We start from the raw sequence: 72089 nt of genomic DNA, 5'->3' as shown, positions 1-72089 counted from the left end.
GCCATGGCTGAGTCAACTCAGTGGCCATGAAAATACTCAAAAATTAATCGATTCCGTGGTTTCTTCGACTAAAAACAAAGTACTCTTCATTTCTAAACATCCTACGATGGATTTATGATGTTCTACGGTAATTATTGATGAAAAATGCAATTTAAAAAAAAACAAATAAAACCATAAAATTATAAAATAAACGGTAAAACGAGTTTGAAAATACATACCTTTACTTGGGAGGAAAAGTGATTGACGTATGTGCTGATCACGACGGCAGACGGCGGTGAATGTAGTGCGTTCAAACGTTTTCTCGCTTTTTCAAACGGTGGGGACGGCGGCGTGAGAGAAGGAGCTGCCTGCGATAACTTATACGTGCATAACCGTTCGAACGTTAATATTTAACGTTCGAACGTTAATATAAAACCGTTCGACCGTTACTATTTCACGTTCGAACAGAAGTTTTGTAAGTTTATTAAAAAATATATTAAATGTATACTATATTTATATTCCTATAAATTGTTATAATATATATACTATTATAGTAGATTATATATACTGTAATATATATGTAATATTATAATATATATTATGATAGTAGAATACTTTAAATGAAAGCATAATAACTTATAAAATATTTTTTTATAGTATAATAGTAATATATCATAATACTTTACTATCAAAGTGTTATATATGAGATATTAATATGTATATAGTACCACATAATAGCATGTAGTGCTATATGGTATGAGTTTATACTTAACTAATATATGTCATATTATATATTCCATTATACTTTACCTACTAAAGTTATATATGACATTATACAACATATATATATAGAGTATAGCTTACTAATATACTATCATCCTATAAATTTCTCTACACTTTATTATGTGACCTTAGTATATTTGAGGCTATATATATGTGAGTATATATTACTAATACATATGATCTTAATAATATATATGATAGTATAGGTCACTACATATATGATAATATATATTACTATATACATATATATACTATATATTTAGTATAGATTACTATATATATGATAGTATATATTACATTATATATGATAGTATATATAACTAATACATATGATGTTATAGTACTTTTCATTTAATGATGAAAAAAGTTATATTTAAACATAAAGGATATGTGTTCGAACGGTACTCGTAAACCGTTCGAACACATATGTTAAAGTTTGAATGTAAAATAACATTCGAACGGACAAGGCAAATGGCGGGAAAACATCCCGCCAAAAAAGAAGACAGCTGGATTACCGTTCGAACGTAATTTGTTATAGTTCGAACGGATTGTTGCAGTGGTGGGAAAATATCCCGCCAATTAAACTATAGTATCATCTAATATGTCTATATATATTAATGTTGTTCTTTTATAATGAAAAAAAAATATAAATAAACATTTACAATACCGTTTGAACAGTTAGAAATTAAAGTTCGAACGGTTAATTTTCGAGCGGTAATAAATCAATAACGTTCGAACACATATGTTAACGTTCGAACGTGAAAATTAGGAGGGAATTTTCTCCCGCTTAATATTTTCACGTTCGAACGGTTAGTAAAGAACATGAAATGTTCTTCAAAAACACGATAGAACCTCACAATTCTGTTTCTCTCCTCCTGCTGTCGCTCCGTGTGGTCGCCCGAAGATTACCCGTTCGCATATCAGAGGTATTCTTTCTCAAACTAGCCCTTAAGCTCAAAAAAATTGTTCATCTCACTCCATTATTCTCGGATTATTACTTGTAGGATAGTTTGAGATTATTCTCGGATTATTTTCGGATTATTTCCTTTTTATCTTCAAAAATTCAGGTATTTCTTTTAAAATATAAATGTATGGTTTGAACTTTATCTTTTGCAATGTTAGAAAGTTGTATGCTTTGAGATTGTTGTTTGTGTTTGTTAGAGTTTGGGATTAATGGAGTTTTCGGCATTGTTGAAGACGACTGGAATCTGGAATGAATACGTTTGAACGGGTTTGGATTACCGTTCGAACGTATTCCTTTTGTTCGAACATAGGTTCTCATAGTTCGAACGGATAATAACATTACATCAATAACGTATACAGAATACGTTAGGTTTGGTATGGTTATAAATTATATGTACTACTAAATCACAAATAATTAGGACCAACTACCATTTAATATTGTTAATTCTAAATAAATAAAATTAATATTCAAATTAAAATACTACTAAATCTTTAAATTAAAATAGAAATAGTTAAGATTTAATAATACTTAAATACTTAAAGATAAATTAATAAGTTTAATATTCAAATTAAAATACTACTAAATCTTTAAATTAAAATAGAAATAGTTAAGATTTAATAATACTTAAATACTTAAAGATAAATTAATAAAATTAATATTCAAATTAAAATACTACTAAATCTTTAAATTAAAATAGAAATAGTTAAGATTTAATAATACTTAAATACTTAAAGATAAATTAATAAAATTAATATTCAAATTAAAATACTACTAAATCTTTAAATTAAAATAGAAATAGTTAAGATTTAATAATACTTAAATACTTAAAGATAAATTAATAAAATTAATATTCAAATTAAAATACTACTAAATCTTTAAATTAAAATATAAATAATTAAGATTTAATAATACTTAAATACTTAAATATAAATTAATAAAATTAATATTCAAATTAAAATACTACTAAATCTTTAAATTAAAATATAAATAGTTAAGATTTAATAATACCTACTAATTAAGTTTTTGTTGTATTGTTGTATAAATAATATGTTGTTATTGTTTGACATATATTAGCATATTTTGCATTGTTTGTTCATCAAAATAAACCTTAGACCCGTTCGAGAATTATCAATCCGGATGAATGCTTGATTGATAACTCTTGAATTGTCCAGAGTGGACAGTTTGGGATTGTAAGATCATTCTCGCAAACTATAGAACTATATCTGTTGTCGTCCAACATTATGATTTTGGTAGATTCATCCATTGTTCTCTGGATATGCAGTTTCGGTGATGGTGCAACGACGTGTTAATCGTCAGTGCACACAACCAAACGAGCATATTTGGAGAACTATGGGGAGATGCTGCCGAAATTTTGTTGGACGTGACAGATAATAGATCATAGGTTGGCGACTATGATCTTACAATACCGAACGGGATAGGACCAACTACCCGGTGAAAGGTGGCATACTCATTAATTGGTACATGATACATAGTTGTTTGCTGATGCATTACAATATTGTTTGTAATGAATATAGTTAGGCATGGATGAGAGTTAGCGATCGATTGGGTCAGAATTACAATGTATATGCTGAAGGTGTTAAAAAATTCTTGGAGTTTGCATTGGGTACATGTGATAGTGATGGGCGTATCAGATGCCTATGCAGAGAATGCAGGAATTTGCGTTCTCATAAGATAGACTTGGTGAGAGAGCATCTGTTTCTCAAAGGTATTGATAAGGGTTATACTGATTGGGTCTTACACGGTGAACCATATTCAACTTCATTTGAAGCTCCACATGAAGAAGAAGAGATCGATGAAGATGTACAACCAGAGATTGTTGGAGATGATTACGATGAGGATATGGAGGAAATGTTAGGTGACATCGGTGCGGGAATGTTTATGAATGAAGGTGACACAGACACATCAAGCTCAAATGATGGGGGCCATAACACTTTTGCACGCTTGTGGAATGATTCACAGCGTGAGCTATATCCAGGATGCAGAAGACATAGTAAGTTGTCGTTTACCGTAAGATTGCTTCACATAAAATCAATGTGTCGATTATCTATTAAGGCAGTCAATATGTTACTTGAGCTGTTTAAAGAGGCACTGCCGACAGACAATACTTTACCTCGTAACTTCTATGAAGCAAAAAAGTTGAAACGAGGACTCAGATTTGATTACAACGTAATACATGCATGTAAGAATGACTGCATATTATTTTGGCGAGAGAATGAGCAGTTGAACGAGTGTCCTATATGCCACGAGTCAAGATGGACATCGGACAAGGCAAATGTTCCGTAAAAGGTCATACGCCACTTTCCATTGATACCTAGATTACAACGATTATTTATGTCACGCGCAACGGCTGTAGATATGACATGGCACTCATCAGACTGGAGTCCGTGATGATGAATATTTTTTGAGTGTTAATACATCAAAAAATAGTATGAAGATGATCCTTTTATTTTGGCTTCTCAAGCATCTCAAGTATTCTATTTAGATGACCCGAAGTTAGGAAATCAATGGCGAGTAGTTCAAAAATATTCTCCAAGAAATATATATGATGTTATCCCTCAGGCGGAAGGACAAGATGAAGAAGAAGATGACTCTTCTACTCAAGAAGCATACCAAGAGAGTCAACCCGCCTTAAATTTGTTTGTGGATTTGAGCCAGTATGAGATGATTCCATTAAATAGAGAAGATATTGAGGCTGAAATTGTTGATGCGACAGTTGAGGAAAATGTTGAATCATCTGAAGTATCTACAGATGATGAGAGCGAATTGTCAAATGAAACTGATACAGATTCTGATTGACCAATTATGTGTTAACATTACACTTGATGACAAATATTTTACTTATTGAATGTATCAGTAGTTTGAAATTATGCCGCCAAAGAGGAAGGAAGTTCGCAACCCATCTCCACCTGTTCCTAGCTCTCCTTCATTGTCACCATTAGAGATTGATTTTACAGAACAAGGTAAAAATCTAATACTCATAAAAGTTATTAATTAAGGTCCTATAATAGAGATATAAATGAAATTGATTACAATGTTATATTTTATAGAATCTACAGTACAATCTCGTCAAGGTCGAGGCACCACTAGAGGGGTGACGTTGGAAAAATATCGGAAGGTGGGTAAGATCAAGGTTAACATTCCTGACGAACATACTGGGGGCGAAGGACAACCAGCAGCTTGGCTTGCATCACATGTGGGTGCTCTTACACGAACTTACGCACCTTTGGCAACGACTTCATGGAAGAAAGTCCCCAAGATGTTAAAGAGCTTATCAAGAAGCGTTATTTGGTAATGTTTAAAACATTGATTTAGTAGAATAAATTTCTATATTTTACTTAAATTTAGAATATTATAAATGATAATGTGTTTGTGACTATTTTTTTAAGGATGATTTCGAATTAAATTTTGGTCGGAGAGAGGAGCGTAAGACTGTGGAAGAGCTTATGGGTAATGCATTCCGTAAATATAAGGCGAGGTGTCATGAGTATTATAATAAGTTTGAGAAGAAGGAAGATGCACGCCAACATCCTTTCCAGGATGTCCGACCTTCTGAGTGGGAAAAACTTTGTGACATGTTTGAGGATCCATCATATCAGGTATAATGAAATTTAATTATTTTACTTGTCCTATCTGGCATTTCGCTTCATCATATTTTCAATTTCTTTGCAGGAGCGAAGTTCTATAAACAAAACAAATAGATCAAAATTGAAGATTAATCATCATGCAGGCTCAAGATCTTTCCATCGCCTTTCTAAGAAATTGGTATTGCTATTTTTTTTATTGGATATAGTTAATTATTTGGATGAATCATAATGACTTTATATCTTAACACATTTATTGTAGCAAGATTCAGATACTAATTATGATCTGACAAAATTATATGCTGCATCGCACACTGATCGTAATGGAGAGTGGACTCATCCTGATGCCCATGAAAATTATGTAAGTTTTATAACCTGTTTTAATTAAATATATTAGAATATTTATGACGATATTAATTCTTTATCTTATATATGGCTAGGATAAAATGATTGCCCTACGTGCTGAATCTGCGTCAGATCAAAATTCCTCAACAAGTGATATTGAGATTTTTACACAAGTCCTGGGTCAACGTTCAGGATATTTGAGGGGTTTGGGTCGTTGTGTAAAGCCTGGTCCCTCTTCCTCTTCTTCTGGGAATGCATCTATGACTTCTATAGCGCTAGAGAATGCGAATTCCAGAATCGAAGAATTGACTACAAGACAGCATGAGTTAGAGGCTCAATTGGCAAAACAAGCAGATATGGAGATGTGCCTCAAACAACATGAAGAACAACAAGAAGAGTTCAGAAGACAGATGCAACTCCAAATGCAGCAGCTTATGCAACAGTACAGGCCTCTAAGCAACTGATGGATTTTTGGATTATCTATTTATGTACGAACAATGCCCGTCTCGACTGTTATTTATTTAATTTGCGCTTATTTTAACACTTTTGTAAGTGTTAAACAGTTTCTAATGTATTTTTTCAAATAGTATGAATGTCTATTTAGTTTTCTATTATTGATTTAAATTAAAGAGATATCGTTCGAACGAACGTAAAACGTTCGAACTCTATGTAACGACAATAGCGTTCGAACGTAAACGTAATGTTCGAACGAAATTTATGTTCGTAGAGTTCGAACGATCACACAACGTTCGAACGTAAATAATTTCAGTCGTGTTCGAACATAGCCTATACCGTTCGACCTGACCATTTAACGTTCGAACACAAAGACAATTCATAACGTTCGAACGAATTCATGTGTGTTCGAACATATTTCGAAATCGTTCAAACACGTCACTACTGTTCGAACTTAAAATTTTTTCCGTTCGAACCATTTTCTAGGACGAATTTAAACCGTGACAAAAAAAATTTTCGTTCGAACGTGTTCGAACGGTTTCCTTCAATTTCGTCCAAAAGAAATTTTTTGAGACGAAATGGTGATTTTCGTCCCAAAATACCTTTTGGCACAGTGATATTGGAACGACTTTGGGACAAATTTTTTTCATCCCAAAAATTTTTTTGGGACGAAATTGTGGTCTTTTGGGACGAAAATTTTCGTCCCAAAAGACCCTTTCTGTTGTAGTGCCACCAATAATAAGCATTTGTTCTTCAAAAGCTGCAATTGGATTGCACTGGCTTTTAAACAACTATTACAATTGCAACCGCTTGAAGAGCCATTTAACATTCATTATTATTGGGACAACCAATTAGCTGTACAAAAATCATTAAATTTTCAGAAATATCCTAAAATTATATCAAGTATATATCCTGGTTGTAGGCAGCTTTTCAAATCTTCAAGCTGTTGCACAGACAAAAGCATAGATGGGGGTAATTGAGTTGTACAGGCAATCTGGTCCAACACATTCAGGCCAATGTCATCAATTCTCTGTAACAATAAATGGCAGAGTCATCAATTCTAGTAACCAAGGTTTCCTATCTAATATTGTTACTATAACAGTTAAATAAGATCCATAACACTTGTATAAAAAATAAAAAAAAATAAAAAAGAAAAAGAAAACCATAAGTACTGTTAATGCTGCAGACTCATTTATGCTCTGTTGATGCTATTAGATTTCAACTATAGATGAATAATTGAAACAAGTATTCTCATCACGCACATCATTTCAGTAACTAGGAGAGGGCATCCTTGGGGCTGGGGAGTCTCTGATACCAAAGTTAGTAAGTATTCTTGGAAGTTTGTAAATAAGTGAAAAAGTTAAGGGCTCAGAGAGAGTATTCTCGTACCTAGGATCTGTTATTTATACCATAAACCTGGGGGATAGATCATGTCTGCCCCAAGGAGTCCATGTCCTTTGTATTGTTCCCTATGTCAGAGTCCTTTAATGCGATATGGCTCTGTGACGAAGTCATTAGTGTGGCATGGAGCTCGGATAGTGGTGCCATTAATGCAGCGTGTTTTTTCGATTTCCTTTTCCCAGACAGTATCATTGGTGATCCGTTGATATCATTCTTGTCGAAAGATCGAGAGTTCCCCGCACATTACGCCTACTATGTAAACGAGCACTTGAGAGTTGGACATTACTCAAAGGGCCTTTAGCTTGACGAGTCCCATCTCCTGCAGCACACTCCATACTGCAAGTTGAGTCCAGAGGACCCTACCCATGGGCTCGGTTGGAGACTTTCTTTATTCTTGGCTGGGCCTTTGGTCTTAGTTCCCTTGATTTCATTCACAGGCCCGCTGTGTTTGGTAAGTAAAGGTAGTCTGAGATTACTTCACTACTTTGCATAAAGAGTTTATTACTATTTATAAATTATTCACTACTTTTTCACTACTATTTATTAATTTTTTATTACTATTCACATATTATCAGAGATCACTTCAGTATCCAAACGTAGCCTAAAAGATTAAAAGCTGACGAAAAGTGGATTCAAGGTTTCATGTCAAGATCACAACGTAACAAAAATGTATTCAAACCATGCTAACAAAATATAAATGAACATCAATGAAGATTTATTAGGCTCTATTTGGTTACTCAACTGAGCTCAGTGCAGTTCACTTTTAGACTTCTTCTACCATTCAAACAACAACTTGAGCTGCGTATGAGACTGAGTTAAGGGAGTTTACACTGTAGATTTATTTAATGCTCCTGCCAAATGCCAGAAATGCCGACCAAACTGTCAAAGTGATAGCTGCAATAATAAAAAAAAGATTTTGTCCATTTTGCCCATTTATTTTACAACTTCCTATAAATATATCTAAACTCATCTTAACTTCCAAATACACTTAAACTCATTTCAAGTGGACCTCACAAAACTCACTTAACCATCTTAATTCACTACTATTCGTAAAAAATTCAACTCATCATCCAAACACAACCTTAGTGAGGGTCGAGAGAGATGAAGATTGAAGCCAAGCACATGGTTAGCTGCACAAGCATTTTTTTCATGATTATAAACTATTAATTTTTATAAAAAAGAAAAAGAAACTCTTAATTTTTCTTCAATCACATGCACTAGCGTGAGTAATTGGGATTGGGCGTTGCAGAATCAGAGAGTTTTTCATGTTGCACATGCATGTAAGAGCATTGGCAATGGACTAACCATTTGCCAATACAAGTCTAAATTGAAAGTAAATATGAAAAAAAAACATCCACATTAGCCTAGCTAAACATCCAAGTTTAACATTTATGCTACAGTAATTCTTCACCCCTCGCCAGACTTGGCGAGCTACTGCACACGCATCAAATTTTTATTTTATCATTTCTTGCCTCCCGCTAAATTCTTTCCCTCGGTTTTTCTGTGTCTTCTTCCCGAAACCACCATTTCTTCTTTCTTTTTTTTTTTCTCTCCCGAAACTCATTCTCTTTCTTCTTTGCCCTTCTCTGTCTTCTTCCCGAAACCCCCATTTCCTTTTTTTTTTCTCCCGAAATCCCTTCTCTTCCTTTCTTCTTCGACCTTCTGTCCTCTTCCCGAAATCCATTTCTTCTTTATTTTTTTTTCTCCCAAAACCCCTTCTCTTCCTTTCTTTTTCGACCTTCTGTCTTCTTCCCGAAACCCATTTCTTCTTTATTTTTTTCTCCCGAAATCCCTTCTCTTCCTTTCTTCTTCGACCTTCTGTCTTCTTCCCGAAACCCATTTCTTCTTTATGTTCTTTCTTTCTCCCAAAACCCATTCTCTTCCTTTCTTCGTCACGCTTCTCTTTCTTTCTCCCGAAACTCCCTTCTCTTCTTCTCTTCCGCCATTTTCTTTCTCTCTTCTTCTTCTCTTCTTCCATATTTTCTTTGTTTCTCCCGAAACTCCCTTCTCCTCTTCTCTTCTTTGCCCTTTTCCGCCTTCTCCCGAAACTCCTGAAACATAGCAGGTCTTCTCCTCACTGGAAGTGTCGTCTAGTGGTAAGTTTTCTCACTCACTCTCTGTCTTACTCACGGGGTCTCAAATCCCCGATTGTTTAAACGCACACACACTCAGATTTTTTTGCTTTCACATGATGAATTTTTTGGATTTTACAATACCAGAGTTGGAGGCGATTTTCACTAGACCGTGTGGCACGCTCGTGAAAGCAATCGATCCCCACGTCCAGGTTTAGGTATGGATGATCTGTTTTGTAGAGTGTGTGCAATTTATACAATATATATTTGGGGGATGTATATATAGTCGTGATTTGTAGAGATTTTTGAGGGTTTTATTAATTGGATTCAAAGTTTGTGCAATGTTGTTGGTTATTGAAAGGCATTGATTGGTATTCTGTGAGTGGAATTCCTGTGATTGGTATTCTGTTATTGCAAATCTGTGATTGTGATTAGTCTTATCCCACTTTGTGATCAACCTATTCCTGCTCTTCAAATATATTGGTACTTTGCCAAATGAAAAACAAGATTGTTCATATAACTTCAAAACACAGAAATTAACTACCATATAATCCAAGACCTCACTTGTGGTGCTATCAAATGTAAGGGCTGAGTAACAGAGAAATGAAAAACAGAGAAATGAATGAGAATGTGCTGAAGTTAATTAGAAGATATTATTGCCATGTATGGTCTGTACATATGAACGCAAATGTATATTCAACTTTGTAATAGGAACATCATACATGCCTACAAGGGGTTTCGTGATTGCAGCTTGTTTTCAAAGCCTATAAGGGTCTAATGAGCCTACCTAAAGCCCCTATATATGTATAATTTGAAATGTGTGAAAACTGTTAAGTACTGAAGTGTGGAACCTCAAGGATATTCAACTCCTTTTAAGATTTGGACCACATCATATCTACTAATGTCCACTGCTTTTGTTTTATTAATCATACAGCATATATATTATATTGACAAAAGACTTGGGAATATTAATTAGTCAGCCCAAAACAGTTGCTGACTTGGGAATATTGATTTCTGAGTAGTGTTCAACCATGTTGAGTTTTTGTGCTTATTTTTTCCCTTTCTTTTCAAACTACCTAGAAATTATTATTGGTATTTGTTAAGATAATATTGTGATTGATTTTTGAGTAGTGTTCAGTCATGTTGAGTTTTTGTGCTTATTTTTTTCATTTCTTTTCAAACTACCTAGAAATTATTATTGGTATTTGTTAAGATAATCTTGTGATTGATTTCTGAGTAGTGTTCAGCCATGTTGAGCTTTTGTGCTTATTTTTTCCATTTCTTTTCAAACTACCTAGAAATTATTATTGGTAGTTGTTCACATTCTTCTCTCCCCCTTCTATTTGCATTCTCTGAAAATAGATACCCCACTAAATGGATGTTTGCTGTTTATGGACAATATATAATATCATATATGTTATGGAATGGATGTTTGCTATTTTAAAATTTTCAGATTACAAAATAACCCCTGTACCTCTTATTCCTTTGGTTTTCATTATTCAATTTCCGTTGTTTATGCAATATAATGCTGAAATACTTCATGATGCTAAGCTACTGCAATATTCCATGATGAGATAGTATATAATACAACAATATGATGCTGAGAATTTAATATTCGACTTGAATATTGGCCAACTTCTCTGACTCCTTGAAAATTTAATATTTTTCAAGGATGGACACACGTTTTGAAGATGACCCCTTCTTCACTACTCTATTGCAAAGTGGAGGAGGAGGTTGTAATAGTGCCCCAACGCAACATGGTAATGTTGTTGTCCAAGCAACCCCTAACGACGGTGAACAGAGGCATCCTTCAAAAAAAGTTCAAAGAGGTGCATCTTTCACTGTTGAAGAAGATAACCTTCTCGTCTCAGCTTGGCTCAACATTAGCATCGATGCGATAAAGGGGTACTGATCAAAAGTCCAGTCAAATGTGGGAAGAATTACCACATTTTATCATGAATATAAAAAATCAAACATTGTCAACCGTTCTGAGGGTTCTTTGATGAATCGGTGGTCTACGATTCAAAAATGGACAAATAAATTTTGTGCATTTATAGCACAAGTAGAGTCATTGCACCCGAGTGATGCAACGGAGCAAGACAAGGTATGTACCATCTTCCACCATTCATGCAATTTGTGATAGACTTGCTTATGAACTAACAAATATTTCTTCACCTTTGTAGATTGAGAAGGCAAAGATGTTGTACAAAGAGATGGTAGGCTCTAATTTCACAATGGAACATTGTTGGTGTCTTCTGAGACACCAACCAAAATGACAGCAACACATCTCCAATGTTGGTAAGAAGAGAAGGCCAGTAGAAAAAGTGTTTGGTGAAGTAGTTGTTGACATAGCTGAGGAGGACGTGGGGTTCTTACTGAGAGACCTCCAGGCAAAAAAGCTGAAAAAGAAAGGGAGAGGAAACGGAAGTCGCTAGAAGGCAACAATAGTGAGATCAAGATTGCCTTAGCTAAAATGACCGAGGATAGAGTGACATCCATGCAAGAGCGTAGAAATTCTGTGTTGAAGGCAGACCTAGAAAAATCAGCAACATTTGAACTAAAGAAGATGAAGTTCAAGGCAAAGATGATGCTGATAGATCTAAGTGGCATGAATGCCATGCAGCAACAATATTTTGGCCATATTCAACTCAAAATTTTTTAGGAATGGAGGTCCCGTTCCGGAGGTACATCTACTACTTCTCCTTTGACACCTTATGGAAGTGTCTAACAAATAATGCTGTTAATGAAGACCTTTCTAGAAATTTTAGTGGCTGCCTAGCCACATGTGAGCTGTATAAACATGTGGCTGGGTAGCAACTAAATTAATGGACTGTGGTATGGACTGCTTTGCTAACTAGTAGACTGTTTTTGTAATTAGTGGATTGTTTTGATGGATTAGTTAACTGTTTTGATGGATTAGTAGACTGTTTTTGTAACTATTGCAAGATGCTTTGCTAATTAGTGAACTGTTTTTGTAATTAGTGGATTGTTTTTGTAATTAGTGGACTGTTTTGATGGATTAGTAGACTGTTTTTGTAATTTTAGTGGACTTTTTTGTAATTAGTGGACTGTTTTGATGGATTAGTGAACTGTTTTGTATATGTGATTGTTGGGTGAATGGTTGGCAAAATATATTTATTGAATAATTAGGTTGAGGAAAAAAATAATTGAAAAATAATAATTTTATTTTTTAATAAAGTTATTAATTAAATTTGCAAAATATTAAAAAATATATATTATTAAAATATGTAATATTTTATTATTGTTTAGACTTTAAGATATCTAGTCCAATGTGGACTAATCTAGTTACAAATTCATGTTATAACTAAAATACAACATTCTAATTAAATTTTAAACTTAGCAATGACATTGCCAATGCTCTAATTAAGCTAGGGTAACTAGATGCCTAGTCATCCAAGCCTGGAAGTTAGTTTGGGGTTACTCTATTTCATAGGCCCAGTCTCGAATACAAGAATTTTCATTGCGAGGGCAAGACTAAAGGCCAATTAGTCTTTCCCTGCCCCAAGCCTAAGCCCGAATTGAGCCGTGTCATAAATTTTTCAAGAGAACGATCAATTTTTATACAGGTTATTGCTACCTATTAAAAATTAGAAACTAATAATAATGGAAAAAGTTTACTCTTCATCTTCATACTATACATAAAGTTTTAATTTTTAATTTTTTCCTTACCAAATGTGTGGTGTATGGATGATAAGTATTAAAATTTAATTAGTTTAAGAAGAAAATTAAAATCAATTTAAAAAAATATATATATATAGTGTATAGTGTTTGAAATGATAAATAGTAAAGCCATAATAATATATTTGCAACTCGAATCGATCACTTTATTCAACTTGAGTTTGAACAGCTACTAAAATTGTCATGTCATCATAATATATATATATATAAGAAGAAAGAGGCGAAGAAATTTTTCGTATTTTCTATGGTCTCCCGGCCGCCAGCTTGTACATTTAGATCATGCACGTGTCGAGCAATCTGCTAAACTTATTAATTTATTCTACAGCCAGGGACGTTTTCTATTTCTTTATTAACACGTAAACGTAATCATATCAACCATTCCTTAATGTGATCGACAACCACCGATATTGCAGAGGTCGTCCTGCATGCAGCTTATAAGGGCAAAGGATCCACCATTAAAGACGCTACAAAATCTTTGAGCACAATTCCAGCATGTGTGTAGCCATCTTCATCCTTGTACACGACATCAATGACACGTGCAAGGTTGAGAACTCGCATGAGAATTGGCATGGGGACTTCGGTTGGGTAGAGGCACTCTTTGTTTATATCCTTCCACGCATCTGTCACTTGTTTCCTCAATTCACGGACTGCTTCTTCCTCTATAACACCGTACTGTGTCATGTAGCATTCAACAGCCGAAGCAACGTGCCCTCTCTTTTGCTCAAACTGCAAGCATTATTGTTGAAGAATCGTTTATATATGTTAGTATAATTAATTAATAGGACGATTTTATAAATTATTATTATAAAGAACAAAATGAAGAGAAATAATTAAACCTTGTGTGACACGATGTCATCCATGAGTCGGCAAACCACTGCTGAGGCTGTGACCATTTTAGGGTCACTGAACAACCATTCGAAGGAATCCTTTGTGACAATTTCTCCCATTCCGACTAAGGATGTGGTTGCTAACATTGCGTAGGCAGAGGTAACAAGAGCAAGGGGCATATATTCGTCCATTGTTGGTATGTATTTCTGGTGGAACCATTTGGCTTCATGGTGGTATGCTCTAACTTGATTCTTCATCTGAGACAACGTACGTACGTAGATAGCAATTCACAGTCAGAATAAATACTAATGTTTTTAAACATATAATATAGTTAAACAAAATATTTCCCGTTATATATATATATATATGTTTTTTTTTTTTTTTTGCTTAATTTCTTTGAATATAAAAACTATGATGCTTACTGCTTCTATTGCATAGTGAACACGATACGATTTTTCTTTTCCTAGGTTTTGCTCCATTTCAGTGTAAACGTCTAGGAGTGCCTGGTAACTCATCTTCATGTACTCCGGGAGTTTATCTGCAGCACTCATATCCCACCTGTAAAATCGGTAGTTTTTCCAGTTAATCAGAAAAAAATCAAAAATAAATGCAAATATGATCAGGATGTGTCTTTGATCTCAACCTCTCGATTGCTTCAGTAAAGAGGTCAAGTTCTTCAATTGAACCATACACATCATAGATATCATCAATAACAGAGGTCATGGAGATCACTTTGGTTAGCATCCTCCTAGCAAAGCAATATTGGGGCTCAAAGTACACTCCCAGTATCCAAAAATAGCACTCAACCACCCTGTCTCTGATAAAGGGTAGCTTCCTTGGAAAGTCCAAGTCTTTCCACCAGCTGTAAAACATAATTTAAAATAATCATTACATCAATTAACTACAATTATCATATCATCATGTACAAGCTGCTAGCTCACTCACAGTACTTGCAAGTACTCTGAGATGGAGCTTAATAACTAACCTGGCAATGTCAGAAAGTTCTTTCTGGTGCACTTTTTGCAATAGGTTGAAATCCAACTTTGCAAACTTAAGAAGAACTTTATCATGTGAAGCGTCTTCTTGGTATACAGAAAAGTAATGCCTTGCCTCTAGCCTTTGTAGTCCTTTCCGGATAGGCTGTTTCAAGGCATGGGTTACTTGTGCTGCTAGAGGCCCGCTTAATTGGGATGCTACAGACTCAAGATGTGTGGTAGTGAAGACAAGAGCCTCATCCAATATATCTTCACCTTTTACCCTGAGATGTGTGGCTTCATACAAGCTTAAAATTCCTTTCACATCATTGCAAAGCGATCCCTTAAAATTCTCTTTGCTGTCCTTGAACTTGTTGAACATATCTGCCTCACAATATTCCAATGACCTCAAATGAGTCACCCCATGGAAGGAGATTAATACTTATGATATGTGTTAAAATAGTACGGGTAGGCACTTTTTAATCCTATAACCGTGAAACGGGTTGTCTTTTACTTTGAAAACCTTTAATTAGTTGATTATGTTTCCCTTGAAAAAGAATTCTGCAAACCTATAAAAAGGAATTGAAGTAAGCTAGTATTTTTTACCGCACGAGACATAATAGCCGTCTTGTCTAAGTAGTCGAAACAGCAGGGCAACAGTGTGAAGGTCATCATTATATTCAAGTTCATCACTTTCATGAGTCTTCTGCAGTTGTTGCAGAATTGCTTGAATCTCATTATCGAAATGGTAAGACACGCCTAAGCGCTGAATTGCATCAACCAAGTTCAGTTTTTGTGAAGGCTTCTCAACCGTAGCCGTGAGCATCGTCCTCACATTTTCCTTCAATTCCTGAATTTGTTGCCTCATTTTCACATCTGTTTCCTGTAGGAGCAAAAAGTATATATGCACTGTGACTCGTCCATGGAATTATAATATCATACTTTCAAGGTTAAAATATTATCCCTTGAAAAGTATGGGCATAGAAGCTAGCGTTAGTTACACTGAGAAATGCAAAAGTAGTGTTTGATTAACGAGAGTTCAAACACATGATGATGTAGTAATGTAACACGATACATATCAATCTTTAATTACCAGGAATTCAGAAGCATATGAGAGGAAATGGTCACCCCAAATGCTGGGTTGAAAATTAGCTGAGCGACGGTTAATTTCTGGCATGATATGATTCTTAGCTTTTGGAGCAGCTAGTGCTGAAATTTGAAGAGACATTTTAGAAGTTAATTGGCAGCGTACGTAGTATTGGAGATGGGGTTGCTAAATGGCACTTAACTCTAGTGCTAGTTTCAGTTCCAGTATGAGATAAACAGATTGCGGGTTCAGGTATTTATAGAAAGATTAGTGCTGTAAACGACAAATGGAATGGCGTTAACCTGTATCGCACGTTTTAATAAATTAGTTGAAAAGTTTACTAATCTCAATGATCAATGAATACTAATCTCATATAATTATTGAAATACTAATAACATATATACATACATATATATATATATTTTAAAAATTATAATTTAGTAAAGTATTTAAACTTTCTACAAATTATATGTTAAAACCAGTCGTGAAATCTCAATTCATAAAACATGTTTAATTTTCTTATAATTAACCTAATTATGAAATTTAAATATTCTAAACATATATATTTTTTTATTGTCAACTAATTACAACTTTAATAGCATATTTATCAAAATCTATTAAAATAAACATAAAAAATTCATTTCATAAAATAAGAACATGTAGAAAGACAAGTAAATATTCTGCGTGATTTTATTTTTCATTTGTTTTACAGGTCGTTGTCGGAGAATACTACATACTTTCCTTTGTGGTTGGTTATAATTAGCTGCAATTACATTGCGAACCGAGCAGTACTGTATAATGTATATTTTTCTACATGCATGCCAGCAAACAACAGAAAAAAAAATTAATTAGATTCAATATATAAGCTGCGACCTTTGAATTTGGGCTATACGTCATTAATGGGTGTGCAGAGAAGTACTTTCCATTCTGTGTCATTTTGGATTTGAAAAATTTTACCTATACCGCTTGATTCCTGCTGATCAGGAGAAAATTATTGGTGTAAGGCTGTTAAATAAAATAATTCGGTGGGTCTTGAAGGGACTCCTTCAGAACGTACTTTTCACTTTAAGACGTGTGGCTGAAATGGTCTCTTAATTAACTACTTCTCATTTTAGTTATTTCAAATCAGATCATGCCGTGTCCTGAAGGGATTATATTTCATAACTCAACTAAATTATTAATTTGAAAATTATTTTATCTCATCTCATCTCATCTGATTATTATAATTTTTATAAATTTTCACATAAAATATAATAAACAATTTAACTTTTTCAAATCTCAAAATAATAATAATATTAAAAAAATATTCTAATAATATTTTATTTAACTTTCAATTTTCATCTAAAATTATCTAAAATCATCTCATCTCACTATCTAAATTTCACCTGACACTGATCGAGGAACCGAAATGATACCAATCTAATAGGAGGTGAAATTTAATAACCAATTAATTAATTAATTAATGAGGTAGACCATCCAATTTATTATAAATATTAAATTTTTTAAATTTGCCTTTTAATTTTCACACACTGGCATTCGATCCATTGAAAACAGATCAATATTTATAAAATGTAAGAAAGGGGCACCCATAGTGGGCACCCCTTAACCTCCTCTTGGGGTTATGAAGTGGCTCTTAAGCCACTTCATGAGGCTTGATGGCTGGTCCTTAATGGCCAGCCAGGGGGTTACACTAGAGAAGCTATTTAAGTAGTCTCTCCCCCTCTTTAGAGTAGACACTTAGACAAAACAACTCTCTCTCAAATGGTCCTCTCTAGTCACGGCATCTAAGCTGTGGAATGTGTGAGTGTTGTTCTGGTATTACCACGTAGCACACTCCACCATTGATGTGAAGATCGTGGATGAACAACGACACTGGAGAATCTGTGGAACAATTGCACTAGATCCGAGATATTTCCTGTGAGGTAATATCGCTTCCGCTGTATACTTTGATCTAGTATTTCTAACATTGGTATCAGAGCGCCATGGTTGTTCCTGATTTATACTTTGTCATCTTGATTTCTTTTGAGGAATATTTTTTCTATGATGTGATTTTTTATTCCAATATTTTGTAATCATGAGCTGCCGAGGATGGTCATTGCGGTGGTAGCACTGTTGCACATGCAATGGCTATTGAAAGCAACGCCAGGCCACAACTAGGTCTGTATTGTCCACAACGGCGTGCGGCGTTGCATCCGGCACCCAAGCACAGAGCCTTGCGCGCCCATAGTGGTGCTGCGCAACCAGCAGTGCTGCGCGAAAAGCATCGCCGCAGCAGATGCTGCGTCACAAGCAACGTCGTGGGTACACTGTTGGTGCAGTGCTCACCCATGCTGAACATTGAACCGTGTTTAGCGCAGGGTCGTGTGCACCATGGAGGCGCACGCTTCTCCACAGAGGCGCTGTCCTCTGCTGCGCGCATGGTAGCACGCACCATGGTGGTGCTGCGGACTCTGCTGCGCGCAAAGGAGCAGGTCTCTCCAAAACATGGCAGTAAAACTGCCTGCTATGGAGTCGGCAGCAGACGTTGGCTGAGAGGTTGGTGACAGTTGAGTGTATTGTTTGGTGCATCGCGCTGCAACTGCTACTTTTGAAGCTTAGCCTACGCAGCACCGTGGTGGTGCTGCCCACCTGCACTGTGTGCAATGCGCACCAGGTGCAGCGAGGTGCTGCGGTGCTGCACACACCAGTGAGCGGTGGAAAAAGCCTGCACAGCGCACACACACAGCTGTGTGATGCTGCCATGGTGCAGCGCTATACACAGTGCAACCCACTGTATGGGGGAGGCGCTGCCATGGCTTGGCGCCTCTGCCAGGACCTTCGGAGTCTTGGTTAATGGACACCTAGTGCAACTGGCGGGGTTACATTTTTTTTTTCTTCCGTTATATCTTCAGTAACCGTAGGTTACATTGAGGAAGAAGATGAATAGTTCTTATTTTTCTTTTGTGTTTCATCTATACGGGCTTGGGCTATGGGCTTGTTTCAATTTTTGTTTTGGGTTGTTATGTTTTATTTACTTGGCTCTGGGCTATGTTATGTTTTGTTTTTTTATTAAATCAAGTTTTTCGGCCCGGCCCATGTATCTTTTTCTAACAAAACAAAAATAGACTTAGTTTGGGCCATTTTTAAAAACTTCGGCCCGTATCACATCCTGTTAAGGGTGCTTGTAGATTTGGGCCATGAGCCCAGCAGGCGCAGGCCTGCTTTGCAGTTGGGCGCCCAAGAAGGTGCGGCCCATTGGCTGTCTAAGAACAATTTTTTTTTTGACAAAATGCTTGGGTGGTGTTTTGAACCCAAGACCTCACACACAAGGATTATAAGCTCAACCATTGGGCTAGAGCTTATTGTTAGTGTGTATGTTAATTTTAATTATTTATTCAGCATGTTATTGTGGCATAAAATATTTTTTTTTGAAATATTTTTGCATGTCATTATGGTTATTAAATACATACTTGCCATGATATTTTTTTTGTCACATTTGTTTTGCATTTTATTTTACGTTATAAATTGCCTAGATTATTATTTTTGTGAATAATAATTATTTGAATGAAATGTGATGATTATTTTTCCATACATGTATTGTGATTGCATGTGATTGTGAACTTAATTTATCACTTATATTGTTAGACTATTTTTTAGAATTGTCTTCAGTTTTTTAGAATGTAATAAATTAGAGGATTAAGTAGCCCGGGTTTGATTAATCCATGCTTCTGATTGGCTCAAATAAATTTCTTCGATCAGAGAAGAATTTTTTTTTTTTTTTTATGTGACTAACTCGGTAGATTGCTTATCCTAGTGGGAGTATGGTTGAGATTAATTTGGAATTAATCTCCTATACGATATAAATTTGCGCGAAAATTAAATTAGAAATTAATAATTAGACATTGAGGCGCAAGAGATGATTAGAAAGCTTAGCGAATTTTCGATCTTGCGACATGTATTAATTATTTTTGTTCTAACTTAGATTAACGCGGCAAATTTCTTAAATGTGTGTGCAATTAGATGTGCATAGTTTAGTAACTTTGAGATAACCATGAAGAAAGTCTTGAGATTATTTATACGACTTAATCGTCGCATTAATCTCCTCCATGAGCAATAGTTGGAAACAAATAAAGATTATTGTGAGTGTCAGATTGTCTTAGACCATCATTATTGTGAAACCTATAAAAGGTTTAGAGTAAAATTGGAAGTGCGCGTAGGACGCTTGCACTATAATTTTTTATGGAAGTTGATGGGATCAACTGTCAGATAGAGCTAAACCACTATTTTGCCTTTGAATCTTGTGGGTAATAACAAAAGTTGCGCGTTGTTTTTGTAACGCAAAGATTAAATTGCTCCTATATTTGAGGTTGAGCATATAATCTTGAAACAACTTAGATTAACTCACAGATAAGTATATACCCTCTGTACTTGCTAGTATGTTTGGCAAGTCAGGACATTAAATTTTGAGTGTGCAGGAGTGTTGAGGACATTCTTAATTGGCATATTCATTTTTAAAGTTTTTATCAATGCACCTCTATGTGGTACTAGCACTGGTAATTTTGCTCAAGTTTTATTTTTCTCTTGTGAGAACAAATAGGTTCTTGCAGATATATAAACTTTGGAGCACCCGTTGAGAGTAATAATACCAAGCACCTTGGAGGTTTGCATGGTAACTGTGGCAAAAGTCTGAATAATTAGGTACGACTTAAATTAAGCCTAAAAATCTTGCTCGTGGTTGCATTGATGCAAGACAGGTTTTAGGCTAAAATAATTTCTTACAAAATTTTTCTTTTCTCTCCTATAGTGGATTGGAGAATATGAAAAATATTGAGTATGCAAGAAATAAGGATATATCGCTAGTTAGCGGCTAAAACGTCGCATACTGCATTTGTTGCAAAAAGCAATATTTTTTATTAGTGATTTTAATGCGATATTAAATAAGTCTAGACCTAATTTGATTTAAGACTTCTTGAAAGTAGTGGTATTAGTGAGAATTCCTAGAGGTTTAGAAGTTGGATGGTCACTCATTGACTCAATGGTATTATTTCTCGGGTGGGGAAATAATATACTAAAATATGCCATTGAGGCTTAGGATGATGGGTGTGAGCTTGAGAAATTGAATATTTTCTCGCTAATGAGATCCCTCTCCTTGGATTAGTAGAGTCAAAGAGAAAAGGCAATATGAGCATTTTCTATGTGAAAGTTCTTATACATGCACACTAAGGACTTTGATAATAAATATGTTGTTTCATCACATAAATGCGATCCAAAATTTTTTTTCTATGAAAATAAATTTTTCAATTAATTTTTTTTTAAAAAAAAAAAGAAAATCGCAATCGTATGAGTTATATGATGAGAACAATTATCTTGCAGTTTATTGACTTGTTGAGAATGGTGTTATAAATGAATTATGGCGCAAAGCAGTTGTTATATCACACTTGGGTTGATGTAATATGGGGTTGCAGCCTTAATTTTGATTTGTCGTCCTTAGATCGAGTTCATTCGCTTTTGAGAAAGGCTGAGTGACTATTTTGTGCAAACGTGAATTCTATTAAAAATCGAGAGGATCTCAGCTTGATCATTTTTTGGTTGAGTTAAGAAAATTACTCGTATTTTCGGCGAGGGTGGGGAATTGTGGATTTTTGTAACACTTATTTTTGGAAAGAACGTTTTCATAATGTTTCATTCCACATTACCTTAACCTTAATATTTTTGAAATTTTTTTTATATAAGATCGCCGAAAATAGTGGAAATATACCTTTGAGTTAAGGTGTACCATTAGTGATAGTGACTCCCAAAAGTTATAGAATATAAAGATTCTCTTAAATAGTGTGGTGGCTTTATATCAATATTCTCTCGTCGTTTAGAGACTAGAAGAGAATATTTTGTAATATCGCTCCGCTAAAGATATTGAATTCACATAGTAGGAATCCCAACATAGAATCTTAGATTTGCTTTGCTTATATGATCCGATCTGGGGTTGTTGATCTAATTGATAGAGGTATATATCCATCTCTTAGCACTAATTGAGTTGCATTTAGATAGCTATTGATCGCATATTTATTAAAACTTTTCTTGAAGGTGTTAAATAGCTGATTCTCAGAGGAGAATTAGATGGTTCACTTTTGTGATGTTTAGGCATGAAGTACTTTGAGCGCATGATTGTTGCTAGTACTATTTTGGTACATAAAGCGAATGAACGTTGCTGGTGCTGTTTACATGCGGCCTAAACAAACCATCTATTCAAAGATACCCAATGTACCTAGTCGTTTTTTTTTAAACGACCTATTGAATAAAATGTGGTTCTTTGAACGTTGTTGACAATATTAGAAAAGTGTCATCATAAGAGATATTGCGAACTGGTTGTCTTAAATAATTAATTGTCGCCTAATAAGAGGTTTTCCATACTACTAGGTGATAGACATGGGTTTGTGAAAAGAAGCTCAGGTTTCATGTCTTGTGAGACTGTTTATAAGAAAAACAGTTTCTAGGAGCTCTTGTTCAAAATCCATAGACAATTAATGAGATGGAAAATACTAAAGAATCTAGTTTTGTCTATACTGTTTGATGTTTCTATTATGGTTTGCTCATGGGAGTTAGAGGTTAAGTTTTTGTTAGAGGGTAAATATGGCTTACTTGTTTAAGTGAGTTTGTGATGCGATTGTCGTTAATAGTAACGACTAGACTATTTTGATTGTCTTTGGGAGCAAAGGCCCTAATCCCTTTACCCTTAATGAAAAATAAATAATGGTTATCTCACATGCTTTTGTTGAGTGCAAGAGATTTAAATGAAACATTGAAGTCACAAATTAGGTTTGCTGAATAACATTTGTGGTCACTTTGTAGATTCTTAAAAATTACAGTTAGACTTGCTGACTAGAATCTACGGCTTATATTGTGAGTTTGACCTAAATGAGATTCGTGATGAGTCATCGCTGACTTCATGATTGTGCAAATGACTTTTACATGTAAAAATTGAGTCTCTTGGTACGAGCATGTTTTGGAAAGTTACTATACATTATAATGCACATGGAGAGAAATGGTCATTAAACACCACTTGAGAGTTGTGGTTTAATAATTTGTTGTTGACCATGTGATTTCTCTGTACCTCTCGGTATTGCTCGTCATGCACATGATACTGATGTGTTCTATGATCATGTGGCGTGATTAGAAGCATTCTTTGGTAAGCACACATATTCACCATAAATTTAGGAGTTATAGTGAGAAAGGTATATTGACGGGCTTAGATCGGCTCACTCACACGAGCGATCGTTTTTGCCGCTATAAAGAGATAGCGAGCAAAGATGAGACAATGTGTCACTCAGTACTTGTCCAGAGAGGGATAAGTTGTAAGACACAAAAGATATGTCACCTTAGTGGGAGCTAAGATGAGGTCTAACAACTGTGCATGGTTTCCCACAATCCATGTAGCCTGTGGTTTAGCCAGATGCGAGATCCTCTTTGGCGCTTTGGATAGCGAGCAAATGGAGGGACTCGGGTTAAGCGCTGAGATAGCGACTAGACTAAGATCTGTACGGTGTATTGAGATTAGATATACGCTTTTTCTTCGAAAAGAGAAATCCACCGTAACATGTATTTTATATTACATGTGCTTTTACGACCAACAGTAGAGGTGAGTGAATGGTTCCCTGCTTCCTCACCGTGTGAGTCCTGTAGGTCATAATTGATGACCTTAATTTATTTATGCCCTTAGGAGACCTTTGACTATGTTACGAGGTTGATGTTTTAGTGTTTGCTACTTTGGCATGTTATCTATGGCCATGTATGATGCGGTCTAAAGAGGTATTGCTGGGAAAGCGACTAGACTGAAACTAAATGACATGAGCACGAAGGGAAGACTATTTGGTAACACATCGATAATGATGTGTACTCATTGCCGGCAAGTTATGTTGCTTCTTGGGAGTTGCGATATAGCTGTGAGTACATCATGTTTTATGGAGATTGAGCATTGCTCTGAGTCATTTGGACTCGAGAGGGATTAGGGATGCTTGGTCTGATGTGACCAAATGAGTCGGGGCATAACGAGACACTTTTAGGGATGTTGCTATGCTGGTCTTTTCTAGGAGAGATTTGGTACAGTGCTCCCATTTTTCTTTTACAGCTGTGCTCGATGGTCGCACGGCCTATTTGCCAGTATGAGCAAGATTGAGAACATATTGAGAGATATAGACCTGGGGTCTTGTCCACTATGTGTGAGTGGGAGATGTAAGAAAGGGGCACCCATAGTGGGCACCCCTTAACCTCCTCTTGGGGGTTATGAAGTGGCTCTTAAGCCACTTCATGAGGCTTGATGGCTGGTCCTTAATGGCCAGCCAGGGGGTTACACTAGAGAAGCTATTTAAGTAGTCTCTCCCTCTCTTTAGAGTAGATACTTAGACAAAACAACTCTCTCTCAAATGGTTCTCTCTAGTCACGGCATCTAGGCTGTAGAATGTGTGAGTGTTGCTCTGGTATTACCACGTAGCACACTCCACCATTGATGTGAAGATCGTGGATGAATAACGACACTGGAGAATCCGTGGAACAATCGCACTAGATCTGAGATATTTCCTGTGAGGTAATATCGCTTCTGCTGTATACTTTAATCTAGTATTTCTAACATAAAATGATCATCAGATTCTTAATTATTGGTGTCATTACTATATATATTTGTATAATATACTTCATTTTTTTTCATCATTAATTCTTACGTACCGATCGAACATATAATATATAAGGATGAAAAACTTGGTGTTATATATATATATATATAGAGAGAGAGAGAGAGAGAGAGAGTGCATGCTAGCTGATCTCATTTATATTCTCGTACGTACAAAGAAAAAACTCGCACACCTTAATTAAATACAATTCAAGATCAATTAGTTCTCTATCAGACCACGATAATTAATTACCCTAAGTCGATTTGAATAAGACAATTTAACCTATTTTCACATAACAGAGATTCCATCTCTTTAATTAAACATGCATCATGCATGAGTTGCAGCCGCCCAAATCTTGTACGTAATTAGATCTAGCCAATTATCTCAACGTACTGATGCAAATTAGGCCTCAAATCTATGCTAGCTTGCTACCTCTAGCATCGGCTAAATGTCAGGTACGTAGTTTATTAATGAGCCGAGGTTGTAGTAGGACACTACAAGAAAAAGCAGTTTTTGCTGTCAAAAGCTGAAGGGGCGATTAATTTTTGGCCGCAACAGACCATAATGCACTGTAGCCGCATTTTTGTAGTGGCGGCAGTGAAATTCGCCATAACACATACTTTTTGCGGCGACTTTTTCTCTTCACAAATAATATTACCATGTAAGATGCAAAAATAGCAAGTTATTTCTGACTGCGGCGACATGTTTATCACCGCATTAAGTTAGAAGCGTGCATATGTTGGCTATCTCCGTAGTGATAACTACGGAAACCCATTTTACAGAAACCCATTTTCGCCGATACCGATCTCTGTCCGAAAACCCAATTTTGCTGCAGCCATCGTGAGCTTCCACCACCACCGAAACAGAGCAAAACCCCCTCCATCAGTCCATCCCAGCCTTCACGTTGAACAAGGTCTGAGAAAACAACATCGATTCTTCTCTGTGACAGATCGACTTCCCTGCTGCACGCCGTCGCCTCCTTGCCTAGTCGGTAAGTCTCCTCCGTCTCTTTCACAATCAATTCACCGTCCGTCTCTCTCTCTCTCTCTCTCTCTCTAACTTTCACTCAGTCCCTCTCTCTCTATAGGCTGCCCAATCGTGTCCCACCGTCGCGCACGGCTTCTCCACTCGGTCCCTATTTCAGCAAGCTATCTCATCTCCTTTCAATCTGTGTGGTATTTCTGTCCTTCATTCCGTGACTATCTCTCTCTGTTTCGCATACATGTATTTAGCTAGTTTTATTTTTGGGCTCATTTGCAAGAGAAAGGTAAAGTCATTTGCATAAAAATATTCAGATGCTAGTTTAAATTGATTGTGAATTTGTTCCAAATTGCAGTGACAACTTTTGGAAACAACAATGAGAGAAATTTCTCTGCTATTTTGAAGTTTTAGCATATAAGTGTAAATTGATTGAAATTTTTCTATGTTGTTTGGCGAATGTTGTTTTGGGTGATATACTAGTTTAAATTGATTGTGAATCTGTTACATTAGTGTTTTATCTGGTACTTGACAACTTTTGGAAACAACAGGTCGAGAAATTTCTCTGCTATATTGTAGTTTTAGCATATAAGTGTAAATATATCTTTTCATTTTTTTTTTCCTGGACCCCAGTTCAAAGACTACAGAAAAATCTGAAGGTTATGAATCCTTCCATCTACTTACTATCAACAAAGTACATAATATAAGAGATAAGGGTCTTTAGACATGTATATTTTGCCTCAGCATTAATCTTTGCCACCTATACCAAAAAATTAGAGCTATGTTTCAACGATTTTGTATACTTTTTCTTCTGTAAAGTAAAGAAGAAACTGATCATCTATATAATATGATACATATAAATATATTGGGCGGCTATATATATATATATAATATCTCCATCGATCGGCAATGTGTACTGCTAATATTATTCATGTTCTGATAATTAAGATGTTTAATTGCTTATTATATTATTTTATGCATTTGAGCTTAATCAAGTAGATTCATGATTCATGATTTGAACATCTCGTTCGAGACTTCATTTTCTTAGACCATTACTACAGATAAAGACCGATAGCCATATGCGTACGCGCGGTCATAACCTTATGATGACAGCAACTGAAATTAATTGCATAATGATTATTAATAGTAATCAGCTAATAACGACAATAGGTGATGAAAGAGAGAGCTTACCTAATCTAAACAACAATGAGATAACATTAAGAGTTTTTACGTCTATAATAGTACTTATTTTAAAAGTTTAAATGATGGGAAGAGATAAATATTAATAATTTATATTATATATATCCATTTAGCCACAGTATATATATTAGATATATATGTGATGATTATATTTCTACAACAAAGAAAAAAGAAATTAAAAAGGTTTCCATAAATTAAATTAAATTTGAATGAAAACTAATATATATATATATATATATATATATATATATATATATATACCTCCATTTAGCCAGAGAAGAACAGGTTTTCCTTCTGGTTTCTCTGTAGCTTCAAAGAACCAGTAGAAGAGTGCTCTTCCATGAGTTTCATTGACAGTAACATATCCTGCATATTGCTTGAAGTTCACCAAAGGCTGGCCTGGAAGTCTATGCACTCTGTCTGCTTCTTGTTGGGCCAAGCTTTCATCACGGAGTATAAGCTGGCTCAGACCAGCTTGCTGAAGTTTTTGTACCTGAACTGATGAAAATTACAAGCAAATAGTTTAAGGAAGAAATTCAGAGAGAATGGAGAGAAAGCCATTAGGACCACCTCTTTCGGCCTTATCTTCTCTCTCTCTCAAAATTAACACGTAGAAACACACAACGAACGTACAGACTGTATGGTTTAAATAAGAAAGGATTGGAAGGCACATATATAAGAATCATATATATGATTATATATATATGGCTGTCAATATCTTTTATATAATATGAAAGATCCATTCCATTCCATAATAAATCATGATGACTTTATTCCATATAGCCGTGGAAGCATTTCGTTTTGGAAGTATGCTTTTGCCAGTAATATAGTTGGAATTTTAATTAACCGATATTTGAAATTGTTTCTTTGATTAAAAACAAAGGGACCATTTGACTTCTAGAACTTGAAAGTATAGTGCCTTTATGTAGAAGGGAGTGATCCTTTTTCCCTTCAATCCATGGCTAGCTTGAGATTTTTTGCTTCAATCAAAAGGACGAGATCTGCGGTCTGTCTAGTCAATATATATATATATATATATATATATAATGCTTAATTTGCATGGAAATCTTTCAAACACATGCACCAGCTTATTGAATGTTATGAATTAATAATGTATTGATCTGTAGATTATCTTTCAAACACATGCACCATCTTTCAAGTTTTAGCTTGCTTTTGATTGTGTAAAGAGTGTCAAAAAAGTAAAAATCACAGAAAAATTAAAGAACTTAACCCAACAAAATAGCTTTGTCCAATGTTTTTCTTTTGGGATTCATTCATCTCCATCAATAGTAATGAACTAGGTATTTTTTTGTTGAGAGTCCTTCAATTAATGGATTCCTATTAGGTGTCTTTATGGGTTTCCTCTGTAATTGTCTTGGTGAAAATCATGAACTCTGAATCAGAATACGCCATTGATAGTAACCAATGTTCTTGTTTTTTCACTAATGTGTATATATATATATATATATATATACACACACATTAGTATTGTGCTGCAGATGAAGAGGGAGATTGCCACCTTGAAGCTCCTCAAACATCCTACATGGTCAGATTACACGAGGTATACATGTGCATCCTTTTCTTATCTTCCCTTTCACCTTGAACTTCCTCAAACATTCTAGGTTTGTTATCTTCCTCTTAATCTGTCTTATTACTGTGATCATACCCTTTTTATTGCAATAAATGAAGGCCTTCTTGCAATCAAAAAAATTTAATAGCTTATCTAGAGATGGCTTTGTGTAGTGTATTGTTTTTTTGTTTTTTTTTGATAAGTAAGAGATAAACTTTATTGATGTGAATGAAATAGGCATGTGCCATGTACACAGGAAGTATACAATAGTTGTGTGGTGTATTGTTTGAGAACACATATAATGAATTTCCCGGTATGGTATGGGCTTATATAAATTTGCGTCTCTGTCTGATTGTTTTCTTGTTTGTATAATGTTATAATGTTTATTTTGAATAATAAATGAAAATAGGTAATGTAGCACAATTTTAACAATTGAATCTTTACATGTGGGCTGTCTTAATTTTTATTAGTGTAATATGCCGATGTTGATAATTTGGTGTGCAAGCTGATATGTTTTGAAGCTTTAGTAAAAAGAATTATGGCTCTCCAGTTAGTACTGGATGAATGGTCGATTTACATGATTTATTAACTTCATTCATACCACTTGAAGCTGTCATTAAATATTTCCACCAGATGGAAAACATTGGCCGTATGGAGGGTTCTGAGAAATAACTTTAGTAATTCATGTACATGATCTGCCTAGCTAGATCAGCTACAAGTCGCTTGTCTTTCTATTTTCTCTTTCACCTTTATCCTTCTTTTCATTGTCATCTCGTTGTCACTATGATCCAAGCTGATGCTCTACCACTCTTTAAACTCATAGCAATAAGTAGTGTTCAAACAGTAAATGTTTGGACTCATATATAGATTACCATTGTAGTGATAAGATAAAGTTTGTAAAAGAGAGAAAAAAAAGTACAAACAAACCTTAATAATGATTGGCCTAGCTGGCCCACCACAAGTGTCTTCCTTTAACCGCACACTATTGTAATGTTCTTCATCGTGATAAGATCTGAAAAACCAATTGCATATGATATTCCAGAACAAAAACATCAACCATCTATAATAGGAGGAAGCCTTTACTAAACAAAGAAGTGGATCGAAGTTGAGCTGATGATATATCTCGAAGCATCAAACTCCATACAAATAATTAGTCTTAAGGATTGTGGCACCACTAGAGAAAACTGGCTGCCATTCCTTGTAGCACTAAAAAGATGTATTTTTCTATGGATGGAAAAGAATTAGTTGATTCTGTATCACGTGAGTTGCTCACACTCTAATTAAAAGTTTGATTCTGTATGGTATGGGCTTGGAATATTTGCATCTCTGTCTAATTGTGCTACAAGTCTATTCTAAAATGGACATTGGGTGGCTTCCACCCATTGATGGATCATCTATTCTAGTATATTTTCTTCTTTCTTTTATTTTTTTCTGGGCCATAATCCAACAATTTCTGTCTAAAAGATGCGTTGATCTCTTGTCATGACTGAATACTTGGGGAGATGTGGTAATTGGAAGCACAGGACCATGCTTCCATCATTATTCTAAATGCAAGCTTCAAGTACTTACTGGTGCACTTCAACTTGCACTGTTTTTTGGAAAACAATAACATTCAAATTCGAGGCTGGCATATTACTTCCAACCTCTTGAGATGATTGATGAACAACACGAGTTGTGATGTGGTGATACCCACTTTCATTCGTCTATATATACTAATTTAACACTTACCATCACAGTTCTACACTATCAACTTTTTACGTGTTTTATAAAATTGAATAAATAGAGTTTGAATGCTACATAAACAAAAAATATCGGGTTCAACTCGAAGCCAATGGGTAAATATGTTTTTTTTTTTTTTAGTTTATATACAAAGGTGGCATGCTGACACCAGATAGAATAGCTATTATTTTGCAGGTTAATTTCAATAGAATTTTTGGGAAGAGAACAAGAGAATCATCAAAAAACACAGAATTGTTCAAATCAAAATTATCAAATCCAAGAATGTCAAAAATCAGCCCACAAGTCAGGCCATTATAATAACTGCAAATTGATAAAAGAATTTTTTTTTTCTTTTTTTTTTTTTTTTTTTTCCAAAAGTAGCAAAATTCTAATAATCATGCCAAAATTAAATAGTAAGGGAAGAAGTAATTAGCGCAAAAATCTGGCTCGGGACAACGTAGCTTCATCTGACTCGGATCCTTCTGTATCAAATGCATAGACTTTAATTCTCTTTTATTATGAAAAGATATCGGAATCTATGAAAAGGTATGGAAAAAATAGTATACGAAATTTATGGGAGCCTGGGTCAGTGAATAACATATATAGTGAAATATAAAAATGATCCAGCATATTTGTCCAAATGTAATTTAATATTTTGTAGTATTAAATTATAGGAATTAAACACTAGAGAATCTAACATAGTGATATGTATTTTTTTATATATATCTAATTTAATGCTCAACGTTGTATCCAAATGGTATAACGTTTGAAGGGCCTGGTTTCAATATAATTAAGTTTTTTACATAGTAAAGAAGGGGTTGTTAATTGTTAGTTTTTGAGAAAATAGTTGATGTACCATGTCAATGGAGGGTCCTACTGTCAGACTTATCAATAGTGAAAGATCTCTTCTTGATGGGAAGTTAAGTAAAACCCGGGATAACCAAATATCTAGAAGCTAAAATTGGAGGGAAATTAGCCAAACTTTTAAAACACTATATCAGATGCAAGTCACTTCATGACTTTCAGTCTACTACACGAAAGCAGTACACAGAAAGTTCAGAGTTGTTTACTTTAGAGAAATCTGCTTAGACAAGTTTGACAAAGGCACAGATGAATGTGGAGGCCATTGGAGACGTTCTTCCCTTTCAAACTCACCTTTAATCACTAAGAGATCCCGTTATGTATATTCCTACCATCTCTTAATGGGTAAAAAATAAAAATCTCCACTACTTATTATGACTTTCAGTCCACTACACGATACAAATATTTATTCTCTTTTACCGGCATAGTATTTCCTTCTTCAACCTTTAAAGGAATTAATATGGGAGATGGCGTATAATTATATCCAAATGCAGAGCCTAAGAGAATTGACAGAATGTTAGTTTTTTTTTATTTTTTTGTGGGTTTGGAGGGGGTGTGGAGGAGGTTATTTATAGGCTGATGTTCATGATACACAGAACCAAACATTTTCTCAAAAGTTTGCTAAGGTTTGAAACTTCTAAGGCTTCATATGATGTGGGTACAACAGCTCCAGCTTCTCTTAGTGCTTGATTTTTGACTTGAGCAGACTCCATGTCAGCACCACTTTTAGCTCCCTGATTAGACAATACCAAGATATATAATTATTCACAATTGCGACGCCTTTTGTAATATATTGCTACAAAAAACAGCATTATAAACAGAACAGTAAAAGGCAATTGAGGTGGTTACTTGCAGCATGTCCAAACTTTACTTTAGATTTGATAAGTCGTGCATAGGTTCCACTAACCCAAGCAACCATTGGTTTGGATACTTTGCCCTGCTTCAGGGCTTTCCACTAGCAAATACTCATCTCGCCCACCAAGTTCCCCAAGTATATCATTTATTTGAACTTGAGGATTTAAAAAAAAAAAAAAATTCTTCTGCAACGTAACCCCCAAAAATCTGCAGGTATGTATTAAGAACATCTATTTTAGGTCCATGGTAGAAATTGGGACTTGCATCTGGCATTGTGTTTTAAACTGTAGAAATATTGCAATTTTCATGATGATCACCCTATTTAAACTATATTTTCACATGACAGTTCCAATTTTCATTAGTTGCATACAGAATCGATTTCCAATCAATTGGAAGTTTGATTTGTCATGAGAGGAACAAGAAGAGGACTTGGTGGACATGCCCGAATGACAGAAACTCGCATACGCGCAAGTGAAGGGAGCACATGGAGTGGTCCAACACCTCAGTCGCAACCTAGTAGGTGGACACGAAGGGTTGAGCAAAGTTCATCATCAGATGACTCAACACAACCCCCAGAGATGGTTTTGGGTACTGAGTTTCCTGAAATTAGCAATGCTCCAAATACAAGTCTTGAGAACAATGGTAATAAATATTGTTTTGGTGGAAATTACAAAGAATTTATTATTAATTGCTCTCACATTTTTTTACAATATTTATTGTTTTATGAGCTGGTTGGACTTCCTGTAGAATGTTGGTATGCATGCTTCTTTATTATTGTTAGTTCTATTCAATATTTATTGTTACGAGGTGGTTGGACAATTTGTGTCTGTTTTGTTTTAAAGCTGAGAACATTCTGCATGAAAATTAATTGTTTGTTTAGTCAGAAATAGCTATTAAAAAGAATTTGTCTCATACGTTCAATATGCTTGTTGATGCTATATTTTTCAAGTAGCTTTTTTGTTTTTACCATAATGGTGATCAAAGTGCACATTAATAAGATAAACCAAACCAACAACCAATTAGTTGGGTTTTGTTAACTATCAAACAAATTTAAAGGTTAAATGAGTCATGAAAAAAAGACTAAATCCAGTGATAATAATGTGAATATACATTTAACTAATTCAGAATAGATAAAATGGTCATGTATGCTTGAGGTGTGTGGTTCTGGACCCAATAGTTGGTCTAGTGATTATTATTTGTTAGTCATTGATGTCAACATGTGTGGCGCCCACGACTCCCATATAAGGAGACACGAGAATCGAGACACCGAGATGATGACAACAAGGTCACACATCCCAACGTTAGTGCCAAGTGTGTGTGCATGCAACGGTGTACAAAAACAACGCAGCGGATAATTAATACAACTAAGTACCAGAATTGTTAATACAATTTAAACAACCAGTTAAAAGGTTTAAAAATTATACAGTCATCCATAATAAATGTTTACAAATCCCAACCAAAATACGAGTGATCCAATCACTCCTCGGGCGGAGCCGACTCCTTAGGCTCACCTTCATCCTCCTCTGCATCAAAATCTACGTTACCACAAAATGGTACTGCAGGTAAGTATAACCCAAATAACTACGAGATAAAAATACATTAATGCTACTAACATGCATGCATATGATGAGATATGTATTAAACCCAAAAATACTATTTTTCCCGAAAATAGATATTTTCCAACACACGCAAAAATCTCATTTTAGCGCAAAAACAATACTCTGTCATTTTCCCAGAAAATAACCCAATATTCCATTAACCAATGCACCATGATCTCCCCTAGAGATCATCCGCACGTCCTGGCTTCGTAGCGATGCTCAGTTTCGCGCCCAGCGCGTTCGTGGCCAAGCACCCACTACGCAAAGAGCGATGCCCAGTTCCGCGCGCAGTGCGTACGTGGCCAAGCATCCTCTAGCCCCCACCAGCAAAAGGGTCACGGAGTCGGCACGAGACCATCTCGTCCGATCCCATCATCGCCCAGCGACAATCCAAGGGACGTCACTCAGTATATTCCGCTCCCGAGTGACCAGAGAAGCTCCATCGAGATAATACCCCATCTCGGCTTGGGGTCGTGATACACACGCACCCAAAATCCTTTAACACATGAACATGATGCATGTACACGAAAACCCAGTTTCCTTTACAAACATGATCATGCGTGCAATATGCTATGTACATGAACACCAAAACCAACAACCAACAATTCACAATACCAATCAATCACACAACTCCGTCCATAGTCCATCCAACCCCCGAACTCCTCGGACTCAGTCCGGCATGTCCAACCAACCAGTTCACAATAACATGAGTTAGTGCAAAAATATATTTAAATCATAATAGTTCTTTGGAAAAATACTTACAGCGCTATAATATGATTTTCGAAGGATCACGGAGGTGCAAGAAGTGGTGACTCAGCAACATAACAGTGTAAAATACACTGTGGCCGTAGGTCTCAAATACCCACTTTTGAATGGGGACAAACTAAGACCCAAAATTGATAGAGTAGGGCCTAGAGAGGTCGGTGAAGCCAATGGTAGTGGTGGTTTGCCGTGGGTGGCGGCGCAAAGGGCGGTTTTAAGGCCAAAAAGTCGAAATCGGAGATGAGTTTGGTTGTGCTTCACCGGTGACGGATCGGAGCTGGGGTTGGGTCCATTGGGTTGCCAAGAGGTCGGGGATGAAGTGGTGAAGAGATGGTGGCTGGAGGTGGCGCGACGGCGGCGCGCGAAGGAAGAGAAGGCCGCGTGGAGGAGAACGCCGGCAATGGAGGAGCTGAGATTTAAGGGGAAGGATCGCCAGCCGGTGGGGAGTTGAACGGAGGGGGCGGTGTCGTTCACCGGCAGCTCACGGCGGCGAGCTGGGCGGAAGGCAAAACCGGATGAAGAGAGAGAGAGAGAGAGAGTGAGTCGCGCGGAATGGGGGGAAACTGGGAAAAAGAAAAGAAAGAAAAGAAAAAGGAGAAAACGAAAAAATGAAGGGAAAGAAATGAGGTCCAATCCTCACATCTTGGGTCACAGAAAATGATCCAATGAAAATAATTTTAAAACAGCAAATCAATTAAATTAAATTAAACGTAATGATACAATGAAAATAAAATAATTAAATCCCACAATCAATTAATTTAAAAGGAGAACAATTTAAATGTACAACAGTAAATAAATATTAAGAAAGCATAAAAATTTAATTTTTACAATTTAAAGATCATAAAATAACCCATTTAAAATATCCGATAATTATAAAATAAGAGAATAAAATTTTGAATTATTAAAAATAATCCTTCAGTGAAAATACACTAAAATACGGGATGTTACAACATGTCAATGGCAGGAAAACTACCAATGCGGAGGTGTCGTGGACCAGCTGGGTGCACTGAGTTTATGAAGCTTCGTAAGCATGGTCTCATTCCTTTGAAGATTAATGATGGTGAGAGGGCACCATCATGTGAGAATGCGGTGTTCTTTACAACAAGGGTAACATGGATTATCAAGCATCATGCAACTATGGTTCAAAATACTTGGGATGTTGTAGATACACAAGAAAAGGAGGAGCTAATCAATCGTGTCCGGGTATTGAGCTGCTTTCATTAAACTGGAAAAATAGACTAAATTCCAGTCATATTTTAAAAGATGTTATGTCTATGGACTGATGTCTTTTGGTTTGATGTTGCAGGCTGATTTCATTCTTGATTGGAGCAAAAGGAATCATCGCGAGATGGTCGAGAAGAACCTTGGGAAGAAGTTCAATGACTTTCACTACCAGCTTCATAAAATATACTTGGGTTGTGCAACACACGATGAGGCATTAGTAAAATCAACCTCGTTGGTGGAACCAGATGTATGGAAAATATTATGTGGGAGATGGGGCAGCGACGAATTCAAGGTAACAAGTGACGTATAGAAGTTTGAAAATATAAGACACCTTTAGATTTGATGCAATTTATTGGAAAGATATATGAGCTAAGTATTGTTAACATTGCCATTATGAATATTGCAGAAAATATCCAATCAAAATAAGGCTAATAGGAAAAGGCAGAGTGTGAACCACACACCAGGCAGAAAATCATTTATGAGGTTAATACAAGAGATGGTAAGATTATTGTGATTTTCAAGATCTAAACTCATTGGTCAGTGCTAGTGTGTAAACAAAAGAACGTCTTTAATATTCATGTGTGTAATTGAAGGGTCCAAGCTCATCAAACTTGGTAAACTTCTATAAAGAAACTAGATGGTCAAAGAAGAAAGGGGCATTTGTCACGCCCATGACAGAAACACTCTATGTGCGTGCTCTCTAACTTACCAATTTTTTACTATGTTGTTCCATTCATATATAACTAAATAAAGAGTTTAATTATTTCCCCTAATTATAAATGATATAAACTTCTATTTTCTTCTCAGAATACGATGATTGAGAAGTTACATGAGATGGAGCCTGAGAAGCGCACAGATGAAGCTGCAAATATTATATTTAGAGATGTGCTAGGACATAGATCTGGTTATGCAAGAGGACTTGGTGGTTCAGTTATACCCGAGCCTAGACCATCATCTATGTCGGCACAAGTTGAGCACCTAGCCCAAGAAAATGATAAACATAAAAATGAGGCAATGATGTACAAGACCGAATTGGATGACTTGAAAAGGGAAGTACGACAATTACTGATTTGGCAACAATCATATGACCAGAGGATGAACCTACCTGACAGTGATTTTGAAAGTGTCTAATAGAGACTCTCTAGGAAATATTTAGCTAGAAGGGCTTCTAAACTGGGGTCTTTTTTGATATTTTGCTAACATTTGCTGGTAGACACATATTTTGTTTATTAGTTGTCTACAAAATGGTGCAGGATTTTGACATATATCTACACTTGCTGGATGTTGCTTGGGGGAATTATAAAAAGTCATAGGCTACAATATTTTGGTGGGATAACAAGAGTTAAAGGTTATCAGAAAACTTTGTAAGTATGCTTTAAAACCTCTTCCAACTACATGTCTTGTCTGCAATGGTTAAGAGAGTTGCTCATTGTATTCTATAAGATTAGTTATGATGCTGGTGATATTAAAATCCTGCAACTTGAGAGATGTATACTAGGTACAAAGAAATGTTTGGTAATTTTTTTCTGTAATAGACGATAGGTAGAGATTTATGTTGAATATGCATAATATAAGAGATTTAATCCTAAGTTGTCATTTGAATAACTTGGCTAGTATTGGAATTTAGCAAGTTTTGCATTATATTGGGAGATTTTTTTAATCAAGTCTAACATTGTTTATTCACAAGAACAGGTCATTGGGTCACTCTTTGAGAGTATTTATCTAAACTTCAAAAATAAGACTGTCTATTAAATGAGATTTATGGTGGGTCAACCAAAATTTATTTTAATTGAACTGAGGTTTGGCTCGTCGATATTGGGAATTTTTAAACAATGTTGGTGTTTTCTTCTATATATCATATGGTAATTAGTCCTTGCGTGCAAACATAATTATAAAGCTTAAGAAAAGTAATTGGGTAGCACTATTTCCATATTTGGTGGTGTGGAAGAAACACAAATGGCATGAAGATTTAGTTTCCTGGAATTTTGTGATTAGGTGGTAATTTCCACCATTCATTCCCCTGTTTTTTGACAGCCTATATACTTGCATATCATATGGCCTCAAATGTAGTGGTTGAAAATGTAGTGCATATGATATACTTGCATATACTTGGACAGGTTATTCATTTTGTGCTTAGGTATGTGCTTGAAAATGTAGTTTTCATATTATAGGGCTGAAAATAATTGTTTGAAGCATGTGTATTTTGCAGGTAGACATAAGCTGTCAAATGTTGATATCAGCCATTAGGAATTTTTTGATGCACCAATGAGCCTGCTGGATGCTAATATGGATTCACTTCTAAATAGACTTGAAGTACTGCTATATGATATTTTCCTAGCTCTTATTATATATAATATTGCTCCAAGCTTGGAATTTATTTTTGGCAAATTCAGTTGTCACATGGCCTTTCTTCTCATCATCATCAACCCTAGCTAGGTAGCTATAAGGCGCTCATGATCAACATAGAGGATTTACTGATCTATTGGCTTCAATTAAATTAGATGCATCTACTAGTATCTAATTTCCTGATGAGCATATTAATGTTTTTGAAATGATCATCTGGTTGCTCCGATATTTTTTATGATTGATCATTAATTCATGAAATATATTGGCCGCTAGAAAGGCAAAATAATCAATATTTTAAACATTTAAGTTATGCTTGGTGGAGAATCAATATGCCAAGATGACGGGAATTGCGATAGATCAGGACAAAAACAATTAATTGCATATATCAATTGATTTGCAAACATACCTGGGTTCAAAACATGAGCTTTCAAATATCTTAACGTTGTTGCGCTGCATTCCAAGAAACCCATAAATTTGCTCAACTATTGTTTGAAGCCAGCGTTCGCAAAACCCATAGATCTAATTCTGTGAGTGGATTTCTTCATTTATTCACCGCATATCCAACCCAACAGCTGTAAATTTTAGAAAGCGGTAGTTTTGGCATTTCCTGCGCCATACATCCTCACCACATGTAGATTAGAAGAAATTGCGGCGTCTAGGAATTCACCGAATCTTTGAAATTGCGGCATCTACAAATTAATTCACCGCAAATGGGAACAAAACTTCTTACCGCCAGACCCAAAATCGCCGTATGAAGAGTCTAAGTTTACGGCCTCTAGGAATTCACCGCAAATGGGAACAAAGCTTCTTACCGCCAGACCCATATATCGCTGAATATTTGGATTTTACAGCACTGCAAAATCACCGTAAATGACCCAAATTTGCGACGTCTCTTCACTGTAATTGCCCTTCAGACCAAATTGCCTAGGCGATTTTGCTGCGAGAAATGTCCACTGAGTTAGCTGCAACAATTGCGGGGGCCCATGATTTCTCACCGAAATTCCTCTAAGTAGACGCTTTATTTTCGACCGATTAGCGAAGAGTGAAAATCGCAGTTTGTGAATTGTTTCTGCGAGAAAGCATGGGAAATGTGGCGATCTCACTCCCCGTAAGAAGGCAAAATTCCTGTAGTGCGAGGATGGCTATCAACATGACCAAATGGTCTTTTTTATTTTTTTTCATTGATTTTTTTCATATCCTTAAAATAATATCAATAATAGAATGTTTTTAACAATATAACCATAAAATAATAAGTTATTCACATTCAGTCTCTAATAGTATTTTTGAGCTTATAATATTATATCTGGTTGTTACAAAAGATAACTACACACTCTTTAAAATTATGCAACATATATATAATAAACAATAATCCCGCAAAACATATACAGAAATAAATAATTGAGAGTATAAATACACACAAATTAAGCAGAAAATAAAACAAGAAACTACTTATTTATATGTATGAAAGGTGCATGGCTGCATGTTGGATCAGTGAATCGAGGTATTTGATTTTCCGAGCTCAATATATACACAATTGAGCTCAGTATTTTCTGAGCTCAAACAATGTTTCGTCGATTATTACAATTGCGTTGTCCTGAGCTCAATATATACACAATATTTTTCTTTCAAGCTTGCAAGAATTTGTTTGCAGATTTGTCAATATCAGATAGCCTGTAACCTGAGCCAAATCCAATGCCAACTAATTATTCCAAAATCTATATTCAAACTAATTAACACCTCTTTAATTACGTACCCATTGCAGGTAGGCCTGCAACCCGAGCCCAAAGTACCGGGTCTGTGCCTGACCCGACCCGACAATTCACATCCAAGGTGACGATCCGACCCGACCCGTCCAAAATAAAAAACGGGTCGACCCATATGACCCGACTAATAGACTTTAAAAAAAAAAAAAACTGGAAATACTCCCTCTTTCTTCTTCATCGGTAGAAGGATTGAAGCTAGGGTTTGATATTCCCGAGAGAAATAACTAAAAAGAGCCCAATTAAATGACAGTCGTTGAAGTTAATAGTGTTTGGCTGGAGGGAAAACGTGGGCTTCATAGAAACTCTTCAACACTGTCATCTCTTTCTTACTCCCAAGTTCATCCTCCAAAACCACGAATTTTGATGGCTTGCTTGAACCAAGAACAACGAAGTGCGTGAGTGTTGAGAGTTGGCAAATCTGAGGTTCCAACTCAAAACCTTAAACCAATCCTAGTTTCGAATCCCCATCCAAAACCAGACTCTCTCAACCAATCAGAATCTCCTCTTGGCCAAAACCCCCGCCGATCTTCTCAAATTCACCAACATGTCCAACCTCTTGCAGTACCATGCTCTGCTCGAGAGAAGCCCAAAAACCTTGCCCACATCCTTGGCCACCAACAGATTGTTGAGCTCGACTTGGGTGAGATTCATTAGGGACTTGAGGGCATTAGAGTAGTTGGAGAAGGTGTAGTTATTGCTGGAGATGCAGATGTATGTAAGGTACAGAAATGACTTTTGGCATTTGAGGGCGGTTGAGGAAATAGATAAAGTCGAACCGTCAGTTTCGACCGATGTTAGGTTGTAATAAACATGATATTGGGTTTCATTCGATGAAATCGACTTTAGTCGGGTGGGCCCATATCGGGCCTTTCGGATTGATCGGGGTGAGGCCTTTTTTGCACAGCCCTAATTGCAGAGGTTCGGTATGAGACACAACATTTAATTGTCAGTAAAAAAAAATTTGGCATTAATTGTAAAGAAATTAATGACATAACTCATCTCATAAAATCGGTTCTATAAGAAAGAATTGCTCATTCCTTATAAATATGCACAAGATTTTGTCCATAGGCAATATGAGATTATTTTTCAACACCCTCCCTCACGTGTAGGTCAGTGTTTTTCTTGGTCCTTGTCACTTGGTAAGTAGTGTGGGCTCCCATTTGTCATGTGACAGGCTCTGATACCATGAAGAAATTCATGGACCTAACTCATTTTATAAAATCGATTTTACAAGAGATGACTGTTCATTCCATATAAACATATCCAAGACTTTATTCACACACAATATGAAATTATTTCTCAGCAAATTGTTGTCGTCGAATGGGGGTTTTATGATTTTTCAGTAGTTTTGGTTCTGTCGGCAATTGGATTTGTTCTTCAAAAGCTGCAATTGGATTGGCCTGGCTTTTAAACTACTATTACAATTGCAACCGCTTGAAGAGCCATTTAACATTCATTATGATTCGGACTATGAATTAGCTGTACAAAAATCATTAAATTTTCAGAAATATCTTAAAACTATATATAATATATATCCTTGTTGTAGGCAGCTTTTCAAATCTTCAAGCTGTTGCACAGGCAAAAGCATAGATGGGGGTAATTGAGTTGTACAGGCAATTTGGTCCAACACATTCAGGCCATATCATCAATTCTCTGTAACAATAAATGGCAGAGTCATCAATTCTAGTAACCAAGGTTTCCTATCTAATATTGTTACTATAACAGTAAAATAAAATACATAATGCTTGAATAAATTTTTTTTAAAAAAAAGCCATAACTGTTAATGTTGCACTCATTTATGCTCTATTGATGCTGTTGAAATTGAATAATTGAAAACAAGTATTCTCATCACACACATCAATTCAGTTAGGAAAGATGAAATATTTCAGGGTGTAGTACTACTTAATCCAAGGACCAAGGTTTAGTTCGTATCAAACCATTTCATTCTAGTGTAATGGCTGTGGCATCACATGTTTTATTAAGTTGGGCATCCACGAGTTTTAAGGTTTCTTTTTTGTTTGCTTTCTCAGTTTTCTTTTCCTTTTCGTTTGCTTGTTTATTTATTTATTTTTTGTGGGCTTTTGCATGTAGTTTTAATTCTGCCTTTATAAGTTTTCAAGTATATATTTATAGCTCATTGGTTTCAAGCCGCCTTTAGTTCTTATGAATGCTTTGTTTAGTGCCAAAATGAAATTTTGGAGATTGGTTAAAATATGCTGCATATAGTTTGAAGCATATAGTGTAATGCCCACTCTAAGGTGTAACTGCTCCATTATTAAGCTTAGAAGATCGTACCAAGCATATAATGTAATGCCAACTTTAAGCAAAGCTCTAAGATGGTATGAAGTATGCCAACTTGTAGATTATTTAGACTCCATATTTCCTCTATTTTTTATTATAGTACCTACAAATATGTAGAAATCATATTAATTTTTGCCTCTCGTTTTGCATTAATAGCTAGATAAGGTCATAATTTTTTTCCTCTGTTTTTCAGGTAGCTAGAAACCATATCAATTTTTGCCTCTGATTTTGGTTGAGTTTTTATTAAAACATTGAATAAATTCATAGGCCTAACTCATCTAAAAAAACTGGTTCTACAAGAGATGATTGCTCATTCTTTATAAACATGTCAAAGACCTTGTCCACATGTAATTTGAGATTATTCCTCAACATCCTGCCTCTCGTACAGATCAGTATTTTTTTCTGGTCATTTTCACGTGGCAAGTAGTGTGGGTCCTCACTCGTCTTGTGGTAGGCTCTAATGCCATGAAGAAATTCAGGGGCCTAACTCATCTTATAAAATCAGTTCTACAAAAGATGATTGCTCATTCTTTATAAATATGTCCAAGATTTTGTCCACAGGTAATGTGAAATTATTCCTCAACAAACATGAGATACTTACCATTTCGATTTTTAGAAAATTTTTAATTGAGTTTGATTGAGTTGCATGATCCCAACTTTTTTTTGCTTTGAATGATGGATTCACAAACCATGGAGAGGAAGAGTATTCTGCTGTATGAACCATTCTGAAAAAGTATTGTGAATTTAATGGAGTTATATGTTTGAAAAATGCATTCTAAGGAATTTATTGATCTGCACGTGGAGTTATGTCTGCTCTTTAGATTTTCTTACTCATGCTTGTTTTCATTAGTGGGGATTTGACTTATATGTCGCAGTTAAGTAAGTTAGATGCTGATGGTGTAGGTCAGACTTGCATCATGTGGACAAAAATACCAACTAAACAGCACATCGAGTGCCCAAACTAAAGCCTAGGTTTTTCCTGAAACATGGATTATATGAATCTGCTGACTTGAGTGTTTCTTGCAATTAATAGAAACAAGTGAATTTATAATTTACATTTCCTTGCATGTTAGTGAATGGCTAAGTTTACATTCCCTTGTGTGTTAGTGAATGACTAAGTTTGATTGAGTTTTTATCAAAACAAGTGGTACTTGTCAAAATTTAGACTTTCACAAACATTTTAATTGAGCCTCTTTCAAACGTTCTTCTTCCATAGCAATAACTAAATTTAATTCCAACTCATTGTCAGACGATGAAGACTCAAATACCTGAAAGACGGGATCTATAAGAACAATATAGAAAGAAGAATTGTGTAAAGAAATGAAAATGAAGATGTCTGTGAAACTTTATGAACAAATAATGTTATTTATAGTTGAAGTTTTGAGAAAATCAAAGGTATATTATCATAATATACTGAAAAGAGAAATTCTACTCTAAGGCTGGTTAACTCTCCAACACTACACACCAATGATGTGGCAAACCGGATTTATTTTCAAAACGGTCCAGATCTTCAATTACATGATCTCTCCTTTCACTCTCCCCCTCCCCTCTGCGAATCCATCTCCCCCCGTGACCTGCCGAATCCTTCTCCCCCCCCTCGCCTCTGCGAATCTCCCCCTTCCCCCCTCCCCTCTAGGAATCCCTCTCCCCCCGTCCCCTACCGAAAGGTTCTTCTCCCCTGTCGAAAGGTTCTCTCCCCCACGAAAATCCCTCCCGTGCCGCCCTAAGAGGACCCAAAAACACCCCTCGAAGCATGCCCTAAGAGGACCCAAAAATCCCCCATGAAAATCCCTCCCGCGCCGCGAGATTCCTTTCCCCCGTGACGTTCGTCTAATCCATTAAGATTTGAGAGGTATCCTCACCAACCGAACCCTAGATCTTTTTGTGATTTCTGTGTTGGGTATAATTGAGAAATTCTACTCTACTTGTGATTTTTGTGATTTTTGTGTTGTGGATCTGTAGGTATAATAGATTTTATGATTTCTGAGCTTGGTGTTTTTATGCTTGTTGGGGGGATTATTTATGCTACATGATCGATTTTAAGCAATTCATATTACATAATAGAAAGAGTTCCTGGATTCACCTCTCATCTTCACCTTTTTATCTAGAGAAATTCCAGGATTCTTTTCAATCCTTACACTGGAGATAGAAGCTTTAGAGAAGAGCTTCACAACAGCTTACCAAGTTTGCCATTTTTTTGGTCGATTAGAGGTGGACGTACTGCAACATAGTGGGAGGGCGCGAATCCGAATGGAGGAGAAGTAATATTTCGAATGGAGGAAACATGGAGAATGAGGAAAACGTGAGGAGGAGTATCTGTCTAACGATGCGTTTTGAAAAAAGAAATAAACAAAGCCATCTCAGCTGGTGTGTGGTGTTGGAAACTCAGGTGGCTTTAGAGTAGAATTACTCTACTGAAAAATATCTTGAGAATATTCTTTCACAATTATAAAAAATGGATATTCTTATAATACGTTGAAGAATATCTTGATAATATTCTGTGAGAATATTTTCATTATAAAATCTCTTCTTTTTTATTTTTTGAATTAATTTATATTTTGGTTTATCTTATAAATTTTGATTAATATAAAATAGAACATAATTACATGACATTGTATATGGGGAGATATTACAAATATCAAAAGATATGAGGGCATCATTGATAGTTAGAGAAAATATATGAAATGAATAAAAATATTAAAAACTATAACATTTAAATAATATAAAAAAATAGATAAGTTGACGTGTAGAATATTATAAAAATCAATTTGTAAAATAGAAAAAATGAGTTTAATAATATATTATAAATGATAGAATGAAGAAGCCATTGAGAATGCTCTATTTTTTACTTCTATGATCTGTAAAACAATCTTGACTCCAACTTTCCGTCTTTGTGATTTCACATCATCAAACTTAAGCTGCGTTTAGTTGCAAGATTCAGATGAGCTCGACTGAGTTCAGTCTAATTTTAAACTCAGTCTAGCATCCAAATGCTCAACTCTTAAATTACTAAACTCAAATCAACTCACAACCTCCTTATACATGAGACCCACAATTGTTTTCAACTTAACACATTTTTATACGTGGGACTCACAACCTTTTTCAAACTTCCTATAAAAGTACTAAACTCATATTAACATCCAAACATACTTTAAATTAGTTTATATGAGTCACACATAATTCTCTTCACTACTCAACTACTATTCATAAAGAACTGAGTTCAGCTGAGCTCAGCTCAACATCCAAACGCAGCCTTAACCTTTCCACTACTCGGGCCTCCTGCATGCAGACTTTCCTCCACTCTAGCTACTCTCCGCCCTATCATGTCTATAGTAGTAATGATCATGTCATTTCATTAAAATAAATCTTAATATTATAAAGCTTCTCTCAATTTCATGTAGAGATGTAAAAAAAAATTATAAAATAGTTATAAAATTATTATTTTCCTTATGCCTATTGTATTGCTCACTTTATTATTTTTTTATGTTAAGCTTATTAGATTGAAACTGGATACATCCATGCATGCTTGATGCATATGGAATTGATCATCTTAAAAAGAAGTTTTTTATATTGTTTGCAAACAAATATACCATGTTTGAAAGTGCGAACTTAGACATGATTACCAAATAATAAATAACTTTTTAATAGTAGAACTTGTAATCACTTAAGCTCTACAACTAAAAGTCCTAAAGCTAAAATCTATATTAACCACTGCTATTTCAAGCATGCACTTATTAGAATTGGACCCAATTCAGTGCCCATTTTTTTTAAACATTGACATATATATAATGACATGCATGTAGTTATCAAACACTGTCTCGGCCAAGACATTCTACATACGTGGATATTCCTGATTAGGATGAAAGCATATAGATTGTAAAGAACTTGTCCCACCATCGGCCGTGATTGTTAACCTGCAAATTGTCATGTAGGCGGTGTGCCTGGGACACTTCCGATACCTAAGTCAGCAATAAGTGGGGGATAATAACACAAAAATGCTCAATCAGTTGATTCGAGTGTTACATGTATATATAGACGTGGAGAATATTGGATGAGTACCATAAATCATCTTAAATGGACTCCACAAAACTTACTCTACCATCTCAATTCACTACTATTTATAAAAAATTTAATTCAACTCAACTCAGTTCAACATCCAAACGCAACTTTAGCTAGGGTCGAGAGAGATGGAGATTGAAGCCAAGAACATGGTTAGATGCACAAGCATCTTTTTCATGATCATAAATTGTTAATTTTTATAAATTAAAAAAAAAAAAAAAAAAAAAAAAAAAAAAACTGTTAATTTTTCTTCAATCACATGCAGCTAGTGTGAGTAATTGGGATTGGGTGCTGAGAATCAGAGTTTTTAAGGTTGCACTTGCAAGTAATTAAGCTGGGCTAGTCAGCCAAGCCTGGAGGTTGGTTTGGCGTTACTCTATTTCATAGGCCCAGTCCCAAATACAAGAATTTTCATTGCGAGGACGAGACCGAACGCCCATTCGTCTTTCCCCGCCCAAAGCTTAAGCCCGCATCGAGCCGTGTCATAAACTTTTCAAGAGAACAATCAATTTTTATACAGGTTATTGTGTGGTGTTTGAGATGATAATAGTAAAGTCATAATAATATATTTGCAACCCGAATCGATCACTTTATTCAACTTGAGTTTGAACAGCTACTAAAACTGTCATGTCAACAAAATATATATAAGAAGAAAGAGACCAAGAAATTTTTCGTATTTTCTATGGTCTCCCGGCCCCGACCTTGTATATTTAGATCATGCATGTGTCGAGCAATCTGCTTATAAACTTATTAATTTATTCTACAGCTAGGGCCGTTTTCTTTTTCTTTATTATCACGTAAACGTAATCCTATCAACTATTCCTTAATGTGATCGATAGCTAGACACCGTTGCAGATGTCGTCCATGCAACTTATAAGGGCACAGGATCCACCATTAAAGATGCTACAAAATCTTTGAGCACAATTCCACCATGTGTGTAGCCATCTTTGTCCTTGTACACGACATCACTGACACGTGTAAGGTTGAGAACTCGCATGAGAATTGGCATGGGGACTTCGGTTGGGTAGAGGCACTCTTTGTTTATATCCTTCCATGCATCTGTCACTTGTTTCCTCAATTCATGGACTGCTTCTTCCTCTGTAACACCATGCTGTGACATGTAGCATTCAACAGCCGAAGCAATGTGCCCTCTCTTTTGCTCAAACTGCAAGCATTATTGTTGAAGAATCGTCTATATATGTTAGTATAATTAATTAATAGGACGATTTTATAAATTATTATTATAAAGAACAAAAAGAAGAGAAATAATTAAACCTCGTGTGACACGATGTCATCCATGAGTCGGCTAACCACTTCAGAAGCTGTGACAATTTTAGGGCCACTGGACAACCATTTGAAGGAATCCTTTGTGACAATTTCTCCCATTCCGACTAAGGATGTGGTTGCCAACATTGCGTAGCCAGAGGTAACAAGAGCAAGGGGCATGTATTCGTCCATTGTTGGTATGTATTTCTGGTGGAACCATTTGGCTTCATGGTGGTATCCTCTAACTTGATTCTTCATCTGAGACAATGTACGTACGTAGATACAAGCAATTCACAATCAAAACAAATACTAATGTTTTTGAAACATATTATACAGTCAAACATAATATTTCCTGTTATATATATATATATATATATATATATTTATATATATATATATGTTTGTTTGTTTTTTTGCTTAATTTCTCTGAATATAAAAACTATAATGCTTACTGCCTCTATTGCATACTGGACACGATACCAATTTTCTTCACCTAGGTTTTGCTCCATTTCAGTGTAAATGTCTAGGAGTGCTTGGTAACTCATTTTCATGTACTCCGGGAGTTTATCTGCGGCACTCATATCCCACCTGTAAAATCGGTAGTTTCTCCAATTAATCAGAAAAAAATAAAGAATAAATGCAAATATGATCAGGATGTATCTTTAATCTCAACCTCTCGATTGCTTCAGTAAAGAGGTCAAGTTCTTCAATTGTACCATACACATCATAGATATCATCAAAAACAGAGGTCATGGAGATCACTTTGGTTAGCATCCTCCTAGCAAAGCAATACTGGGGCTCAAAGTACACTCCCAATATCCAAAAATAGCACTCAACCACCCTGTCTCTGATAAAGGGTAGCTTCCTTGGAAAGTCCAAGTCTTTCCACCAGCTGTAAAACATAATTTAAAATAATCATTATATCAATTACCTACAATTATCATATCATCATGTACAAGCTGCTAGCTTGCTCACAGTACTTGCAAGCACTCTGAGATGGAGCTTAATAACTGACCTGGCAATGTCAGAAAGTTCTTTCTGGTGCACTTTTTGCAATAGGTTGAAATCTAACTTTGCAAACTTAAGAAGAACTTTATCATGTGAAGCGTCTGCTTGGTATACAGAAAAGTAATGCCTTGCCTCTAGCCTTTGTAGTCCTTTCCGGATAGGCTGTTTCAAGGCATGGGTTACTTGTGCTGCTAGAGGCCCGCTTAATTGGGATGCAACAGACTCAAGATGTGTGGTAGTGAAGACAAAAGCCTCATCCAATATATCTTCTCCTTTTACCCGGAGATGTGTGGCTTCATACAAGCTTAAAATTCCTTTCACATCATTGCAAAGCGATCCCTTAAAATTCTCTTTGCTGTCCTTGAACTTGTTGAACATATCTGCCTCACAATATTCCAATGACATCAAATGAGTCACCCCATCAAAGGAGATTAATACACATGATATGTGTTAAAATAGTACTGTCAGGCACTTTTTAATGCCATAACCGTGAAACGGGTTCTGCGTTTTACTTTTAAAACCATTAATTAGTTGATTATGTTTCCCTTGAAAAAGAATTCTGCAAACCTATAGAGAGGAATTGAAGCAAGCTAGTATTTTTTACCGCACGAAACGGAATAGCCGTCTTGTCTAAGTAGTCGAAACATCAGGGCAACTGTGTAGAGGTCATCATTATTTTCAGGGTCATCACTTTCATGAGTCTTCTGCAGTTGTTGCAGAATTGCTTGAATCTCATTATCGAAATGGTAAGACACGCCTAAGCGCTGAATTGCATCAACCAAGTTCAGTTTTTGTGAAGGCTTCTCAACCGTAGCGGTGAGCATCGTCCTCACATTTTCCTTCAATTCCTCAATTTGTTGCCTCATTATCACATCAGTTTCCTGTAAGAGCAAAAAGTATATATGCACTGTGACTCGTGAATGGAATAATATCATACTTTCAAGATTATATATTACCCCTTGAAAAGTAAGGGCTTAATTATAAGCTAGCTAGCGTTAGTTACACCGAGAAATGCAAAAGTAGTGTTTGATTAACGAGACTTCAAACAGATGATGATGTAGTAATTAATATAAACACGATACATATCAATCTTTAATTACCAGGAATTCAGAAGCATATGAGAGGAAATGGTCACCCCAAATGCTGGGTTGAAAATTTGCCGAGCGACGGTTAATTTCTGGCATGACATGATTCTGTGCTGTTGGAGCAGCTACTGCTGAAACTTGAAGAGACATTTTAGAAGTTAATTGGCAGCGTACGTAGTATTGGAGATGGGGTTGCTAAATGGCACTTAACTCTAGTGCTAATTTCAGTTCCAGTATGAGATAAACAGATTGCGGGTTCAGGTATTTATAGATCAAATATTAGTGCTGTACCGCACGTTTTAGTAAATTATACTTGAAATCCATAATAAAATTTATATTGATAATTATACGCAAACGCGCGGTTTGAATAAAAATACCCCACGGCTATTTTCCAGGGTATTAGGTACGCAATGGCACTGGGAAAAGTCTTTTTTATTCTTTAGTGACCGAGCAATACTTCCCCCTAGCTGCACTAACAATCTTGATCAATTCTAGTATGACACGTAAAATTAAAATCTTGACTCCAACTCTCTTTCTCTGTGTTTAATTTCACGTTATTATAAAAAAAAACTGTTTATTTAGATTAAGTTATTTTCAGTAAAGTAATTATTTTCAATTAAAATGAGTCTATTTTTATTACAAATAGTTATTTTCATCGCAAAAAAATAAAATACCCTTTTTCTTGTAGTGCGTCATCAAACTTAACCTTAATTTCCACTACTCGTGCCTCCTGCATGCGGACGTTACAAAGGCGCATTAGTTTGTAAAACTCATGCTCAAATTGTTAATCTACGACCCTGTCCTGCATGGCTGCCTGCCTGCAGATAACATATATTATTCATAGATACGGTGTTGGAAAAATCTAGTAAGGATCAATATTTGGAGTCAATTGCACATGTTTTGGCCTGAGTACGTACTTATGTCGGGGCGGAGAAAACTAGCATATGTGTTCGTAATTATGTTTTGAACATGATGTATTTGGGAGGTTAATGTATGGTTTTTATTTTTAGTGTTTGTTATTTTGTTTATTTTACTTACCGTTTATGATAATATAAAACATGACACTATCTTTAAAGTTATATTTATATAAATTTAACATAAAAGAAATTACTATCAAATTATGAAATTAATTACATAAAATTAATTTATGAATATTTAAATATTTTAACTCATCGTAAATAATAATATATAATATATACACTTTTTTTATATTTTCAAAATGCTAAAAAATTAATGAAAAAAATATTTATTGCTTTAATGAAAAAATATATACACAAATTGATGATGATAAACAATTTTATATAATTTCCAACCAAATTAGTCTTTCGAATGAATAAATATGATGATCGAACTGGTTCGAATGATTTTTTTTTTTTTGTTCGAACGGTCCAACAACCTTGCTGCCACATTTTCCCACCAAATCTCTTCTGTTCGAACAAATAAATGTAAGTTTGAATGGTTATGAACTTTTTCCAAAAAAAAAATAAATTATTTTCTCACCAAGATTATTATTCAAACAGATTATATATTGTTCAAACAGATATTAATTGTGGCGCCCCCAATCCCCCTTATAACAAAAATACGGGAATCGAGACGCCGGGATAATGACAACACGGTCACGCATCCCAACGAAGTGCCAAGTGTGTGTACATGCAATAGTGTACAATAAAAACGCAGCGGATAATTAAGTCTACTAAGTACTAAAATTTAAAATACAATCTAAATATCAGAAGAGGTTTAAAAGCATTTATACAGTCATCCCAAAATAAAGTTTAACACATGTCCCAAATACAAATGAGTAAAATAAAATAACAAAGCCAGTGATCCCAGATCACTCCTCGGGCGGAGCCGTCTCCTCAGGCTCGCCCTCCTCCTCATCATCTGCATCAAAATCTGCGTTACCACATAATGGTACCGCAGGTAAGTATAACCCAAATAATCCTCAAGAAATAAAATGCATTTAATGCAACCAACATGCATGCATATGATGAAATATGCATTTTCCTCAAAACATCATTTTTCCCAAAAATAATTATTTCAACACACGCCAAAATCCCATTTTGGCCCAAAATATCCGTAAAACATTTTCCCAGAAAATGATTTACCCAGAAAACCAACTCGCACTATTTTCCCAGAAAATAGTGCATTAATTCCATATCCACCATGCATTAATTTCCATATGTACCATGGCCTCCCCTATGGACCATCCGCACGTCCTGACTTCATAGCGGTGCTCAGTTCCGCACCCGGCGCATACATGGCCAAGCACCCACACTACGCAACGAGCGATGCCCAGTTCCCCGCCCAGCGCGTACGTAGCCAGACATCCTCTAGTCCCCGCCAGCAGAAGGACCACGGAGTCGGCACGAGACCATCACGTCCGATCCCATTGTCGCCCGGCGACAACCCAGGGGACGTTACTCAGTATATTCCGCTCCCGAGTAACCAGAGGAGCTCCACCGAGTTAATGTCCCATCTCGACTTGGGGTCGTGATACACACGCACCCAAAAATAACATCACATAAAATCACAGCCTTTCAAATCACACATGAGCATGAATGCAATGCACGAAAACCCAGTTTTCTTTACAAACATGATCATGCATGAAACAATGGTATGAACATGCACCAACACTGATCCAACATCTATCCAGAACCAATCCCAACAAATCCAATCAAAACAACTCATCAACAACCAAACCAAATAAACCAAACCAACTAAACAACTCCAATCACAAATCCATCCGACCCCCGAACTCCTCGGACTCAGTCCGGCATGCCAAATAAATACAGTGAAATGAGTTAGTGCAAAAATACATTTAAATTACGAAAGTTCTTTGGAGAAATACTTACAGCGCTATAAAGCAATTTTCAAAGGATCACGAAGATGCAAGAAGTGGAAAAACAGCTACAGAACAGTGTAAAATACACTGTGGCCGTGGGTCACAGATACCCACTTTTCAACAGAGACAAAAGAAGACCCAAAAATGATAGGGTAGGGCCTAGGGAGGTCGGTGAAGCTAGTGGTGGTGAAGGTTGGCCGTGGGTGGCGGCGCAATGGGCGGTAGAAGACTAAAATATCCAAATCGGAAAAGTGGATGGTGGAGCTTCACCAATGGCGGATCGGAGGTGGAGTTGGGTCCAATGGGTTGCCAAGAGGTCGAGGATGAAGTGGTGTGAAGATGGTGGCCAATGGTGGTGCGACGACGGCGCAGCGGCGGAAAGAATGCCTCGGCTTCAGTGGGCTCGTGGTGGCTAACGACAGCGCGAATGGAGTTGAGATCGGAGGGGTAGCGTCGCCGGTGGTTGGGGAAGCTAGGGAGCCGGGTGGTGTCGACCACCGCCGGCACACGGCGGCGGGCTGGGCGGACGAAGAATGATGCACAGGAGAGAGGGGGCTGGGTCGCACGAGAGAGGAAGGAAGAAGAAGAAAGAAAAAGGAAAGAAGAAGAAAAGAAAAAGAAAAGGAAAAGAAAAGAGGAAAAGAAAAATGCAGAGAAAGAAATGAGGTCTAATCCTCATAACTTGGGTCACGAAAATGATCCAACGGAAACGATTTTAAAACAGCTAGTGAAATAAAATATTTCAAACACAGTGATTAACATGAAAATAAATAATTAAACCCAATAATAAGTTAATTTAATTCAAGAAGAAATTTAAACACATAACAATAATTAATTTAAAGAAAGCACTTCGAAAATAATTTTCGTAAACTAAAAATCATAAAAATAACCCAATTAAAAATCCAATAATTTTAAAATAAGAGAATAAAATTTTGAATCCATAAAAATAATTCTTTCAGTAAAAATACACTAAAATACGGGGTGTTACATTAATTCCCTATTCGAATCTATTTTGTCACATTCAAATGGTTTTGTATTTTTGAGACAATCTTATTCATCACAAAATATCTAGTTCGAATGGATTTTTATCCGTTCGAATGAATTTACAAACTCAGCCAAATTTTACTTTCATCTCCAGTAATTACTTTTAGAGATGAAATTTAATTTATCTCTAACAAATTTCGTTTCTAATAGTGAAATTTCTTGTAGCGTGCATTTAGTTTAAAATATGGAGTATTTTAATCATTTCGTACGTATTTTGGTCTTTATTGGAGCAATACTCATGTTGGGATCATTTGATCGTGACATTCCTAGCTAGTTTGATTAGAGATCTCATTTGGGCTCGATTTGTTAATTGTGCCACACAACCTATTTGGGGAAAAATGGAACTCTCTCTCTCTCTCTCTCGCCTATATGCAAGTTTCGAAGATCATCTATACGGCCAAAATAGTCAATTTTTTTTTTTCTACTAGTAAAATGATAAATTTATATAATTTTTTACCATTTTTTTATAACACTAGAAATATTGGATGTATGGTAATTAGGTAAATTAAAATTATTTTTAATGAAGTGGCATATATAATTACATTACTTGGTTGCAAAAGAAGTTTGGAAAATAATTTAGAAAGACGCTGCTATCCGGTCGGGTGGCAAACTCCCTTTTATACGTGCAAATAAGACATTGTCACGTATAGATCGTACTAAAGTAGATAATAAATCACATGCAGGTGATCACATTATTTTGTTTCAAATCTCTTTCCCTCTCTCTCCTCTTCACCCCGCACCCGTCGTCCCTCTCTCTTTCTCTCCCCCCACACCCGTCGCCCTGCTCAAATTTCTACTGAGGAGCTCAAATAAAGAAGCATATAATACATTCAAAATAAATTTACAGAATGTAATATTCAAAATAAAATTCCTCTTTTTCATCATATCCAGGATGTAATATTAGTTCCTATGGATAACTGTAACAATAATATTTCATTCAAAAATACATTTTTTGAGTTGTGTCATCGATTTTGGAACCACAATAGAGCTATGCACCACGAGTCTCCAAAATCCATGAACAAAGGTATGCACTACTATTTTTTAGTCTCCAAAATCCATGAAGAGAGGTATGCACTATGATTTTTTAGTCCGAAGATGACAACAACTCTTAAAACTATGGAAGAATCCTCGCATCGTATGTAAAAAAATTGCAAACCAGATCAATAGCCCTAAGAACTTAATATGCAGTATAAACAAAAAAAACTTCAGGTAATGGCGAAAATCCAATGGGTTCGAGATGAGTTCCCAGCAAGATGGAGAGGAGAAAGAGGAGAGGAGAGAGAAGATGTTAAGAGACCCTCGAGCTCAGTGATCTATGGAGGTAAAGAGGTAAAGGTTGGGACTTTAGGCTTGCTAAGGAGAGAGGAACCTGAGATGAAGAAGAAGAATGGAGAAGGAGCAGACGGAAGGGCTTTGTATAAGTGATGTAGTACAAAACGACATAGCAGGGGCATGGATTGAAGTAAATGACGTCACATTAATAAAGAGAAAGAACGGTAGCGTTTTAGTCTTAAATATTAGTAATGTCTGTTATGAAAACGGTGTGTTTTAGTTCAGTCAATATTATAGTTACAAAGGGCTTTTATATAATTTCCGTAGGTATCAGTTAAGTATCATGCCAGAAGGGTTTTCGATCATTTTTCTGGAGCATTTTCTATCTGTAAGGTAGTTATTCTCTATGGAGGAATTGGAACCTCGAATACCCCAAGTCGTATGGATGTTTGAGGTAATTTTCCTACTGCACTGTGTCATCTTCTTCACTATTCAGCGTCATTTACACACATTCGTATAGCATACAGTACAGACCACATTCAGCAACTTAACATTGGTATCAAGAGACAATCGGTCCTACCATCCAAACCCAACTCTAGCCAAACAGATCCATCCCATTACCCCCAAACAGTCCGAAACAGAACCACACAGAACCATCACTACCATGGCTGAGAATACAAGATCCAAACACCAACACCTAGAGACCTTACAAACTTAAGTAGAACAACACCACTAGGAATTTATTATAGTAAAAGTTGATATCAGGGAGCTCAAAACTGATGTACAGGAAATGAAAGATATGCTACGTGCCCTTGTACAATAACAGCACCATCCACCTCCTCCACCTGTTAACCATGAAAACAACCTTGAAATGGAGAACCATGACCCGAGAAGATTCAACAACAGAGGGGTCAAGCTTGACTTCCCTCATTTCCAAGAAGTTAATCCAACTGCATGGCTTTTTAAAGCCAATCACTACTTCGAGTTCCACCAAACGCCACTACCTCAACGCTTATTGATGGCTTCTTACCATATGAAAGGAGACGCCCTGGTATAGTTTCAAAATGTTGTAGATGGAGGGTTATGCCGTGACTGGGAAGCTTTTTCCAGAGCATTAGGCTGTGTTTTGGACCCATGGCTTATGACGATCCAATTGAGGCGTTGACAAGGTTGAAACAAACCAATATCGTGGCATCTTACATGAACCAATTTGAGGCGTTGGCCAACCGCCTACGAGGTCTTTCTGATGCTCACAAACTGAGTTGCTTCCTTAGCGGCTTAAAAGATGAGAAACGCATCCCAGTCCGTATGTTATACTCTGTGAATTTAAATGCAGCATATGGGTTAGCAAAGATGCAAGAGGAATACCTTCCAACTATAAGAAAAGTCACTAAATCGACGGGGGAAATGACCACTTCCATGGGAGGGGGAAATTATTCTATTGTTTCCTATTCTTGTGACTATTCCAACAAATGGAAGAAATCTATGGGGGTGCTAAACCAATTTCTTTTTTTTTTTTTTTTTATAAGTAATAAAGATTTTATTCATACGAATGAAATAGGCATCGCCCGTGTACACAGGAAGTATACAAAAGAAAAACACCTAATTACATTCTAGCTAAGGAAAGAAAGTCATGGACATTGTTTCCATCAAGTACAATGGCTGAAAACCATAGCATTAAAGTGTGTATAAAAAAATTCTGAAGCTCCTCCATTGTGCGTTCCCTATCCTCAAAACATCTCTCATTCCTCTCGGACCATGTGCACCACATGATACACAATGAGATCATCTTCCACACTGCCGCCACTTGGGGACAGCCTTGAAGCTCCTTCCAACAAGCCAATAAGTCCACCACCCGCGGAGGCATTACCCAAGTAATATCCATTCTTCGAAAGATCTCATTCCATAACCCCCTTGTGACCTTACAATGCAAAAGTAAGTGATCTACAGATTCTCCCTTTTTTTGTACAAATAGCACCAATCCATTACTATGATTCCCCTCTTTCTTAGATTGTCCGTAGTCAAGATCTTCCCAAGAGCGGCAGTCCATACAAAGAAAGCTACCTTAGTAGGCACCCGTGATCTCCAAATCCTCTTCCATGGAAATGATACATGGCCTTGGGTTGACAACATCTTGTAGTAGTTTCTGACTGTAAATTTTTTACTACCATTAGCCTTCCATTGCAACCTATCCTCTTGAGCCATAGCATTTCCCATAGAATAAAGCAACCTGAAAAAATCAGATACAGCCTGCAGTTCCCAATCATGAATATTTCTATTAAAAAGAATATTCCATTGGTAAGATCCATGGGAGAATACCCTCATATCTGCAACCGAGGCCTCTCTGTTAGCTGCAATACTATAGAGTGCTGGAAATCCCCTATATAAAGCACACTCTCCACACCAAACATCATGCCAAAAACTAATTCTGAAACCATCTCCCACCACACATCGTATGTGACTTTTGAAGCCCTGCCAACCTTTCTTACTAAATTTCTATAGGCCCACTCCATGTCTCCCTCTTACTTCCTTAGAGCACCATCCTCCCCACCCCCTCCCATGTCTAGAATCAATAATCTCCTTCCAAAGTGCGTTCCACTCTAAGTGGTACCTCCATAACCATTTGCCCAATAAAGCTTTATTGAACGTTCTCAAATTGCAGATCCCCAAACCTCCATTTGGAATGGGAGAGCACACCTTGTTCCAGTTAACTAAATGGAATTTGGTTTCCTCCCCCATTTCCCCCCACAAAAAAGACCGGAATAATCTCTCAATTCTAGTCGACAACCCTGCAGGCAAAGGGAAGAGTGAAAGGAAAAAAGTGGGGAGATTGGTTAATGAACTCTTAATTAAAATAAGTCGACCCCCTTTCGATAAATACATTCGTTTCCACCCAGCAAGCTTCCTCTCTACTTTCTCCACCACCCCATCCCAAATGGCTCGAGCCTTAAAATTGGCCCCCAGCGGAAGACCCAAATAATTCATAGGCAAGAACGACACCTTGCAATCCAACAACCGCGCCAAGTGGTTAATATTAGGCACCGCACCCACCGCAACAATCTTGGATTTACTAAGATTAACCTTAAGCCCCGACACTGCTTCAAAGCATAACAAGAGAGCTCGCAGAGATTGAATCTGACCAGTGTCCGCATCACAAAATAAGAGTGTATCATCTGCAAATAAAAGATGAGAAAGTGAAGTAGTACCATTTGTGTCATTACCCACCGAAAAACCGGATAAAAAACCTCCACCAACAGCGGCCTTCACCAACCGCCCCAGAGCCTCCATAACAATGACAAACAAGAGAGGAGACAATGAATCCCCCTGCCTCAAACCACGTGAGTTGTTAAAGAACCCATCAGGAGTACCATTAACTAATACTGAAAAACGAACGGTAGATATACAACAACGGATCCAAGAAATCCACCTGTCACCAAAACCACACCTACCAAGCAAGTAAAGAAGAAAATCCCAATTCACATGGTCATAAGCTTTTTCCATGTCAAGCTTGCAAAGAACACCTGGAATGCCTTCTTGCAACCTATGATCCAAACACTCATTGGCAATAAGCACCGAATCCAGGATCTGTCTCCCCCTAATGAAGGCATTTTGAGGCTTAGAAATAATATGTTCCATCACTGAGCTAAGCCTGTTTGCCAGGACCTTGGAGATAATTTTATAAACTCCACTCACCAGGCTTATGGGGTGAAAATCTTCAACTACCTTAGCCCCATGTTTCTTTGGGATAAGAGCAATGAACGTCGCATTTAGGCTTTTCTCAAAGTTATGAAATGAGTGGAATTCTGCAAAAACCTGCATAATATCACATTTTACTACATCCGAACAAGCCTGGAAGAAACCCATCGAGAAGCCATCTGGGCCCAGTGCCTTGTCCTTCGCCATGTTACTAATAACCTTACACACCTCATCTTCCTCAAATGCCCTTTCCAACCCATTAGCATTTTGTGAATCAATAGCCTCGAATGACAAGCCATCAAGTTTTGGCATCAGGCATGCCGGTTCCGAAAGTAGCTTCTCAAAATACTGCACAATATGAGTTTCTAAATCAACTGAGGATGAAAGCACTTGGGTACCTGATTGGAGTGACTCAATAGTGTTATTGCGTCGATGTGAATTTGTCACTTTATGGAAGAATTTCGTGCATTTATCACCCTCTTTTAGCCAAAGGGCCCTGGATTTTTGTCGCCATGAAATCTCTTCCATCAATAGCACCTTCTCTAGGTTAGTTACAACCTCTCTTTTTCTAACAAGGGCCTCCTCCGAGAGGTCTCCCGTCAATTCCCTATTCTCTATATCTTGTAGTTCCTCCATAAGAGTATTCTTTTGATTGTTAATGTTACTAAACACCTCCAAATTCCACTTCTTAAGATCTTGCTTCAAAGCTTTGAGCTTACAAGCCAGAATGAAATTGGGGTTGCCTGTAAACATATAAGAGGACCACCAAGAACGCACCTTCTCTACAAAGCCCTCCACCGCTAACCACATATTTTCAAACTTGAATGGTCTGCGTCTACCAATAATACCTCCACAATCCAAGACAATAGGAAAATGGTCGGAGCACACACGGGGCAATCTTTTCTGCGAAAGATTAGGAAAATACGACTCCCACGACGGGGAGACAAGGAACCTATCCAATCTCGACCATCCCCGCCCATTAGACCAAGTGAACTCACCCCTAAGAAGAGGGAGATCCATAAGATCTAAATCAAATACAAACTCCGAGAACTCCTCCATAGCTGTCGAGTGGTGGTGGGTCCCCGAACGCTCGCTAGGAAAGTGAATAATATTAAAATCTCCCCCCATGCGCCATGGCACCTCCCATAAATAAATAAGACCTGCCAACTCCTCCCATAGTCGCCTCCTCTCATTATCCAAATTTGGACCATAAGTACCCGCAAAGGCCCATTCCCATCCATCAATCGTATTTTTAAAACGACTAGCAACCGAAAAATTCCCAACACATTCCTCCACCGACTTCACAACTCTTTTGTCCCACATTAAAAGAACCCCCCCGGATGCACCCAACGATGCCAAATAAGACCACCCCCATAAGCTACGGATTATTCTTCTATCGACTACTCTCAACTTAGTTTCTTGAAAGCACACTACATCCACTTTTCATGACCTCAATAAATGTCTTATACGAAGACGTTTATTGCAGTCCTTCAGCCCCCTCACGTTCCATGATAATAACTTAGGCTTCATAGTTACAAAGAATGCCCCTCCCTTTCGGTCTATCTCTTCCACCCCCTTCTTTAGCTTCATAGTTGACAGTGCAAGAAAGCCTTTTAAGTTCCCTGTCTCGCTTCGTGTTTGACTTCGAACGGTTATTTTCAATAACAATGAGAATGGCTCTAAATTGATCCTCGTAGCCTACATAGGAAATACCAAGAGCAGAATACATCTCCTCCACCTGCTTAAACACCCAATCCGATGCAGATAAATCCAGGTTAGGGGAAATTGTGCATAAAGGAGCTGGTTCCTCCATCCCCTCAATGGATGGCCCATTAACTAGACTGTTCACTACCAAAGCCGAATCTTGATCCCACGACTGAGGCTGGAAGTGATTTTTCATGTCCATCGGCACCCCTACAGAAAGTAAGAAAGCCTGCGAAGGGGATGGGGCTACTACTGCCATTGAGGACTCACCTAACTCCATCGGCCTGTTCTGTGGCTCCATCGATCTGTTCTGTTGAGGGAAAAACATAGAGCCTGCTTCACACGGCGCCTCCAGAGGAAGAACAGTAGTCGCCGGTGGGGGAAAGGGTGCCATGACTGCCGCAAAAAGCCCAACAGCCTCCGTCGACCAGTTCTGTGAAAGACCTAGCTCGGCAAAGCCACTTAAGGTCGTGCATAAGGTCACACCAGCTTTAGAGTTTCCACCAATCGGGCTTAATTCGGTCACCAGCGACTGAACAGAGGTGGCGACAGCCGTCGAAGGCTCCACAGCCTCAGTCGACCGAGTCTATGCCAGCCCCAGCACCTCTAAGTGACGAGGAGTAGTGCAGGAAACAGAACCAATCGCATCGCCCCTTTGAACACCCTCCGACGGAGGTGTTGTTACCTTCGCCGGAGGCTCCGACACCTTTACCGATATCGGAACAAGGTCCCTGCCACCCTCAACGCAGGCCACTGCTGCGGGTGGGAGGGAGGCTCCGCGCCTCCTCCACACAGGCCCCGTGGGTCTGAGAACATCCCTAGAAAGCCTGGGCCCATTTGATGGGCCATTCCCCTTAGCAGGCCCAGAAGAGGGACTAGCTTCAGGCCCATACGAAGAGGACTTGGTCTCCTTACCCTTTGGCTGACCCTTGGGCTCCTGGCCCTTTAACTGCCCCATACCAGGCCCCTTACTCGAATCAACACCCAAATCCCACCCTTGCTCCTCCACACACCGTTTCAGCCAAGTGATATTACCTTGCAGTACCCCCATCTACGATTGCATATCAGACAAAACTCGCAGGATATTTTCCTTTTGGAGGCCATCAAATCTCTTGCCAACCTCCTCACGTCCCTGAGTATCTACCAAAACAATACTACTATAATCCCCATTAGCCACCCTCTTGTCCAACTGACGAGATATGTCCACAGTCCTTGATAAATGGAGAGCCTCCTTATACGACTGAGGAGTTTTCAAAAATGGTGGTGGCTGCCCACTGAAACAAGTAGCCTCCCTTAAAACCTCAGTGAGTTTCCTCCATCCCCTCCCATCTCTGTCATCTGGGATAAAAATATAGTTACGGCGTCCACCTCCTCGATGCTCTTCCAGGGCCATGAATGCACCTTGAACATTTGAGCACCTCTGCACAGTAAAGCCCCTGTCCCCTTCACGATGACTAGCATAAAACCCCTTTCTCCTTGCATTCATGCCATCCTCCAGGACTCTGCAGAACCATCGTGTCGTGGCTAACTCCATCATCATGCTTTTCACAAACTTTCACCCTCTCTCTGTAATAATCAGCCATCGTCCCTCCCTAGAAATCTTAAAAGATTTTAGTTCAATGGCAATGGTTTTCCCATACACCATTCTCCTTCCAACAAATCACAGTTCAATCTATCAACCAATCATGAACACCATCCTAAGCTAATTTCACTCGGTAAAACAAATCTGAGAGATAATGTGTACAGAGAGGATTTTCTCTCAGTTTGAAAAAGCTTATATGAGAAGCGATGTAAAGGCTTATGTTTTAATTGTGATGAGAAGTGGAATCCTCTACACACTTGTAAAACTCCTCATATTTATCTCTTGGATGTGAATGAGGAGCTGTGTGAGGAAGAAGAAGAGCTGCTAGTTGTAGAGAAAGAGGAAAAACTAGCGTTGGAAACACCAGCCAGCAGTAAGGACGAGCTGGAAATTTCATTAGCTACTATAACGGGCACCCCCACGATGAGAACGATGCGTTTACTGGGAATTCTTGGTGGTGAGTAGGTGGTGATTTTAGTGGACTTAGGAAGCTCCCGTCATTTTATAGATTCAACCTTGATAACAAAATTAAACTTGCCCATGGATTATTTTGTGAATCTGAAGGTCAAAGTGGCAAATGGCCAAGGCCTTAGCAGTGAGGGAATTTGCAGGACAGCTCAGTTAAAGGTGCAGGGTAACTTGTTAAACCCTTACCTTCATTTATTAGACCTAGCTAGGTGTGACATTGTGCTTGGTGTCCAATGGCTTGAGACTTTGGGGCCCATAACTTGGGATTTTTTGAAATTCCTAATGATCTTTGTGTTGGAAGGTAAAACCATTGAGTTCCAGGACTTGAAGTTGAACCCTTCGATTGTTGAAGATGGCCAAAAGTTGTTGAAGGCAATGTTGGCCAAAGGGAAGGGCATTCTGTTGTAGATTGTAGGTGAGGGGAAGGTAAAAGAAAATTCTAAAGTGCTGGAAAAACAGTTTTCTGAACTGTTAGAGGAATTTAAAGAGGTATTCAGTGAGCCACAAGGGTTACCTCCACCTAAAGCCCATGACCACCAAATAGTCCTCAAGGAGGGCACTCAAGCCATAACAAATAGGCCCTATTGCTACCCTTATTACTAGAAAACCGAAATTGAGAAGATTGTGGCGGACTTGTTGACGTTGGGAGTGATTAGGCCTAGTTCCAGCCTTTTTCCTCCCCTGTGTTGCTGGTTTGTAAGGCCGATGGTAGTTGACGGCTTTGCGTGGACTATAGGGCACTTAATAAGGACACGGTCAAGGCAAAGTTTCCTATTCTGGTTATTGATGAGTTGCTGGACAAACTCTTTGGCTCGGTGATTTTTCGAAGCTCGATTTACGATCGGGCTATCATCAAGTGAGGGTGGTGCCTAGTGACATTCCTAAAATGGCTTTCCATACTCATGAAAGGCATTACGAGTTCTTAGTAATGCCTTTCAGTCTCACCAACCCCCCCCCCCGCCACATTCCAAGGGTTAATGAATGACATAAAAGAAATTTGTGCTCGTTTTTTTTTTTACGACATCTTGGTGTATAGCAAGTCCCAGGAGGAGCATGCAGATCATTTGAGGAAAGAACACTGTTTATATGCAAAAAAATCTAAGTGTCGGTTTGTCGTTAGGGAAGTTGATTATTTGGGCCTTTTCATTAATGCTAAGGGTGTAATGGAGGATCCCTCTAAGATTAAGTCTATGTTAGAATGGCTGGAGCCTATGAATGTGAAGGCCTTACGAGGATTCTCAGGGCTCACCGGAAGTTCATCTGGCATTATGGACTTATTGCGGCCCCTCTCACCTCGCTACTTAAAAAAAATTCTTTTATTTGGTCTAAAGAGGCCAACAAGGCTTTTGCAGCCTTGAAGCTGGCTGTGTCCCATCCTCCGGTACTAAAACTACCTGAATTCAGTAAGCCATTTGTGATTGAGTGTGATGCCAGTGGCAAGGGCATTGGGGCAGTGTTAATGCAGTCCAGGCAGCCTATTTACTTCCTCAGTCAGGCCCTTAAGGGTAAAGCACTATCATTATCAACATACAACAAGGCGTTTTTAGCTCTCGTGACAGCGGTACAAAAGTGGAGGCCGTATCTTTTGGGTCAACCTTTTATCATAAAAACTGACCAACAAGCACTTAAGTTCTTGTTGGAACAGTGGGTGGGAACCGAGACCCAACAGAAATGGATTACGAAGTTGATGGGGTATAACTTTTTTATTGAGTACAAAAAGGGTAAAGAAAATGTAGTGGCTGATGTCTTATCAAGAAAGGAGGAAGGTGTCGGGTTGTGTGCACAAATCTCCTTCCCTACTGCTAATTGGGTGGGGGAATTAAGGCAAAGTTACGAAAAAAGTGATGAGTATTCTGCTTTGATGGGAAAATTGTTGAACCATCAAGAGGTCCCTAAGGGGACTACACTTCAGCAAGGAATCATTTTGAGGAAGGGAAGGATCCTTATGGTACCATATTCCCCTTTCAAATTGAAGGTACTCTAGTTTATTCATACTGATCCTATGGCTAGACACTCGGGTTATTTAAAGACCTATCAAATGGCCAATAGGGATTTTTATTGGCCAGGTATAAAAAAAGATATAAAAAGGTGGGTGAGGGAGTGTGAAATATGCCAAGCTTCGAAGTATGAGACACTACCCCCAACGGGTCTCTTACAGCCTCTCCCAATACCCCAGCAAGCTTGGTTGGACATTTCAATGGACTTTAGGGAATGATTGACAAAGTCTAAGGGCATTCAGTAATTTTCGTGGTAGTGGATCACTTCACTAAATATGGGCATTTCATGCCCTTATCACATCCCTATACAGCTTAGGAAGTGGCACAAGTGTTTTTTGGGTTAGTGTTTAAGCTACATGGTTTTCCAAAAACCATAGTGTCAAACAGTGACCCAGTGTTTTTGAGCTCTTTTTAGAAGGAGTTGTTTGTTCTCCAAAGGACATCCTTAGACTATAGCTCTGCTTATCACCCATAGAGTGATGGGCAGACATAAGCGGTGAATAAAGTGGTGGAGGGGTACTTAAGGTGTTTCGTAGCACTTAAGCCCACGGGATGGAGCCAGTGGCTACCCTTGGCTGAGTGGTGGTACAACAATACCTACCACAGCTCAACCAAGATGACCCCATTTGAGGCTCTTTACGGGTATCAACCCCTAAAGTTACTTGACTATATTCCAGGGACTTCAAACAACACGACAGTGGACCAACTACTACATAATAGATCACAAGTCATCAACCTTTTGAAAAGTAATCTCATGGCAGCACAAGCTAGAATGAAACACTTTGCTGATAAGAAAAGAACTGAAAGACAGTTTAATGTGGGAGATTGGGTGTACCTCCGTCTTCAACTATATCGCCAAAATTCAGTAGCTTTGCGCCAGAACATGAAGCTGGCCCCACGTTTTTATGGGCCTTTGAAGGTGACTCAAAGGCTAGGATCCGTCGCACACAAGCTTGAGCTACCCCATTCATCTCAGATCCACCCAGTTTTCCATGTGTCTTGCTTAAAATGAAAACTGGGGGATCAAATCCAACCGTTAGCTACCCTTTCGCCCACCAATAGCGACAGAGAAGTGCTACTCGAGCCTGAGGCGGTGAGGGACCAACGCATGAGACAGCAAGGAGAAATAGCTGTAACCGAAGTGTTGATTAAATGGAAGGGTCTTTCGGAGGCAGAGAATAGTTGGGAAAACTTGTGGAAAATTAGGGCTTTGTATCCACACCTTGTGGACAAGGTTCTATAAGGGAGGGGAATGTTAGGAGACCCTCAAGCTCAGTGATCTATGGAGGTGAAGAGGTAAAGGTTGGGACTTTAGGCTCGCTGAGGAGAGAGGAACCTGAGATGAAGAAGAAGAATGGAGAAGAAGCAGACTAAAGGGCTTCATATAAGCGATGTAGTGCAAAATGACATAGCAAGAGCATGGATTGAAGTAAACGACGTCACATTAATAAAGAGAAGGACCAACAATATTTTAGTCTTAAATATTAGTAGAGTTTATTATGAAAACGGTGTGTTTTAGTTCAGTCAATATTATAGTTACAAAGGGCTTTTATGTAATTTCAGTAGGGATCAGTTAAGTATCATGCCAGAAGGGTTCTCGATCATTTTTCTGGAGCATTTTCTATCTGTAAGGTACTTATTCTCTATGGAGGAATTGGAAACTTCAAATACCCCAAGTCGTATGGATGTTTGAGGTAATTTTCCTACTGCACTGTGTCATCTTCTTCACTATTCAGCATCATTTACATACATTCGTATAGCATACAGTACAGACCACATTCAGCAACTTAACAGAAGAGAGAAAGGGAAAAGGGGGAGAGGAGAAAGAGCAGAGTACACTAGGGAAAGAAGAGAAAAGAAAAGAGGGGAGAGGAGAAATAAGAGAGTTGATTCAATAAAGTAAAGCACACTATAAGACACATAAATCTCATATATGTTAAAATTTTGTTGGCTGGTGTAAATTGGGAAAGTCACCCGACCGGTTTAGAGCTTTTCTCAATAATTTAAGGTGTGTATCATTACACATTTTACCATCATCTATAATCCCTCGTAAATATCAAAGATCAATCATGATATTTGAAGTATTATTTATTATTATAAATACTTTCATTATTTATTTATTTATTTGTTAAATACTGGACATTTTATTAAATGTTAATTCTAATATTTAAGGCGTGGAGTGGTGGATCGAAATTAGTTGGAACAACAAAACAAAAAAAACAAAAAATCCCTTAAGGAGTACATGATCATGATGCATGGTAAAGAGATGGCGCCAGTGCTTCCATTTTCAACCACATGACGTGATCATACAAAACATGGGACACGTACTATGATAAAAAAAAAAAAAAATTACTCCTGAACATCATGTAGATCAAGTACTAAAGGTTGATATATAGAAGCCTATTAACATTGCATATGAGAGGGGATTTCCTCTCACTCATAAGCCTACTCGGCGCTCGACCGAGTGTAATGGACTTCATCCCGATACCCGGCCCTCGAGGCCCAAACTTACTCACGAAGCAAATTGCCTACAAGAAAAGTAAACAGTGATGGCTGATTGGACGAACAGGTCTGACGCCGCTCGGCTACACACCTTTCATGAGAACTTGTACAGGGCAAAACAGGAAAGACAAAGAACTTTTGATCTTCTAACATGGAAACATCGACGGACCACCGAAGACACCAGCAGAATAAAGTGAATAGGAGAATCATGCCGCATTAATGACACTACTAGCCGAGCAACACGCCACATTAATGGCACCGTCACAAGGGCACGCTGCATTTAAATAACTCTGACAAAAAGAACAGTAAAAAAATGGGCTCCACAGGGACAGACACGATTTGTCCCTCCTAGACTCTCGGTATAAATATCAATTTTCGAGTCTGAAAAAGCGCTTTGATCTCTAGGCTCTCTCATTATTTACAAACTTCCAAAATACTCTACTGATTTTGGCATCAGAAACTCCAGGCCCCAAGATCGCTATCTTCCAGTTTTTTTATTCTCGATTTTTTGTGCAAAGCAAGTTTTAAATATTTGAGCTGTTGGAACCTGGTCCAAAAACGTACAAAACATGACTTTGAGGGCATATATATATATATATAATATACAGTGCTTGATCCATTTTCAACCACGTGATGCATGTAACATAGTACAGGATCACATGAATCATCAATTAATAATAGTATTCTCTTATGTAAAACATGACGAGGAGATCATCATGATCATCAATCGAATACTGACGACTGTGGTATCGAAAGCATCAATTGGAAAACTACTTATATTGGCAATTTTGGTCCCTCCACATATATGACCACGAGATGCATGCATTTACGTATTGTTGTAATATGTGGCTCATATTGAGTGGAACACGTATATAGAAAAAACAGGCCGATATCAAGAGTAAAAATTCAATATAAATACATATTATGTAATCCTCATAATTTGATACTTGGTGAAAATTTAGCCCCCACTCCTATAGATGAATGCACATTACCAAAAATTCAGTATTTACTCAAAATCATAGTACTAGAACGTGAAGGCGATGTATATATCGTCATCCTGCATGTGGCTCATGTGGTTTATATAGGATGATATTTTTGGCATTTTCATTTCAGCCACTCATGAGAATGTAGAATAGAACTTTCTATGCCAAAATAGTCCTTGTATATTCTAGAATGTAGGTTTATCTTTCTTATTTTTATTCTTTATTCTCTTGTAACAAAATGACTCTTTTGTAAAGTGTATAAATATACACTGCCTCACCCTATCAAGATAACTTGGAAATTCAGCAAAACAGTGGCCCTAACACTATTATCTCCAGTAAAACACGAGGATCAATGATTTATGACCTTCCTGCAATTTGACTTTTGACTTTTATATAGTCAGTACGCCTTCTGTTTAACCTTGCTACTTTTGCTACTTTTGCACTTTATTATCATGAAATTAGAATTTTATGGTAATTACATTTTTTCAATTCAATTTTATATGAATTGAAAAATATTAGAAATTAGTGATATTCACATTATATTATTTCCTTTTGAAATTTGCAATTATCTAGGCCAGTGAAACATTTTATTAAGAAAAAGATAAAACTTAGTTTATCATTAACCTAGCCTGTAACTAGCTACCTGTTTTTTATAATTTCTATATAGCTCGTTTCTATAATTCAGCTTTTTTTAATAGATGTAAAATTAACAATTTTCTTATAAGAATGCAAATTCAGAAATTATTCTTCTTTTTTACTCATTTCTTTATCAATTTACCAACACCACAACAAATTTGAGATTTTAAGACGAAATTATTTAGGGACGAAATTTTTTTCATCCCTAAAAGTCATTTTTTGAGACGAAATTTAAATTTCGTCCCAAAAAATCGATAAATTTAGAAAATCGTTCGAACGTCAAAATTACCGTTCGAACAGTATTTTCTATGACGAATTAAATCGTCTCAAAAAAATTTTTCCGTTCGAAAGTGAAAAAATACGTTCGAACAGTAAAATTTGGCGGATAATTACTTTATTATGGCGGGAAAAGTTCGAAAACGTTCGAACGAGAATTTGTTGTGTTCGAACGGAAAATATTTGGTGGTAAATCCTGGCGAGAAGGTTTCTAAACCGTTCGAACGAAATATATTTAGTTAGAACATATTCAAGCACTACATTTATACATTCGAGGGTATAATATTAATCTCGGTACGAAACTCAAAATATAAAAAATATATATCATATATACAAATTCATTAATTAATTTTATGTAATTAATTTTAAAATATTTTAATAATTTCTTTTACGTTAAATAAGATTTTTAGTTAAATAAATATTATCAACCACATATATATTAATCAACCAAATAAAGCAAATTATCAAAATGCCATATATATTGTTCATAATTACAACAAAAGAAAATATAAATAAAAGATAAAAATATTGTGATGCGAGGTCTCTACACACATCCTCGACTGCAGCTAATTGTGTCTCTACCTGTGTCAGTCGAGTACTAACTGTGACCTGAGTTGCATTATTGGCATTAATCACTGTACGTAACTCATTAACCTCTGTACGTAACCCAGAGACGGTAGCCATAATCTCTGTATGCAACTCAGACATGGCAGTATGCACTGCAGTATGCACTGCATCAATCACTGCTGATGTGTGTACGCTGATCTCAGCACGCAATATGTCAGCCATCTCCTCGCGAATATATGTGCGTGATGTCTCAGCCTGTGTAGATGTCTCACCAGCCGATACTCCAGTATCTCCCGGCTGCGCATCTCTCTGAATCTCAGCCCTGTCAGGAACAGCCCCACGAAAACGAAATCTAGAGTGTCCCGTGCTCCGTGATAGGGTGGTGCTGTTGATCGGTGCCATCGGAAATCGGGAACGCTCGGCAGGTTCGGACACAACCCCGGCATGTAGCAAAAATCGAGTGATGAGGATCCCAAACGGAAGTATATCTGTCGTAATGAACCGTGCCTCTGATCGGATTCTCTCAAATATATAACCAACGAGTCGATCGGGATGCCACGAGCGACCCGTATCATAAATCTCGCTCAATCCATGCCGACCTCTGTCTTGTGCTGCCGTGGGTCAATATTATTGGCAATGATCAAATTCATAATCTTGAAGAAAGAAGATAAATCTGTCTGCCTAATACTCTTGGAGCCATCGTACACTGGAGCATCTGGACCAACAATCAAGTCTCTGATCTCGTGATCAGCAAGTGTATCGATCTCATCTGTGTAATCTAGTCCCTCGTCCTGAAACATAGCTGCATCACCTGAAGGACCAGACTCTCTAGGCGGCAGGTTTGGATAGGCATCAAGAAGCCTAGGAATACCCAGATATACAGCGAGTCCGTCTGCTGAAAATATAACAGGAGCTCCTCGGACACAGATCCTATATGCCCCTCCATTGTCTGGGCTAGCAACACCGAGCTCTTTATAGAACTCAGTAACGATCTCAATGAAGGAAACGAGCTCCATTCCTTCTTCTCGCTGATCTAAGATTGGTGCCCAACCACGATCATTGAATACTGATGGGAGGGAATGACCCTCCCATATAAGAGCGACAAAATCAGACAGTTTTACCTGTCGCTCAAGTAAAACGGTCCGCTCTGGAACTGTTTGGATGGAAGGTTCTCCTGATCTACCACGTTTACAGCCCCGATAAGACATTATTATGATCCTGAAATTTTAAAAATAAAATATACATTCAAGATTAGTGATAAAATCTAATTACGACTAAAAGATTTACAAAATTATATACTAATAGCAATTTAATAAATTAATTGATAGAACATATAATCAATTAAACGATGAAAACAATTTAATAAGCTAATAAAATGTTAATGGAATGAATTTAATAATTAGCGTTCGAACGTCTAAATATATGGTCGAACGGACAATTAATAACGTTCGAACGTGTCGATCAAGTTCGAACGTACAGGTTTACCGTTCAAACGGACTGGTTAATACCGTTCGAACGTAAAACAGATCTAACTCGGCCATGGCTGAGTCAACTCAGTGGCCATGAAAATACTCAAAAATTAATCGATTCCGTGGTTTCTTCGACTAAAAACAAAGTACTCTTCATTTCTAAACATCCTACGATAGATTTATGATGTTCTACGGTAATTATTGATGAAAAAATGTAATTTTAAAAAAAAAACAAATAAAACCATAAAATTATAAAATAAACGGTAAAATGAGTTTGAAAATACATACCTTTACTTGGGAGGAAAAGTGATTGACGTATGTGCTGATCACGACGGCAGACGGCGGTGAATGTAGTGCCTTCAAACGTTTTCTCGCTTTTTTAAACGGTGGGGACGGCGGCGTGAGAGAAGGAGTTGCCTGCAATAACTTATACGTGCATAACCGTTCGAACGTTAATATAAAACCGTTCGACCGTTACTATTTCACGTTCGAACAGAAGTTTTGTAAGTTTATTAAAAAATATATTAAATGTATACTATATTTATATTCCTATAAATTGTTATAATATATATACTATTATAGTAGATTATATATACTGTAATATATATGTAATATTATAATATATATTATGATAGTAGAATACTTTAAATGAAAGCATAATAACTTATAAAATATTTTTTTATAGTATAATAGTAATATATCATAATACTTTACTATCAAAGTGTTATATATGAGATATTAATATGTATATAGTACCACATAATAGCATGTAGTGCTATATGGTATGAGTTTATACTTAACTAATATATGTCATATTATATATTCCATTATACTTTACCTACTAAAGTTATATATGACATTATACAACATATATATATAGAGTATAGCTTACTAATATACTATCATCTTATAAATTTCTCTACACTTTATTATGTGACCTTAGTATATTTGAGGCTATATATATGTGAGTATATATTACTAATACATATGATCTTAATAATATATATGATAGTATAGGTCACTACATATATGATAATATATATTACTATATATATATACTATATATTTAGTATAGATTACTATATATATGATAGTATATATTACATTATATATGATAGTATATATAACTAATACATATGATGTTATAGTACTTTTCATTTAATGATGAAAAAAGTTATATTTAAACATAAAGGATATGTGTTCGAACGGTACTCGTAAACCGTTCGAACACATATGTCAACGTTTGAACGTAAAAAAACATTCGAACGGACAAGGCAAATGGCGGGAAAACATCCCGCCAAAAACAAGACAGCTGGATTACCGTTCGAACGTAATTTATTATAGTTCGAACGGATTATTGCAGTGGTGGGAAAATATCCCGCCAATTAAACTATAGTATCATCTAATATGTCTATATATATTAATGTTGTTCTTTTATTCAAAAGGTGTAATGAAAAAAAAATATAAATAAACATTTACAATACCGTTTGAACAGTTAGAAATTAAAGTTCGAACTGTTAATTTTCGAGCGATAATAAATCAATAACGTTCGAACACATATGTTAACGTTCGAACGTGAAAATTAGGAGGAAATTTTCTCCCGCTTAATATTTTCACATTCGAACGGTTA

At 36.8% G+C, this 72089-nt stretch overlaps 3 protein-coding genes and 3 long non-coding RNA genes across 10 annotated transcripts; 2 read left to right on the top strand and 4 right to left on the bottom strand.

The window, feature by feature from the left end:
• Positions 1-13704: 13704 nt before the first annotated feature.
• On the bottom strand, positions 13705-16328 carry LOC121234972 ((-)-germacrene D synthase-like). The gene is made up of 7 exons (XM_041131142.1): positions 16194-16328; positions 15707-15983; positions 15112-15484; positions 14770-14988; positions 14549-14684; positions 14135-14383; positions 13705-14024 (listed from the first exon to the last, which is right to left on the bottom strand). Exons 1-7 carry the CDS (start codon positions 16326-16328, stop codon positions 13731-13733), a joined length of 1683 nt encoding a protein of 560 aa, XP_040987076.1. The 3' UTR covers positions 13705-13730.
• An 8985-nt stretch (positions 16329-25313) lies between these two features.
• LOC121234976 lies at positions 25314-37821 on the top strand. Its single transcript, XR_005934482.1, has 3 exons — positions 25314-25817; positions 25914-26001; positions 37803-37821. It is a non-coding gene; the product is annotated as an uncharacterized LOC121234976 (long non-coding RNA).
• LOC121234977 lies at positions 30499-38663 on the bottom strand. The gene is made up of 2 exons (XR_005934483.1): positions 38346-38663; positions 30499-30775 (listed from the first exon to the last, which is right to left on the bottom strand). It is a non-coding gene; the product is annotated as an uncharacterized LOC121234977 (long non-coding RNA).
• Positions 32417-36724, top strand: LOC121234974. 5 transcript variants are annotated; one of them, XM_041131143.1, is made up of 6 exons: positions 32417-32651; positions 35334-35572; positions 35676-35885; positions 36000-36092; positions 36187-36282; positions 36401-36724. In XM_041131143.1, the coding sequence occupies exons 1-6, from the start codon at positions 32417-32419 to the stop codon at positions 36722-36724; spliced, it is 1197 nt and encodes a 398-aa protein (XP_040987077.1). The 5 variants fall into 5 exon arrangements, with proteins under 5 accessions (XP_040987077.1, XP_040987078.1, XP_040987079.1 ...); XM_041131147.1 differs by lacking the exon at positions 32417-32651 and adding an exon at positions 33160-33226 and having other exon boundaries at positions 35321-35572; XM_041131144.1 differs by lacking the exon at positions 36000-36092.
• Positions 38664-46763: 8100 nt separating the features above from the next.
• LOC121234975 ((-)-germacrene D synthase-like) lies at positions 46764-49586 on the bottom strand. The gene is made up of 7 exons (XM_041131149.1): positions 49437-49586; positions 48941-49217; positions 48344-48716; positions 48002-48220; positions 47781-47916; positions 47338-47586; positions 46764-47227 (listed from the first exon to the last, which is right to left on the bottom strand). The coding sequence occupies exons 1-7, from the start codon at positions 49569-49571 to the stop codon at positions 46934-46936; spliced, it is 1683 nt and encodes a 560-aa protein (XP_040987083.1). The 5' UTR covers positions 49572-49586; the 3' UTR covers positions 46764-46933.
• A 1568-nt stretch (positions 49587-51154) lies between these two features.
• On the bottom strand, positions 51155-52303 carry LOC121236005. Its single transcript, XR_005934637.1, has 2 exons — positions 52274-52303; positions 51155-51314 (listed from the first exon to the last, which is right to left on the bottom strand). It is a non-coding gene; the product is annotated as an uncharacterized LOC121236005 (long non-coding RNA).
• Between the last annotated feature and the right edge of the window lie 19786 nt (positions 52304-72089).

Source organism: Juglans microcarpa x Juglans regia, chromosome 6D, assembly GCF_004785595.1.
Source record: "Juglans microcarpa x Juglans regia isolate MS1-56 chromosome 6D, Jm3101_v1.0, whole genome shotgun sequence".
Classification (NCBI taxonomy): Eukaryota; Viridiplantae; Streptophyta; class Magnoliopsida; order Fagales; family Juglandaceae; genus Juglans; species Juglans microcarpa x Juglans regia.
Note: the sequence above shows the minus strand (reverse complement) of the source record. Positions and strands in the feature narration are given on the sequence as shown.

Excerpts from the sequence above, each read along its gene's own strand:
- LOC121234972 (XM_041131142.1), bottom strand. The coding sequence starts at position 16,328 with ATGTCTCTTCAAATTTCAGCACTAGCTGCTCCAAAAGCTAAGAATCAT. Across the intron at positions 15,485-15,706 it reads CGGCTATTATGTCTCGTGCG|ATATGTTCAACAAGTTCAAG; the intron begins GTAAAAAATACT and ends ATTGTGAGGCAG. Across the intron at positions 14,685-14,769 it reads TTTACTGAAGCAATCGAGAG|GTGGGATATGAGTGCTGCAG; the intron begins GTTGAGATCAAA and ends CCGATTTTACAG.
- LOC121234974 (XM_041131143.1), top strand. The coding sequence starts at position 32,417 with ATGAGAGGAACAAGAAGAGGACTTGGTGGACATGCCCGAATGACAGAA. Across the intron at positions 35,573-35,675 it reads AGCTAATCAATCGTGTCCGG|GCTGATTTCATTCTTGATTG; the intron begins GTATTGAGCTGC and ends TTGATGTTGCAG. Across the intron at positions 36,283-36,400 it reads CCATGACAGAAACACTCTAT|AATACGATGATTGAGAAGTT; the intron begins GTGCGTGCTCTC and ends TTTTCTTCTCAG.
- LOC121234975 (XM_041131149.1), bottom strand. The coding sequence starts at position 49,571 with ATGTCTCTTCAAGTTTCAGCAGTAGCTGCTCCAACAGCACAGAATCAT. Across the intron at positions 47,917-48,001 it reads TTTACTGAAGCAATCGAGAG|GTGGGATATGAGTGCCGCAG; the intron begins GTTGAGATTAAA and ends CCGATTTTACAG. Across the intron at positions 47,228-47,337 it reads ATGACATCGTGTCACACGAG|TTTGAGCAAAAGAGAGGGCA; the intron begins GTTTAATTATTT and ends TAATGCTTGCAG.